The sequence below is a fragment of the Chenopodium album genome, chromosome 1, assembly GCF_948465745.1.
Source record: "Chenopodium album chromosome 1, dcCheAlbu1.1, whole genome shotgun sequence".
Classification (NCBI taxonomy): Eukaryota; Viridiplantae; Streptophyta; class Magnoliopsida; order Caryophyllales; family Amaranthaceae; genus Chenopodium; species Chenopodium album.
Genome location: NC_137834.1, coordinates 62,117,964 through 62,190,052, shown reverse-complemented (window position 1 = coordinate 62,190,052; position 72,089 = coordinate 62,117,964). Strand labels below are relative to the sequence as shown.

The 72,089-nt window shown below is 36.5% G+C and overlaps 1 protein-coding gene across 1 annotated transcript; it reads left to right on the top strand.

Moving 5' to 3' along the window:
• Positions 1–30,327: 30,327 nt before the first annotated feature.
• On the top strand, positions 30,328–52,066 carry LOC145556849 (histidine--tRNA ligase, chloroplastic/mitochondrial-like). Its single transcript, XM_081618481.1, has 12 exons — positions 30,328–30,483; positions 30,838–31,143; positions 31,219–31,314; positions 33,312–33,400; positions 33,617–33,746; positions 36,093–36,185; positions 44,366–44,440; positions 47,772–47,889; positions 49,033–49,175; positions 50,288–50,416; positions 51,283–51,446; positions 51,582–52,066. The coding sequence occupies exons 2-12, from the start codon at positions 30,847–30,849 to the stop codon at positions 51,718–51,720; spliced, it is 1,473 nt and encodes a 490-aa protein (XP_081474607.1). The 5' UTR covers positions 30,328–30,483; positions 30,838–30,846; the 3' UTR covers positions 51,721–52,066.
• The last annotated feature ends 20,023 nt before the right edge of the window (positions 52,067–72,089 follow it).

Here is a 72,089-nt window from a genome sequence, read left to right as displayed (position 1 = left end):
TGATTTTTGGAAAATTTTTGACTTCCGTACTCGAAAAAATTTCTGGAAAATTAAATTTTCAGTTTTCATTGCTTTAATAAATTAAATTTAAAAGAGATTATTTAATTAAAGGTTGAAATTTCATTGATTAAATAAACGGCTATTTCACCAAATGCCACTGAGCAATTTAAAAATTCACCAAATGCCATCGGACTTTTCAGAATTCACCAAATGCCACCGAGTTTTTAAAAAACTCACCGAGTGCCATTAATGACTAACGGCAGTTAACTCCGTTAGTCATTAAGGCTAATTATGCCACGTGGTGTATTCTAATTGGTTCACTTTATTATTATTTTATTTATCAAAAAAATTAAAATCAGAAGTTTTCATAAAAAAAATTTAAAATCAGAAACAAAAAAACAACTAAACCCCAGCCACTCTTCCCACCGCACCACCACCCGTACGCCAGCCCAACCCCTTGCCCCCACCCCCACCCCCACCCCCACCGACCAACATCCTCTTTGGTGTCGACGGCCACCCTTCCCCCTCCCCCTACCATCTCCATCCACTTCCATCCCCCCTTAAACCACCATCCTCGACACCCTAAAACCCCAAAATTGAAATCTCCAAAATCGAAACCCTAAATTTCGATTTTAAGGTTTTCGATTTTTGGGTTTAAGCGAGGTGGTTCAGGGGGTGGAGATGGGAGGGGGAGGGGCGATCATGGACGCCAACAGTGGGGAGTGGAGGGGGCTTTGAATTTGGGATTTAAGGTGTCGAAACCCTAGATTTCGATTTTTGAAGATTTTAATTTAAGGTTCCGACGTGGTGGTTGAAAGGGTGGAGCTCAAAGAGGATGAACTTATTTGAGTTCTCCGGCGTGGGGAGGGGGGGTTTGGTCGTCAGCGGTGGGGAGGGGAGGGATTTTCGAGGGAGAAAGAGGGTTAGCGAATCGCGGGAATGGTGGCTGGGTTGCGTCGTCGGTGCGGGCTGGGTTGCGTCGTCGGTGCGGGCTGGCTAGCCTGGGTCGCCAGCGCGGTTCTTTAGGGATGGTCGCCGTCGTGGTAAGGACTGGCTGGAGGTGGGGATATGGTGGTGGTAGTGACAGACGGTGGTTTGGGCTGGGTCATGGTGGGTGGTTTTTTTTTTTTAAGTTTTTTATTAAGTAATTAATTTACTAATTTAATAAGCAACCAATCATAAGCCACCACGTGGCATAGTTAGCCTTAATGACTAACGGAGTTAACTGCCATTAGTCATTAATGGCACTCGATGAATTTTTTAAAAACTCGATGGCATTTGGTGAATTCTGAAAAGTCCGATGGCATTTGGTGAATTTTTAAATTGCTTAGTGGCATTTGGTGAAATAGCCGTAAATAAACTAACAATTACATTATTGATGGAATTTAAATAAAGCTTAAACAAATTAACTTTAAATTTAAAACTAAGTCAAATAATTGAAAGTTAAGCAATGCTTTAATCTTTTTTCTCTTTCTTTGCTCTCTTCCAATTTTTGTCTGCATCCTCTTCATCATCCATAACTTTATCTAGTAGGCATCATTTAGAGGACCTACATTCAATTTTGGAATAAATATTTTCTCCCTTAGCTAGGACTCCATTTTTCTTCTCTACACAAGTCTTCTTCTCTGAAGTGTCAACTTTTGTTTTCCCTTTATCCTTTGTAGAGATCTTCTTCCTAGGCATTGTAGGTGTTTTGAATTCAACCTTTTCACCCAAGCGTTCCTTAACGGGAATCACTTTGTCACCTAGACAACTCTTCACATCAGTTTTACTCTGATTTTTCTTCATGTCCTTTGAAGGTTTCTTGAGAAGCCACCTCTTCACATCATTGGGCAAGGAAGGAGGAACCTTTTGGGTAATCACTTCCCATAAAGGTCTAGCGCTCCAATAACCATCAAATTTGTCTACTTCTTGAGAAACAGGAAATTCATAGGGACGACGAAGATCCCCAGAAGGAATTGTTTGAAGTAGGCCGTACTGTCTTTTTAATTACCCTGCAGGGATAATAAAAAGTCATCTTTGATAAGCTTGGAAGACGACAGAAGGGTTGCTTGTTGACACCAATCTTTATTCTCCACCAAGGGATGACCCACTTGATGGCAATTAAAGTTGCAAGAGGCAAAGACCTTCTTCCATTCATGGCGCCCCATCTTAGAGAAGCGTTTCTTCCTTCTCACAAAGCAATTTGGAGTGTATTTTTCAACGTTGTCGGGAGGACTAATTAATTCTAGTCTCTCCATTAGCCACATCTGGTAAAAAATTCAATGCAAATAAATTAATATTACTATACAAAAATATGTTTTTGATTTCTGTAATTAAAAATATTATTTTTCTACCTTGATAAATTTGGAGAACCCCCGAAAAGGTGCTTTTGGATTTCTCTTCAATTCATCAAGACTAAGCATAGTTTCTCCAACAATTAGTGGCATTGGATTTCTCCCAGATTCAATATGCTCCAAAACCGCTGATATAATTGATTGGCCCTCATTAGTTCTACCACTAGTGAGAAGATATTGGTTAAGCATGCAAAAGAGAAAAGCCCTTCTTCTATAAACATGAAAAGACTCATAATAAGGTCTATCAAAATAATGGCGAGCAAATTCTTTCAAATTAACTATGCTACCATCTAATATTTGTTAGATCTTTGTCTTTTAAATTAAAGAAACGCTCAAAATCCTTATAATAATATTCATTTAAACTAGGGATTACCGCAAGTTCTAATGTAGGGAAGCCTAAGATAGCACCGAATTCTTCCGGCAAAGGGCTAATTTCATCACACCCTAGTCTAAAACAATGAGTAACCACATCCCAATATTCTAAGGCGGTATGAATGAAGTCTATATCAAGATCTACCCCCTTGACACCATAAATACCCCCCATATAAAAAAGTCTAATTCTTTTCTCTCCTTGGCAGTTAGAGATCGACACCATTCATGAGTAAAGTTGGTAAAACTCTTAGAGATTAAAGACATGATTATTATTTTTTCAAAAGCTAAGATTATATTTAATCTGCTGAAATTATGAAGAAAATCGGCTGATCAGGAGGCTATTTATACACAAAATCGGCACAGTTTCAATCCGGAAAGGATTTGGGGTCAGTGCTCATCAGCGCCAGACGCCAGACCCTGGCGCCAAACGCTAAGAATTAGCCTCTAGCGCTAACGCAAAATGTGTGGTGCCAGATGGCGCTCACGTGTCTTATCATACGAGCTTTTCAAAAACCGCATTTTTTGGCTGATTCGAGTTTGAACAATGACTTTACGATCTTTTATTCTTTTTATACCCTTTTTTCTTAATTAATATATCAATTATATTAATTATATTTTTTTGGATTTTATTTAGACTTAATTTTTTAAGTTTTTTGTACATCCAATATTTTTATTTTTCATTTTCTTTTAGGGGGAGAAAGTCGGATACCCTCCATCAATAATAAAATTGACGGAATTTTTGCGCAAAATTATTAATTATCACAATTCTTTGCACACACAAACATGCACATAAAAATGAAAATTAAATAAATGTTAAATAAATAAACTCATAGTAGTATGTATATACAGATATGTCTAATAAATGAGTCTAATAAAGGCAAAGTTCTATACAAAGTCAAAATAAAAAAAAATAAAAAAAAAAAAGCACAGGTATAAACTACGGCGCCGGAGGACATAGATGATGAGAGACGCCCATCATATCATAAAACTGCGCAGTACGATGAGTAACCTCTTCACCAGCTCCAGCTCCAGTCTCCTCGGGAGGTGGAAAACTCAGCTCAGGACCCGTCCACCCAAGATCACCCTGAGGCTGAGGCTGCGGAGGCTGCTGCGATGACGAGCCGACCTCGTACATCCCACCACCTCTAAGAGCCAAGGTAGCCTCTCCTTGGCCAACCGGCGCAGCGCGTGCACCCTCAGATGAAGAGCCCGAGCCCTCCACCGCCTCGGTCCGAGCAGCCTCAGAACGACCACCCCGACCACCAGAGCCAATACAACGACGTCTCGAGCTAGACCTCGCCGCGTCTCTCCACACCTCAGGTCTCGTCCGAGTACGAGAAGGAATGGGCTAACCTTGCAAGAAGAAACTAAGTCAGAAACAATAAAAATAGAAGCAGTAATGCAAAAATAAGAAGGAAAACTACCTCTTGAACGGCGTCGTCGCGACGACACGTAGCCACATTCCTCATCCGAACGAGCTGGCTCCGGAAGGCATCAATACACCGTGCCATCGCCGCGACCACCTCGCACGAGAACTGTCAAAGAAATAAAGTCAGTAATAATGCATAACATACATGAACTAAATTGCAAATAAATAAAGCTTACCCGAGTCTAGTGGCGAGGAATCGACCGCTCCACAAAGCGCTCATCCTTAGGAGCCGGAGGAATCATCTCCTCGATCGGCTCGTATGTCCCCTGATAATGGATGGACATACGAGGTGGCACAAACTCAGTAGGTCCAGCCTGAAGAAAGCAAATCAAAGTCAGTAAAACATTACTTGGGGGCTACTTAACAAAAGGTAAAAGATGAAAGTCATATCGCCACCTCCTCAGCCAGAACAGGGGCTGGAGCTAACAACGGCAGCAGCTCCTCCTTATAGCACCGCCCGGGGATCGTATAAGATCACCAAGGGGTACCAGCTCTCTCTGACATGCTCACCAACCTCGCACCATTGAACATATGACGCGGTGGAGGAGCAAGAACGACGAAAGTGTCTGAGGAATGCTGAATAGAAACCCTCTCTCCAAGATATACAGTTTCTCCATATGTCCCTAGGAAGTAGCGAAGCTCAGCGGTATACTGCGCAGCTAACCCAGGGACAACCAAGCTGATCCACGGCCGGTACTGCACGTCAGGCTCCTGCGAAGAACGTCTATAAGATAAGAATCTACCAAAGGTGATACGAAAGTGTTCAACTATACAAAGAACCATACCGAGATGATCTGATCTCGGACATAAGCAGTAGAAATCCCAGCGCGGCGGCCTCCCCAACAAGCGCTCACTGGAAACTTGCGCAGTGACGGTCTCGCCGGCGCAACTGAAGGAAAGTACTCGTAGAATCAGATCTACAAAAGACAAAAGCATCAACAAGTGCTAACCAAAACTTAGAGCTAAAACTTTATGGGATATAAAGTATACCTCTACGACTCTCCAAAAGTCGGACAGAGCGACGTTCCCTGTGAAGAACCAATGTCGACACGAGTCTCGTAACGCTCGGAAAAAGTCAGCATAGGCCAAGCTGGCCCAGTCGTAAGTCCCGATCAAGTGAAGATCACGGACCGCAGGCAAGTAGTAAAGCAGCACTCTACTACCCTTGTCAGGGGAGAATGTCCCTGACAGCAAGATAAGCACAAAGATGCACACCCGCTGCTCTCGGGTGGTCGCATCATCCTCGAAAGCCGCCGCCAAAGTCGATCGGCGAATGCCTTTGGCGCTAAACAGGGTCGACTCTACTTCAGCACGAGCCCGAACAGCAATCGGACCCAACAGGTCCTCAACCTCAGGAGAGAAGACACTGATCTCGTTGTCGAACGACAGCGCAGTAGAACTAAACTCCAGTCCCGTAATAAGACTGAAGTCGGTCAGGGTGACCATCATCTCACCCCAAGGGAAGTGGAAAGTGTTTGTGGTGTCCTAGAAGAACTCCATTAGGGCACGAGCCACGTGCTGACCCCCGCTAGAGGCAATCATGGCCTCCGAGGTCTCAAATAGTGCAGTCAACCCGCAAGACTCCTAGAGAAGTCTCACCTCTCCATCGACATTGATATGCATCTTGTACAGGTCGCCCAGGGTATCGCAGCCTGAGTCGTGGTAGCGCGTCCTACCGATCGTGATCCCACGTCGCACCCTCTCAGATATATGGTGGACAGGGGAGAAGTACAGAGTCCGCTCATCCCACTCATGGAGGGGACCAAGAGAAATGGACGGGTCGGCGTCCTCCTCTATGGGCTCATGCTCCTGTCGCGTGTCTCAGGACCGTGAACCCGAACCTTGCTATCTAGCCATGCTACATTGTGAAAAATCATCATAAATTAAGGTTCTATAGTGTCTAAGGTTCGCCTAGCCGCATGATACTATGTTCGCCAAAAAAAAAAAAAAAAAAAAAAAAAAAAAAAAAAAAAAAAAACTAGAGTACGTAGTACTAAAACATAGCACAATTTCAAATTGAGCATACACGGCATTTTTCAAGCATCCAAACAATTTCTTGCAATAATATGGTAATTATTGTGACAAATTGGACAAGAATTGCTAGCAAGAACACCAAGAACAAGCTACATTGTCTTCTCGACCTTAAGAAGTCCAACAATGGTGATTTGTTCGTTTCTTCACCAAATTGAGTTAAACAAGTCTCAAATTAATCCCAAGGCAATATATAAACATAATCAAGCAATTTCATGGCATAAAACTTCACAAGCAAAGTGAATTAAGCAATTCAAGTTTTGAATTTTCAAGAAATTCGTGAACAAACATATGCGAAATTCATCAAAACCGGAGTGAGTTTGGAGAAAACTTACATTGATTGGGAAAGTAGATGAAATAAGCTCCGATTTGCAACAAATTTGAGCGAATTCAATTGAAAAACGAGCAAGAACGAGTGAATTGAGTTCAGCGGCGATTTTCGAACAAAAAATGAGCAGCAGCAGTGAAAATGACGAAGAAAGGGATATATACGGAAATCCCGACTCTAGCGCCAAGCGACAAGCCTTGGCGCCAAACGATAAGGTTTAGCGCCTAGCGCTAGTTCCAGCGCCTGGCGCCTAGCGCTAGTTCCAGCGCCTGGCGCTAGAGCCAAATATGTGGCGCAAGCAGAATTTCAGTGGCGACAGAATGTTCAGCCACTCAGTGCGGTTATTTCGACCTCTTACAGCAATTTTGGGTTCCTTGGTACGCCAGTTCGCCCCTCTAAGCAATTTGACATGATTTAGTAATCGGCTTAATTATAATTGCATAAAGTGATCGACCTGATGAATGATCGTCTCACATAGCTTAAAGCGCCTAAGCATTAGCTCATCGCGAAGCACCGACATAATGGTTCATATAGCAAAAGCACCGACATATTGGTTCATAATTCAAAAGGCACCGAGGTACAGGTTCAAAAGCAGCAAAATCGCCGACGTACTGGCATAACGGAAGCAAAGTTCAAGCGAGCTTTTAAAGATCGACAAGCGTTGGTCTTCGGTAATATTCTTCGGAATATTATCGCAACAAATGAGGATAGCTTCAGGCGAGGATATCTTTGACAGCGTTCCCTAGCTTGCAGAGTGTTTTCACAAACAACTAGAGGTGATTTCAAGCGGAGTTATCTTCGATCGTGTTCCTTGGCTTGCGGATGATGGTCACAAAGCGCTAGAAGGTCGTTTCAAGCGAAGCGATCTTCGATGGGGTTCTCTAGCTTGCAGAAGTCTATCATGGCGGAATTGGAGGCAGTTACAAGCGTAGCAGTCTTCAGGATGCATTCTCTAGCTAGCAGAAGGTCGTAAAAAAAACAGCAGAATGGCGTTCCCTGGCTTGCGGAAGGTTATCAGAAATACAACAATGCAGCAAAAAATCGGTTACTTTCAGAGATGTGTGCTCGACGGTACAAGATACGCGTTTCTTAACTCTTTTATCTATTTAACTAACGCTAGTTTGTAGGTATCGGCGTTACAAGAGTGATTTAGGATCGAAGAACGTTCTGAATCATTCTATGTCCCTATCGATACTTTGACTCTTGTTTTCGAAACTTGCGTTTCTCCAGACTCGGTCAAAGTGGGGGCTTCTGTAGAAACCCATTTGTGTCTCCCCAAAACCAAACCCGGTGATGAGTACCTTTCGCGTCGAATCATAATCGAATGAAGTGAAAGTGTAGAAATTCTAGTGTTGCGGATAGTTTTTAATTCTTGTTCTCTTCTCTCTATTTTTGAAAACCTATTTTAAGAAAACAGTCAATCCAATTTGGTTTGGTCCATATCAAGGGTCCAATAATGGCGTAGTTGGATGGGGCTTGAAAAGAGCTTTCCAACGATATATTATAATCCCAATTCCGATGAATAATGAGGAAGTTATGGCCAAAATACTAAATTGGGCCCGGTTTGATACTTATATGCGGCCCAATGATCTAGAGGAGGGCCTAATATGGATTTATCATTCCTAATGCAATTAGAATTGATTTTAGTCTTCTAGATTCTTCTAGAAAGTTATTTTCATTCCTAATTCAATTAGCATTGATAAATTGACTTTGGTTGATTTTTTAGAGTTTTAATCAGAATAAAAGAGTGTTTTTAAGGAAAATACGATTTTGCCCTTCTGTACGGCTAAATTTTATCAGACTTAATAAAATTCGTGAAAATAATTATTAGTGCCTGACGACAGGGATTAGCACCTGGCGCTAATGCTTGGCGCCTGGCGTTAGCCTTAACACTTGGCGCTAATGCTCAGCGTCTAGCGCTAACCTGTTTTATTCTCGTCGAAACTCTGATTTGTTTTTCTATCCGTCTGGCTGATTTTCTCTATAAATAGCCTCCTAAAACTTCCGTTTTCAATCATCAAATAGCATCAACTCTCTAGTTTTCTTATTCTCTAGTTTTTTAAGATTTTTCTTCTTTCTCTCTAGCTTTCTCTACAAAATTTCGCATTCACAAGACCAAGAAATACCTAGCCAAATTCGAAGTTGCCTTCGCCCTAGACGTGAAAGGTTTTAATTTATGAGGGTTTGGTCCCAAATCTCTATTTTAATTTAATTGTTTGATTTTTATTTTCCTTGAAGTTACTAACGTGTGTATTTTGTTATTAGAAAGAGGTACGAGGCATCCAAGTAAGTGCTTTAATTGATTTATTGATTTTATAGAAATCATGCTTAGATTGTTATTTTGATTCCTAGTATCATGTCTAGGTTGTTATTATGATTCCTAGTGTCATGTTAGGGCGTTTTGATCTTCCTAGTATCATGTTTAGGGTAAAGAATATAATGTTAATTATAATTTCTATGATGCCTTTTATTTTCTTTCCTAATAGCATGTTAGTATCATGTTAGGGTTAAAGCTTTGATTTTAATTGTTTAGTGACATGCTAGGGTTTGTTATTAATATTGTTAGTATCATGTCTAGGATCTTGCTATTATTATGCTTTAATATGATTATTTTAATTATGATTATTATTATAATTATGATTATTGTGATTTATTAATATTATGTTGCTTGATTATATTTATTGTTATTGCTTGATCACGCCTTTATGCATGTTTAAAGGGAATTGGTACTTGTAATCACGCTTAATAAGATAATTAATAATCTTGTTTAGGGTTAATTTGATTATAATTCAAGTGATCGCCAATAATAGTTTTGTTTGTGCATTAATATTCAACCAACATAGATAAACAGGTTTAGTGTTAACCTAATGATTGCATGTTAGTCAGAAAGCGCACATGAATACAATCAGAATAAAGTAGAGGCTTATTATTAGGGCAGGTTCAATCTCTTTTAGGTTGGATTTGTACCTTCATCCCCGAACTACCAGTCATGGTTCCAGACCTATTGGAGTTGACGATATCTTGGATCGTTAAGGGGTGTAACCTTCACCTCGTGAACGGTTTACAAGTTCCTAAAACTTGTTGGCGACTCATTTGCTCTATCTTCTTTCCCTTTGGACGCCACCGTACTTTAGTGTATGATCACAGTGGGGTTCAAGCTAGGGGTAATGCTTGAAATATTCCCTACAAGACCCTTGGCATACCGCCTGGTCGAGTGGTTCCTCACCCGGTCGAGCGATTTTTAGACCACGACTCGACTTCCCGACACGCCCTATAGGGCACCAATCCACCCTATCAGGTGGATCCTCCTTGGCGTGAACTAGTGGTTCTTCCTACTGCTCACAAGGGACCCCTTTTTGACCTTTGGGTTCCTCAATTTGTCACTTGATTGAGCAATTTTAACTTGATCTGGTGGAACTCTCATTATAAGCTCAGTTTCCGCAGCTTGCTTATTTGTCTCCACCTTCTCATCTTCAAAGCCAAGACCTACAGAGTAAAAGGGCTCTTTTTATTTCATCAACTTCCTCTTGCCATCGGTCTATTTCTCTTGTAGAAGATACAACACAAGATACCGTCTCCAAGAGATCTTTAACAAGATCTTGGGGCTTATTAGAGCAGCTATCAACCACATCAATACTAAAACACTTCTCCTCTATCATGGGGATTTTAGGGGTATTATTCAAATTGAAAATAATATCATCATCCCCTACTTATAGTCACTACGTGAAAAAATGAAATTGGCACCAGTTCAAACCCGGCCTAAGGCACCGGTTTGAACCGATGCCAATGTGGGGGGTGCCAATAAGTGGTTTAAAAAGGCACCGGTTCAAACCGGTGCCAAAACTCGAAATTGGCACCGGTTAACTGGTGCCAAAAAATACCAAAAAAATTTAATTCACTATTTTTGGCACCGGTTAACCAATGCCAAAAGTGCCAAAAAATTTATTTTTTTTTAACTTAAAAATTAAATAAACTAAAATTAAATGAGAATACAAAATATAAATGGAACATCACAATCAATTTAATCAAATATGTTCAATATATATATAATAAAAAAAATTACAGTATAGATCAATAAAAAAAAAATACAACACATAAATCAAAATAAAAAAATTACAACATATAAACAAAATTACAATATAAATCAAAATAAAAATTTACAACTTCACAATCAAAAAAAACCCATACAACATCTAAATCAATATACTTGCATCTTGATTCTTCGATTTAATATCTAAATCCATGTACCTGCACCAATTAAAACAACCAAAATAAATCGATTAAAATGATTTAATTAAGGTGGGAAAAAAATTCAAAAAAAAATCCAAAAAATCGAAAAATAAAAAAGAAAATCAGTTGAAAAGAAAAAAAAAACCCTGAACATCAGTTAAAAAGGAATTAAACCCAAAAAATAAATAAAATTAAATTCGATTAAAAAAACCCACAAAATAAATAAAATTAAATTCAATTATAAAAAACCCAGAAAATAAATATAACAAAATTCGAATAAACCTAGAAAAAAAATTAGAAATCGAAAAAAATTAAAATTGAAAAAAACCAAGTATTTGAAAAAACCCAGAAAACAAAAAAAAAATTGAAATAAAAAAAAATTGAAATCTGAAAAAAAAAATCGAAATTGATTAAAAATTTGATTAAAACAAACTTTAAATTGAAAATAAAATAAACCCAGAGATCGAAAAAAAAATGAAAATTGAAAAAAAACGCCCCAATTAAAAGAGAATTGAAATGGAAAAAAAAACCCTGGAAAAAAACCTAAAAATCACGAAAATAAAAACCCCAAAACCGCATGCATTAACCCAAAATAATCAATTATTTTAACAGAAATCGAAATTGAAATCGAAAAACAAAATCAAAATCGAAAAAAACACAATCAAAATTGAAATCGAAAAACAAAACCCAGAAATTGGAAAAAAAATCAAAAAAAGAAACCCATAAATCGAAAACACCCGGAAATCGAAATAATTGAAATTGAAAAAAAAAATTGAAATCGAAAAACCCAGAAATCGATTGAAATGGTAAAAAAAAAACAAGAAATAGATTAAAAAAAATCAAAATCGGTTTTGCATGTTGTTGTCTTCGAATTGTTGGTGGTCTTCGAGTGATACAAAGGAGGAGGAGATCCAGAAAGATAAAGAAATGAAGGAGATCGGTGGGCAAGAAGGAAAGAAGAGGAGAGGAGAGAGAAAGAGGAGATAGAATGGGCTGCGAAAATTAGGGTTTGGGGGGAATTTAAATGGGCGGTTTTTTTTTTTAATAATTAATGAACCGGTTCGTAAAGGCACCGGTTCAAACCGGTGCCCTTTTTATTTTTGGCTCCGGTTTGAGCTGAACCGGTGTCATTTCTCTTTGTTTAAAAACCCCCCATTTTTAGGCCGGTTTTTGCCACCGGTTTGGTCTGAACCGGTGCCATTAGGGGGTTGCCTATTTGTATTTTTCTACTAGTGAGTGTCAGTTTACCGCATTTCACATATATAATTGCACCTACAGTGTTAAGGAATGGTCTACCCAAAATAATTGGAGTTTGCAAATCCTCAGCCATATCAAGAACAACAAAGTCAACAGGTATATAAAATTTACCTACTCTGACAGGAACATCCTCTAAAACACCTAGGGGGTATTTAAAAGAACGGTTGGCCATTTGCAGAGTAATATTAGTAGCTTTTAATTTAACCATATTTAGCTTGGAACACACAGACAATGGCATGACACTAACGCTAGCAACCAAATCACATAATGCATTGTCACATCAGATTGTCAGGCCAATATGACAAGGGATAAAAAAAACTACCTGGATCTTTTAGTTTAGGTGGAGATTTATTTTGTAGTACGGCACTACATTCTGCAGTAAAAGCGACTGTCTCTACCTCACTAATAGACCTTTTTCTAGTCAATATTTCCTTCATGAATTTAGCATATGCAGGAATTTGTGTAATTAGTTCTGTAAAAGGAACCGTTACCTGCAAATCTTTCACCATCTCCAGGAACTTACCAAACTGCTTATCCAAATTTAATTTTAAATGACGATTGGGAATGGAAGTTTGATAACTGGCTTTGGAGCGTTACTGCTCTTGTCTGAAGCCGTTACCTTCCTTGTAGCTGTACCCTGCAATGTATTATCAGAATATTTGTACTACCCTTGAGCCTTGTAGGGCTATTAGCAACATTGTTTGGTTTAACAGAATCAAGATTAGCATTTATCATTAGAACAGGTTCATCATCTCTGGGCATGGGGGGCCCATCATAGTGTGAACTACTCCTCAGAGTAATTGCAAAAGCTTGATCTGTAGGTCTGGTTGGCTGCGATGGTAGGGCTCCCTGTTGACGGGCTTGTAGAGTAGAGGAAATCTGCGCAATTTCATTATCTACAATTTTATTATGGGCTATGATTGAATCAATTTGAGCATCTCTACTCTCCATGTGTTTTTGCATACTAGTTAGCATCGCTCTAATTTCTGTCAAAGAAGGGTCAAAAGATGAGGAGGGTTGTTGTGGTTGGTTTTTCTAGCCAGTATTGGGATGGTAATATTTCTGATGTGGTTGTTGTGGTGCTTGTGATTGTTGTGGAGGTGGTAGGTTTTGAACATTGGTGCTTCGGTAGGAAATATATGGATGGTTTCGGAGCCCAGGATTGTAGGTGTTGGAGTATGGGTCATTCTGCCTATAGGCTTGAAAGGTATTACTTGCTCCACGAAACTCCTACAATCTTGTTCCCAATGACCTACAATTCCATAATTTTCACAGAAAGCCTCATTAGAATTGTTATTAATAGCAGAAACATTGGCTAAATTTGCAGTGCTAAGATTATCTAATTTCTGACAAATAGATTAATTGAGCATGCAAAAAGGAAACGGAGTCAACACTATGTTTCCCCTTGTTAGCAAAACCTCTAGGATTCCCTTATTGGGAATTGTGGATTGTCACATCTTCGATAACTTGACCTGCATCATCAACATTAAGATTCATAAACCTCCCACTAGCTGCAGAATCTAAAATCGTTCTAGATGAATTTCCAATCCCCCATTATAGAAGGCTTGGATCAACTGCCACTGTGCTAAATTATGGTGGGGACATTCTATCTACAGATCCTTGAATCTTTCCCAAGCCTCATATAAATTTTCATATGGCTCTTGGGCAAAGTTCTGAATTACTCTCCTTAGCAAAGTTGTCCTCTCTGCAGGGTAATATTTATTATAGAAATTCAAAACAATAGTCTCCCAGTTAGTTATACCAAGTGCAGTTCTATTCAAACAATTAAACCATAATTTAGCTTTTACACATAAAGAGAAAGGAAAAAAGATCTCCCTGATTTGGTCCTATGTGACCCCAGCTTGCCTGATGGTATTGCAATATTGACAGTAGTATGCAACATGAAGATTTGGGTCTTCACCCTTAGCTCCACTAAATTTCTTCCTTTCTATCATCGTGATAAAATAGGGTTTAATCTCGAACTGCACTCTATCAAGAGCTAGAGTGGGAGTGAGATGTGGAAAATCGGTCAGCGAAGCCTGTGAATAATCGCGAGCTTCTTAGGAGCTGTCATCTCTGATTCTGAATCTGAAGGAACTTCTGAATCACTAGAATCAGTTGGAGGGTCTCTGTGATTATCATTATCCCCAATTCCCCAAAGCCCGCCAAGATTTGCTTGTAAAGATTCTTTTGTCTATGGAAAGAGCGCTCGATCTCAGGATCGAATGGAATATAACCTGATCTGGAACACCTTGGCATAAACAAAGAACTAAAAGATAAATATGAGACTTGCCTCAAAGAAATGACGTTCTCTGAGACAAGATGAAATAATCTAGACTACAAAAAAATCAAAAAACTAAAAATAAAACCGTGTCCCCGGCAACGACGCCAAATTTTGACAGGCTTAAGTCGTATCACCCAATCAAAAGTATTCTTAAATCTCTAACTAATGCAGATAGGGAAGTAGGGTTAAATCCACAAGGAAACGAGTCTTTCTATTCCTAATTAATCTAAGCAATCTAAATTATTAAGTAACAAAATAACATTATCAAAGGGAAACTAAACTACTAAGATTAAGGGTGGAGAAAATCAAGGAGTAAAGGCCTAGGGCATAGGTTCACCAATAAATAACATTTCAGGGTAAAACATAATAATCAATCATCAATGCATCAATTAATCAGATCATATAGGACTTTCTCTACGTATTACAATCATAGAATTAATCTACCGGTATTAAATCTCATCTCTCGAATCTCGACTTAACCATCTATAAATTAACCTGTCTATTGAAACTAAGCCTATATATCAATTCTCATCTCTCGAATCAATATTTCTAAACTCATACATATAAGACCTGCGCAAATCTAGTTGCATAGCATTAAATCAATCAGTAGGAAATTAATCTAGCATTGACAATCAACAACAATAAATTACCCCTTCACACTATTTATGGATCCCCACAAACCCTAGAAAGAAAACTACTCACGCATAATTAAATCTACACTAATCAAAGCAATTAAATAAGTCATGATGAATTAAAGAAATAAAATTACTGAAATTAATAGAGAAGAAATCGTTATCAAAGTTAACAGAATAATGAGTTGAATCAAGAACAAAGTGTAAAGTTTTAGAGAGAGAAAATAAGAGAGGAAATAAAACTAAGTAGAGAGAGAAAGTCTAAGAGAAGAGGTAAAAGTAATTAAGAGAGAATAATAGAGAGTAATCGTATAAAAACAACCCAAAACGTATTTATACTAAGCTCCTAAAATCCTAATTAGAAACTAAGTAAAAATCGCCGGAAACAAGCTCTTCGAGACATGCGCCCGATCGGGCGAGGCACCTCCCGATCAGGCCCGCCTTTTTCCTTCATTTGTCTTCTCTCGCGCCCGGCCGGGCGCGAGCTCGGGCGAAGGACTGCTTTTCTTCTTCCGCCCCGCCCGGCTGGGCGCGCCTTCGGGCGAGACCTCCTTGGCCGGGCAAAGCCACTTGGGCTATTTCTTGGACTTCGATTGGGCTCGATTCTTCGGCCCAATCCGGATTTCCTCTTTGGGTCATGAATACTCGATCCAAATGCCTTGTATCTTAAATGTCGAGCCCTTAATCACCGGTTTGATGACTCTAACTGGCCTTGGGCTACGAAAAGGGGTCATGCTCCTCCGATGCTCGTAGTCGCTCCATAAAATTCGGAAAAATGCTCCAAAAGTGCAATTCCCTAAAAAACTCAACCAAAACTATAAAAACACTAGAAAACACAAATTAGTAATAAAAGTGGCTCTAAAGAGCCAAAAACACTACCAATTATGACCAAGGGATGGGGATAAAATACTATATAAAATAGACATATCAAGAGTGAAGGTTACACCCCTTTACGATCCATGAGATCACTAACTCCATAGTGGTCCGGAACCATGACTAGATATTCGGGGATGAAGGTACAAATCCAACCCAAAAGAGATTGAACGTGCCCTTAAAATAGGTCTCTACTTTATTCTTCCCATATTCATGTGCGCTTTCTGACTAACATACAACCAATTAAACCTATCTAATCTATGTTGGTTGAATATTAATGCACAAACAAAACTATTAATTGGCGATCACTTGAATTATAATCATATTAGCCTAAACAAGATTATGAATTATCTTATTAAGCGTGATTACAATTAAAAATTTCCCTTAAACATTCATAAAAGGCGTGATCAAGCAATAACAACAATAAAAATCATCATCATAATAAAATATATTTTCATTCTCAAAGCAATAACTTGAGCAAGATCCTAGGCATGATATATACTAACAAGATTAATAACAAATCCTAGCATGTCACTAAACAATAAAGATCAAAGCTTTAACCCTAACATGATACTAACATGATAGAAGAAAGAATAGGAAGCAACCTAAACATGATACTAGAAATATACATGATATTAGAAATATTAGTTATTACCCTAAACATGATACTATGAAGCAATGAAGCAATAAATAACATCTTAACATGACACTAGGAATTGAAATAATCAAAGCATGATTTCTATATCAAAATAATAATTAAAATAACTTACTTGGATGCCTCGTTATAGGGAATATTTCAAGCATCTCACACTTGATCCCCACTGTGATCATACACTTAAGCATGGTGGCGTCCAAAGGGAAGGAAGCTAGAGCAAAAGAGTCGCCAACAAGTTTTAAGAACTTGTAAACCGTTCACAGGGTGAAGGTTACACCCCTTCACGATCCATGAGATCGCTAACTTTATAGTGATCTTGAACCATGACTGGATATTTGAGTATGAAGGTACAAATCATACCTAAATGTGATTGAACCTACCCTAAAAATAGGCCTCTACTTTATTCTTATCATATTCATGTGCACAATCTGATTAACGTACAATCAATATATTAATCTTAAACCTGTTTAATCTATGTTGGTTGAATATTAATGCACAAACAAAATTATTACTGGCGATCAATTGAATTATAATCATATTAGCCTAAACAAGATTGTTAATTATCTTATTAAGTGTGATTACAAGTACAAATTCCCTTTAAACATGCATAAAAGGCGTGATACAGAAATAACAACAAATAATCAAGCAACATAATAACAATAATCATCATAATATTCTCTTTTTCAAAGCATAATAATATTAGCAAGATCTTAGGCATGATACTAACAAGATTAATAACAAATCCTAGCATGTCACTAAACATTAAAAATCAAAGTTTTATCCCTAACATGTAGAAGAAAGAATAGGAAGCAACCTAAACATGATACTAGAAACATACATGATATTAGAAATATTAGTTATTACCCTAAACATGATATTAGGAATCATAAAGACATCCTAACATGATACTAGGAATTAAAATAATTAAAGCATGATTTCTATATCAAAAGAATAATTAAAGTAATTAAATTACTTACTTGGATGCCTCGTATCTCTTTCTAATAACAAAATACACACGTTCGTAACTTCAATGAAAATATTAAATCAAAAAATCAAATTAAATAATTGAAATAGGGATTTGGGACCAAACCCTCAGAAATTATCAACCTTTCACGTCTAGGGCGAAGACAATTTCGAACTTGGCTAGGTGTGTCTAGAACTTGTGAATGTGGAGTTTTGTAAGAGGGAAGGTTTAGAAAGAGGGAGAAAGAACAAGCTTCTAGCTTTTAGAGAGGGAAGAGAATAGAATTAGATGATTGTTGATGATTGGTGAATAAAAACAGGGAAATACGACCCTATTTATAGAGAAAATAGTCCGAAAACGATAGAAAAGAGTTAAAATTCGAATATGAATAGAATTGGCTCCTATCGCAAAGTTGTCGCGCGCGACATAGTCTGTCGCGAAACGACAGGGATCACGCATGGCGACAGGCTCTGTCGTTTGGCGACAAGGCTGTCGTTTCACGATGAGCTAGTTTTTTTGCGGATTTTATTTTTATCATATCTTTTTATCAAGAAGTCAAAATAAGTCATATAATATGTCGTTAGAAAGCTCTTGAAGTCTGCTTTCCAACCTAATTAGAATCAAATTAAAATATTTTTTAGATAAAAAGATATGGTCGAAATAGTGGAAGGGTGTCAGTTTTGGATAGAGTTTCGTATTTCTTTCATATCTTTTTCGTTATAACTCGGAATTAATATTATAATAAATCATTGGAAAGATAATTTCAAGATCTATCCAACTATATAATATTTGGATAAAGATTATGAGGTACGAAAATAATATATGACCATCTTCCATTTCGTACAGAATAAGGACTCTCAAAAAGAGAAGTTTTATTCAATTTTGAATTCTTTGATCTTATCTTTTTTAAAAAAGGATAATTAAGATATTTTATAAACTTATAAAAGCTTCTAATAAATCCTAATTAGTTCAAGAATGGGATTAAAATTTTGGACCCTCCATATGATCATTGGGTCGTAGGTAAAATCCAGTTTGAGCCCAATTTAGTATTTTGGCCATAACTTCCTCATTATTCATCGGAATTGGGATTATAATAAAACGTTGGAAAGGTCTTTTCAAATTTTCAAGCCCCATAAAACTAAACCATTATTGGACCTTTATCATGGACCAAACTAAACTAGACGAGACGTTTTCAGTAAATCGATTAAGAAAAGAAATATTTTCAAAAACAGAAAGAAAGATTTTTATTAAAACAAACACGTCGCAAGACTTTTCACACTTTCACCTCTTTCGAAAATCAAGCGACGTGAAAAGTATTCATTACTGGGTTTGGTTTTTAGGGAGACACAATTGGATGTCTACACTCATATCACTTTCTAATTCCCCCTTGACTTAAATTGATTAGGCACAGTTGGTTGGAGTAAAATAAATGGGGCAAATTTGTCTTTTCGCATTTTATGACCTAACCATGCTTTAAGAATTAAGGAATACTTAAACACAAGTTACCATTTGATTAATGACATTACTCTTTGGTTACCAAAGATAATTAAAAGTTGAACCCTTTACCATTGAGAAAAATAATTAATTTGTGATTACCAGCGAGAATTTCCCTAGTATTTATCACGTATGTTCTAAACTCTTGTAAGTTTGAACATTATGCTAAGTAAGTATTAGGTACTCGTTTTGTTTTAACATATATCTTCGTACATACATTTACAAAACAAAATCCTATATATTGCTTTAAACTATAACATTTAAACATCGGCAAATGACCCACTATTATGCTTGATAAGGACGATACTAGTTGACTATGAAACTTCAAAATTAAAACAATTTTAACTAGTATATATATGCTTTAGAAACAACTACAGGTTGTGAAATCTGTAGTTGGGCCCAAACTCCAAACGTTGTTTGTTATCCATGTTGTATATGGTTGGTGAACATCAATAGTTGGGCCCTATTTATAATTTGTTCAACTAATGTGCCAGACCAATGATATAATTATTGGACTAGCTCTTTTGAATTAAAAGTTCATAACACAATTTTTGGACATCGAACTTGAAAGGATAATATTATTGGACCACATCTCTTTTGAATTGAAAGTTCATTAATACAAGTTTTGGACACCAAACTTGGGCCCCCATAGTACTTGATAGTTAAAGGAAAAATCAATAAGATATAGTGTATTGAGGTGACATACATTTACTAGGTCTAACCCACGAGGAGATGTTATAAGATGTAAACAAGTAATTGGACTAGAGCACACTTGGGCCACAACTGTCTTGTTAATAAAGGCAATTGGAGGACAACTATCATATAATTGGACCACAAAAGTATTTGGATGACAACACTTGGGCTACCTAGTTGGGCTGACAATGGGCTACCTAGTTGGATTGACACATATAACGAATGTAAGGGCCAACTCTTCACAAGAATGATATCAACACGAACCATTGTGTCATATAACAATTAATGATCGAGAACCAATTGAAAGTACAACGTACTACATCCTACCAATTGGTACGCTGAAAGCGGGTTTACAAAAGACACACAACATCTAAAAAACGCTGAAAGTATTAAGAGAACCATCCTTGCAGCCAGCAACACTGAAAACGGGTTTACAAAAGACATACAACATCTAGAAACGCTGAAAGTGCTACAAGAATCATCCTTGCAGCCAGCAACGCTAAAAGCGAGTTTACAAAAAACATTTGAAAAACCAAAATACTAAAAGCTCCATCTCCATAACACAAAAGCCAATATTCCCGGACATTACCATGGCTATTACTCAAAACCAAATTCACCAATACCCACATTATCCACGGATGAACAAGGTCAGTCGTGCATCTCAAAATTCAAAAGATTTAGTGTCGTTGTCCAAATCGCTGTCAGCCATGACTCGATATCCACCTTTGACCTGCTATAACAACACAAAAAATATTCATAGTCCACTATAAGATCTGCTTATAAACATACATACATACATACATACATACATACATACATACATACATACATACATACATACATACATACATACATATTACGTGGAATGATCAGTTATCTACATACTCATATCATTGTGGCATGGTTCTGGGATGGAATTGGACATGGGAACAAAACAAATGTATTCGTTAACATCCCAAACATGAATGAAAAATTAAAAAACATTTGGGAAGAAATTGAATTACCTCTTTCCTTCTACTTCTAGTATTTTATGCCTTATAACCTGTTTCAGAATTGGGTTTGTTTTTGGAACTCGTTGGTATTCCACGTTTTCTTTTACGTTTTGTGGGATCAAGCACCAGTTGAGATGACTGCTATGGGATCACATCATCCTAGTCAAGGCATTCACCACTACTACCAATTTGTTGTGGGATCACATCATCCCAGTCAAGGCATTCACCACTACTACCAATCCCACCTTCACCCCCTTCTTGGGTAACGTTTACATCCGGCCGACTACCATTGTGTGGTTTAGACACCAACGTTAGAGCTGCAGTGTGATTCGTAGATCCTATTTTGAATACGGGGTATTCAACACTAGGGGGAAGAACACAACCATGTGTTTTGATGTAATTCTTACGGTGTTCCTTCACGTCCTCCCTTAGCTTGGACAGAGACATAAGTAACATGTGTCCACAGTATCTTCATCAACGGCAGAAGCTTCGTCACATAGTGGCTCAAAAGCTGTCATAATTCTATTATACCTTCTCACCTCTGGGTTTGTGACGGGTCATGATAAGCAACCTTGACCCTTGTATGCTTCCTAATTATGTCTTTCCTCCATCGGTCTAAAATATATTTTTGCGGTATCTCAAACACCAAATTATGGTCCATAATTCTTATACAATACTTGCATAATATGCCATGGGTTTCAAACTTACGACATTCACATGACACCTCTTTCGTCGTTGTGTTAAACCTAACGTGGTAGGAACGTCATCTATCGGTAATAATTAACCTCTTTGCTTTTCCCTTGGGAACAATCCACACTCTATCTTTGAGTCATACTCTTTGGTATGATCATCAACAACCCTTTCACCCCTACTATTACAATACAATGTCCTAGACAACTCCTTCTAAACCTTTCGAATTTACCATTAGTGTACAACCTTTGAAATATTTTCTCAACCTTGAAGCCACTTATTAGGCAGCGAACATACTTCATACATCTAGCATTAGCTTCATTCTCATCTCTGACCCTTTTCTCCATTGCCCTAATATACTTTTGTGGAAACTCGTGCAGTTTTGTTTTGCGGTTGACAAAACCGTCAAAATTGCTATTTATGCTCTCAACCCTTCGAGTTGTTTTCATTGTTGCCCCAAAATACTCTTTCGTGAATGCAGGTACCTACATATGCCTCTCCTGAAAAAGATTATCAAGCCATTTATTCTCTTCCAACTTGTAGTGCTTGATAATCTCTAGCCAACCTTTCTCAAATTCTTTAACGATAAAGCTCTCGTATAAAACATTTTTCAACGACCTCTTAAATTTCTGGTACTTGACACAGTGTGTTTGCTTTGTATTTGCCTCTTAAATTTCTACATACTTACAAAAATATAGGGTTATTTAATCATGTAAAAGATATGAAACAAAGGTGACCAATAACTTACAAGGTGCATTTTCCAAGCTTCTTTGGGAACTTCTTCATAATGTGCCTTATACACCATCGATGGCGGGAGTTTGGCATAATTTCATCTAACGGCTTCCTCATTGCTGCAGCTAAGTCTGTAAGTATGGCCAACGGAGCTTTGTTCCTCATATATTCTACCCACTAACGAAATACCTAAGCATAGTGTCGCAATCTTCACGATAAACAAGAGCATAGCCGAGTAGAATTGACTGACCGTGATGGTTCACCCCTACAAAGTTTGCATATGGAAGTTCATATTCATTTGTTAGATAAGTGGCATCGAAGCACATAACATCCCCAAAATCTTTACATGCTACCCGACTCCATGCATCGACCCAGATGACGTCTTTCAGGCAACCTTTAGCATCCAAACGATGAGCGTGATAAAAATTGGAATTATCGGCTTGCATATTTTCAAAGTAACACATCATTGCTGCAGCGTCACTGCCCTCCATTTTAAGCCTCCTCGCCTTATACACCTCATGTTGAAGGTCCTTCACACTAGGTAACACCCTCTGGTGAGATAAACCTCTGTGAATTTGAGATACGAGAATACCCTATTCGTAAAAGTTAAGTAACTGCTTCCGAACAACAAGCGTGTAATACTTCAATCTATACTCCTTCACCAGCTTAGATTTGCATGGGATATGATTTTTATGTTCATTGTTCACTTCTTTTATAACCCATTCACCTTCCTCATTAATACTAGCATATATCAAAGCGCCACTTTGACACTTTTTGGAGGTCCTCTTCCCCTACTGTAGCTCATCTTGTCCTATAACCCCATTTACCTTACCACCACACCCGGACACTTTCATCGCCTTAGCCCTCTTCTTAGCCTCCCTTAGCGCCCTCATGTTAGGAGCACCCCAGCATTCACATCGCCATCTTAACACCCTACGCTCCTTAGGTTTCTTTGAAAAATTTCCTTTAATGCGAGTAACCCGAAACCCTTTTTGCTCGGCTTACTATTTATAATATATCTCAATATCCTGCCAGCTTCTAAAAACCATACCCACCCTCAGTGGTTCTACAACGGTAACAACACTAACCCGGTTGTTAGACACAGTTGTTTCAATTGTTTGGATCGGAGATGAGTCTACAACAAGGTTACTACTTGGAATTTCTTTCACAACACGATCAAGGGTTTGCAACAACGACTCACCAACGACGAAATCAACCATGTTATTGTTAGGCTCAGTACTGACAGGAACACAAGTCGTCGATTTGGAACATATGAATTTAGGGTCATTATCATCACCCAAACTAATTCCACTAACAGAAGTAACAACATCTTCCTTTATTATCCCTTCATCTATAATCTTATCCATAGTTAAACACACGTAAAACAGATCTACCTACAATTAAAATTGAGTAATTTTAATAAACTTACAAATATAAATCAACTCATTATATATCAAACCTTAATAAAATCAAGAAAGGTGATATGATGATGAACTTATGTGGGGCTTGATAATCGTTACAGAGGCTATACCATTTCAACCTACAATTAAAATTGAGTAATTCTAATAACTTACAAGATAAATCAACTTATTATACTTTAAGCCATAGGAAAATTTCACAAGAATAATCCAACTTTTAGCTTGTTCTCCCAAAATAATCCAACGTTTTGATTAACCTTGAATAATCCTAAGTATACTACTTATCTTCTCTTACCGAGCCTTTTTGACCGGTTACCTAAACTTCAGGTTACTTTTTTTTTTTTTTTTTATTTTCCTTAATTAATTTCCCCCGCCTTCTTCCTTCTCCCCTCTTCAACATATTCCAGCCATTAACAATGGCTTCTTCACCTCTCTCAACCTTGCCGCCACCGTGCACAACCTCACCTCACCTCACCTCACTGTCAGCCTAACCCATTCCTATCCACTGTCAGCCTAACCCACTCACCACAACATCCATGACCCACCCACAACCTCACCTCACCTCACCACCTCCGCCACCACTAACCCCACCCAAACCCACTCCCACCAGAATCACAACCACCAATCCCACGTAGTCGTATACGTTCATACCCGAATTCACCAACCCATACCCGAAACCCCAATTCTACCTACCCAGAACACGAAACCCCAACTCCCACCAATTTCCTTCTCTTTTCAACCTTTCAATTGAATTTTGGGCTGAATTGGGCGGTCGTAAGCCGTTGATATTGTGGGTATTATTTTCGGTTCTGGGTGGGTCATGGATGTTGTGGTGAGTGGTGATGTCGGTGGTTGTTTGTGGTGGTTCTAGGTGGTGGTGTTTGTAGTGTTGTGATGGTTTGTTGAGTGGTGTTGGTGGATGATAATGGAGGAAGGAAGAGGAGAGGGAAACAAACAGAGGGTCGGGGAAGGAGATAGAAGGGTTTTTTTTTTTAATTTTCATAATTTAAATTTATTATATATTTAAATTAAAAATAAAAATTTGACCAATCAGAAATTGCCACGTGGATAGTAAACTTAGGATTATTCAAGGTTAATCGAAAGGTTAGATTATTCTGGGAGAATGAGACAAAGGTTGGATTATTCTTGTGAAATTTTCCTAAACCATAATAAAATCAAGAAAGGAGATACGATGATGAACTTACTTGGGGCTTGATAATCACTATGGAGCCAATACCATTTCCATTCTCCTCTTAAATTGCTTAGCTCACTCGTACAAAAATAATGCATGATTGCTCCTCTTGAAAATTTGAAAGGTGCAACAGTAAACTAGAGTAACTAACCATAGTTAACAAGCGTTAGATGGCAACTAACGACATATTACTTGGCATCCAAATGTTTTCTTAACGGTGCAAATTAAATGCAACTTGTAGGTGAGCTGTACAAAATACTTGAACTAAGGGGCACGCTTTTTCCATACATTTACAAGAAATGCCATCAGATAAACGAAACTTCGTTAATCTGGGGCATGAACTTGTGTTTGTCGTTTTTTTTATGAACAAAAATACTCCCTCCGATTCAAAATAATTGGTATTGTTTGTTCTTATATAATTGATACATGACCAAAGTAGTAAGGGGCAACTAATACTATTTTCTTTCGATGTACTAACTAATAATAAATACTACCTCCGTTAATTTTTATGTGCAACTTTGGAATATTTTATATCTCACAAATAATATCCCAAAGTTGCGCATAAAAATTAACAGAGGTAGTAAGAAATAAGAGACAATAGACAACCTTTGAATATAATTGCGGAAGCATACACCTAAATCGGAGGTATTACCGCCACACTCGACAACTTGTCAAGTGTTAAGGCTTACAAAAATCCCAACAGTTACAACCCAATAAATCTAAGTGAGTTATTTATGCAACTTTACAAACTCGATATAAAAACACTAATCGATCACTTGAGCTCCTTTAGCTCCTTTAGCTAGATCACTTGATCAATCTGTTCAAACAATCTTGACTGCTCACCATTAAGGACAAATTCTAAAATAGATCGTCGTAGGGCCACCATAAGAAAAAGACATGGCCATAAACACAAGTAGCATAACAAACAAACACACACGTCAGCAAAAGTTGATTAATCACCACATATCAGAATACAAAGAATAATATAATAATTAACATTACTAGATCAATTAAACAATGTAGTTCAAAACTACATTACACATTGTACTATGAAAATAACCTTTGTCTGACTCAACCTCGAATAAATATGATCATTTACTCAATTGACTCATACATCTCATAAGTCTGTCATGTTCTTTGTTCTATATCTAGCCTTGGACATGGGTAATTCAAATAACAAACCAACAAGTATAAAAACTTGAATACTCTCAATAACCAGAAAAACACCTTAAACCAGACCACATATGGGTCAATCCCATTGTAGGGGACCATAGAAAAAATAAATAATAAAGATTGTACCTCATTCTTAACTCATGATTATCATCTCCTTACCAACATGCCTAGGACTAAGGTCTTAATGCCTAGCCTCAAACAAAAAACAAAATAATAATGCTCAACCTTTTGATCTCATAAGTCGATTAAATAATTATTCGCAAATTAATTTATAATATCTCAATAATGGCACATGTTCCCAAATAACATAACAATTCGATTCATAAATATCTCAACTCTTAGGGCAATAAAACTAGTTCCCAAAATTAATTAATTCTCAACCCAAAAATAATATTAACAACTCTAATCTAAAACCTCAAATATGATACTATATATTCAAACACAATGCCTCAATACAATTATGCTAGTAGACTACCAGAGAGCAAAAGTTTACATCAAATAAAGCCACATAAACTAAATTGTACATGAAAATCATATACGGAATATATCAATATTCATTCAACTCCACAAAGTCGCAGACCATCAAATACATAAATTACAAACATGATTGTAATATAATTAAACAACAAAATATGATATGATTAAACAAAATAAATTATATAATCAATTAACTCTAAACAAATTAAAATCGTGTGATTACACATAATATTGAGATAGTGTGATTACACATAATAAACAATACAACCAAATTACTATCAAACGGCTTCGAAATATTGAGATAGTGTGATTACATATAATAAACAATACAATCAATTTAATCAAATATCTCCAAAGAAGTTTGTGTGATTATATATAATAAATAATACAATCAAATTATAAACAAACGATATAAAGGTTGATAGTGTGATTACCTTTATACGAAATACTATCAACTACTATATTGAAAGCAAGAAGTAGATTGACTGACGTCACAATTCCTCGCCTTCATTATACAAACATCTTGTGGGCTTTCTTTACAATTCAATAAATAAGCTAATGGAGATTGGTGAATGAAACAAAACTTAGGAAATAATTTTGGGTTTGGTTGATGAATCCGACGCACACAAGAACAAGAAAACGCCGGCTTTGGCTGCTTTACTTTTTTTTTTAAATAAAATAATAATGTAGGGTTAGAGATATAAATTCTATCAAATAAGATAAGAAAATAAAATTTTATAGTACACAACTCTAATTTTATAATTTGTAAAATCATAAAATATACGGATATTACACCTACTAATTTAGGACTTGTTACATAAAGAAATAACAAGTCAAAAAATAGAAAAGAAAATTAAAAAAATGGCATCCCTCAACAGCTTCCCCAATTTCATCAATGGTCCCATCGCATGTTTAAATGTGAGTTGGTAAGCCTTATTTACGTTCGTAATAACTTAAGTGCGTTCTATACCTGATTTTTACCTATTTGAACTTATTTGATTTTATCTGAACTTATCTGATCTTATCTTAACTTATTAGCCTTATTAGAACTTATTTTAGTTATAAATTAAATTGGGTAGTCCTTTTTAACCCTTATCACAACTTATCTCAACTTGTTTTTCCTGAAATTATCTTATCTGAACTTATTAACTCTTATCTAAAGTTATCTGAACTTACTAACCTTGAAATAAATGAAAATAAGGTGAACATAACAGGGCCTAAAGGTAAATGTCGTTAATGGTCTTAATTGGTGTTGTGTAAGGACTTTTTATGCCTATAGTAACTTATATGGTTATATTACTACCTCCGTTACAGGTTATGTGCAACGATTTGACATAAAGCAGAGAAGGAAAATGTCTAATCGTTGCACATAACCTGTAACGGAGGTAGTACTTTACTTTTTTTTTGTTTGTTAGTAAACTTGTTATAATTATTAAAAAAATAAAAATTGCAAACAATTTTTTGAGAAATCAATTACATTATACTAAAGGCGAAACTTAGAGAACACTTGGCAAAATATTATAAAAAGTTTTCCATCCCAAACCACTTACTAAAAAAAAAACTTATTTTAATTAAATTATGACTTTTAGTTTGTATAAATAAAATCTAAAATAAATGTCCTTAAATATCAAATTGCCCATTATAACTATTACATGTTTAATTAATTTCTTTCACAATATTTCATACTTTTTATTACTAAGTCTATTCCTTCAAAAAAAATAAAAAATTACTAAGTCTATTTACAATATTTATATCCATTATTTTTGTTAAAATTTATTATCATTAGAACCATCAATCAATTACATTATACTAAAGGCGAAACTTAGAGAACACTTGGCAAAATATTATAAAAAGTTTTCCCTCCCAAACCACTTACTAAAAAAAAACTTATTTTAATTAAATTATGACTTTTAGTTTGTATAAATAAAATCTAAAATAAATGTCCTTAAATATCAAATTGCCCATTATAACTATTACATGTTTAATTAATTTCTTTCACAATATTTCATACTTTTTATTACTAAGTCTATTCCTTCAGAAAAAAAAAAATATTACTAAGTCTATTTATAATATTTATATCCATTATTTTTGGTAAAATTTATTGTCATTAGAATCATCAATCAATTACATTATACTAAAGGCGAAACTTAGAGAACACTTGGCAAAATATTATAAAAAGTTTTCCCTCCCAAACCACTTACTACAAAAAAACTTATTTAAATTAAATTATAACTTTTAGTTTGTATAAATAAAATCTAAAATAAATGTCCTTAAATATCAAATTGCCCATTATAACTATTACATGTTTAATTAATTTCTTTCACAATATTTCATACTTTTTATTACTAAGTCTATTCCTTCAAAAAAAAAAAAAAAAATAATATTACTAAGTCTATTTATAATATTTATATCCATTATTTTTGGTAAAATTTATTGTCATTAGAATCATCAATCAATCAATTACATTATACTAAAGGCGAAACTTAGAGAACACTTGGCAAAATATTACAAAAAGTTTTCCCTCCCAAACCACTTACTAAAAAAAACTTATTTTAATTAAATTATGAATTTTAGTTTGTATAAATAAAATCTAAAATAAATGTCCTTAAATATCAAATTGCCCATTATAACTATTACATGTTTAATTAATTTCTTTCACAATATTTCATACTTTTTATTACGAACTCTATTCCTTCAAAAAAAAAATATTACTAAGTCTATTTATAATATTTATATCCATTATTTTTGGTAAAATTTATTATCATTAGAATCATCAATCAATCAATTACATTATACAAAAGGCGAAACTTAGAGAACACTTGGCAAAATATTATAAAAAGTTTTCCCTCCCAAACCACTTACTAAAAAAAACTTATTTTAATTAAATTATGACTTTTAGTTTGTATAAATAAAATCTAAAATAAATGTCCTTAAATATCAAATTTCCCATTATAACTATTACATGTTTAATTAATTTCTTTCATAATATTTCATACTTTTTATTACTAAGTCTATTCCTTAAAAAAAAAAAAATATTACAAAGTCTATTTATAATATTTATATCCATTATTTTTGGTAAAATTTATTGTCATTAGAATCATCAATCAATCAATTACATTATACTAAAGGCGAAACTTAGAGAACACTTGGCAAAATATTATAAAAAGTTTTCCCTCCCAAACCACTTACTAAAAAAAAACTTATTTTAATTAAATTATGACTTTTAGTTTGTATAAATAAAATCTAAAATAAATGTCCTTAAATATCAAATTGCCCATTATAACTATTACATGTTTAATTAATTTCTTTCACAATATTTCATACTTTTTATTACTAAGTCTATTCCTTCAAAAAAAATATATAAAATATTACTAAGTCTATTTATAATATTTATATCCATTATTTTTGGTAAAATTTATTGTCATTAGAATCATCAATCAATTACATTATACTAAAGGCGAAACTTAGAGAACACTTGGCAAAATATTATAGAAAGTTTTCCCTCCCAAACCACTTACTAAAAAAAAAACTTATTTTAATTAAATTATGACTTTTGGTTTGTATAAATAAAATCTAAAATAAATGACTTAAATATCAAATTGCCCATTATAACTATTACATGTTTAATTAATTTCTTTCACAATATTTCATACTCTTTATTACTAAGTCTATTCCTTCAAAAAAATAAATAAATTACTAAGTCTATTTATAATATTTATATCCATTATTGTTGGTAAAATTTATTGTCAGTAGAATTATTTAACAATCGTGCATTGCACGGGGTTTAATCTAGTGGAAGCATAAATGAAAATAGTAGTAAACACTTTTAAAAATAGATTTACTTTTTTTTTTTTTTTAATTCAAAGCCGGGGGCATGATATTAAAAGAAAGTAGAAGTCAATGGGTTACAAGATAGTTAGGGAGGCTTATCCTCCAATATTACATCCCAAATAAAGTCAACTGGATCATATAAAATTACAAGAGTTACATCTTGATTCGGAGAAGTCCTACAATATTTAGCTAATAAGATTTACTTTAAACCCTTATAATTAGACACTCATTTAAAGACCCGCCCCATTTATTTATTAGACGGATCTAATCCATTTATAATTGTAGCGGGTCAGGACTTTTATTCTCGTTGGACCTATCTCTCAGTTATCCATTGAAGCACAGTTGACGTTCTCCGTTGAAGCCTTCTATACTTGTATCCGCCATTGAAGCTGTTTCTGGGGTAAGTTATTTGTTCTTGTTATCATCATATCAATTTCACAATCTAATTTAGTTAAGGGTAGGGTTCGAAATCTCAACTATTGGTTCTAAATTCTAAGATTATGAAACCACAATAACCATAAGAAATCAAAATAATGAGCCTAATTTGATTATTGAATCCTAAAATTATGTGGTTTTTCGAGATGATTGAATGAAATTTGGTTGCTAATGTGTTGCAAAACCCTTAATGTTAGGATTGAACTATGAATCAAAATTATGAACCTAATTTGATTATCGAATCCTAAAATTATGTGATTTTTCGAGATAATTGAATGAAATTTGGTTGCTAATGTATTGCAACACCCTTTAATGTTAGGATTGAAGTATGAAATTAGACCTCTTTTCGCTGCCCTGCCTTAGGGACGGGCCTGCATTCTTTCTCCTCGGCTTTCGTCGCAAACATTGCTTCTCTATCGGAACCCGATGTTTGTCTTCGCTATCATCCTCATCAATTGGAACAGAAAATTTGAACTCTCAGAATGCCGGACGTACTGGCGGAATTATGCCTTCTATGATTGCCCAAACGCCGCAGAAAATCGATATAAATCCTCCCAAAGGAACAAGAGATTTTCCTCCTGAGGATATGCGGTTGCGAAGCTGGTTGTTTCAGAATTTCAGAGAGGTTTTCTTAGCTGAATTTTTGAATGTTTTTCCAATGAATTTGTGGAATTTTGTTTTCATTAATTTGCAATTGTAGGTGTCGCATTTGTTTGGTTTTGAAGAGGTTGATTTTCCGGTGTTGGAATCAGAAGCATTGTTTATTAGGAAAGCTGGAGAAGAAATCAGGGACCAGGTATGATGGTGAAATCAAATGAACTGTATTTATTTATTGTATTTTTTTTAAGTTCATTGCTTTAAATTGTATGTTTTTTTTTTGGCTGAATTATGTGATGGTGAAGTAGACTGTATGATTTGTTTTTGACTTTTTGGTGATTTAATGACTTTGAGCAACTTTTATGGCAACAACAAATTATTTAATTTTATTGTGATGGCATTAGAACCTACTAACCAGCCTAACACTTGGAGTATAAACTATAACACAATAGTATAAACACAATGCACACACGAATGTTGTGGTAGCACCTGTATGAACCATAGCAAACATTTCCTTGACATTCACAATGACCTTGCAATACATCAGGCCATAACAGATTCTTTGTGTTCACCCTTGGTAGCATTCAAAAACTTTATGGTTAAAGGAAAAATTGCCCAGAATAATCCAACTTTTGCCTCATCCGCCCAAAATAATCCCACATTTTGATTATTTTTTAATAATCTGACCTTTAATACCAATCCACTTATGATCCCAAGTGATCTGTAACCGGTTGAATAGGTAATTTATGTTTAATTAATTTAAATTTACATGTGTCCAATGTGATTGGTCAAAAATAACTTTTAATTTAATTTTTTTTTAAAGCAATGATTATTACTAATTAATAATTAACTATTTTAAAACTAACGTTTTTAAAAATAATAAATTTTTTAAAAAAATAATAACTAAAAATTAAAACAACAACCAGCCACCCCGCCCCACCATCGTCCCGCCGTCCCAGACAACAGCCTTGCTGCGCCAGACCATCGTCCCAGACTGGCCGTAAGCCTGTTGGTCGCCGCCCCTACCCCCTTCCGTCAGTAGTAGGAGAAGGTGACCGAAATCGAGGAGTTGGGGGGGGGGGGGAGGGGGCTGAAATTGTGGCAAGGGGAAAGGGATAAGGCCTGAAAAGGGATAAGGGAAAGGGAGGGGCTGGAAACGTGGGGGGAATGGGAGTGAGGTCGAGATCGGGACAGGGAAGGATTATTTCGAGGCTGGTTAGCGGTGCAGGGGTGGGGAGTAGGCGATTCAAGGGGGAGGGGGATGGCGGTCGGCGTGACGCTCCAATGGGGGAGGCAGGGGGTCGGGCGAGTGGGAGTGATCAGCCGTAGAGGGTGGTTGGGCTGGTGGGGTTGATTTTTTAATATTTTTTTTTATAAATTTTGTTAATTAATTAAGTTTAATATTTTTTATTTAATAAAAAATATTTATATTTTTTTATTTTTAGACCAATCAGATGCCGATGCCGACACATGTCATGTAACTTGCTATGACCGATTAGGACCATTTAAAGCAGATTGACATTAAAGGTTGGGTTATTAAAAAATAATCGAAAGGTGGGATTATTTTGGGTGAATGAGGCAAAGTTCGGATTATCCTGGCAATTTTTCTATGGTTAAATTCAAAGTTTTCATACAACTCAACCTCTGTCATTTCATCTATCAAATTCTTTGGTTAAGATGGGAGCAAACCGAAGATCATCCTCCAATTGAAACATATTAACAAGGCTAGCAGGCACTATATAGCCTCAAACTGTGCCAAACAATGAAAGAAGCAACAAACTCAATTACAACAAACACTAACAATGCCTGACATAAAAGAGAGGAAAGAAGCTTAAACCATTTCAAACTTAATGGTTTGGTTGGGAAATGCGGTGGAAAACCAGGCTCACCAGTGCTGGAAGGAAGCCAACGAGTCTTCAACAGCCATAGGTCTGTCTAGGGTGTGGGGTCTGTCAGGAAAGTGAGGGGAAAAACACTTTTTTTTTTTTTTGTTATTTCATGTCCACATTCCTTGTAGTTCTTTAAGTAATCCTCTAACTCTACCGATTTCTTTTGGAAAGCTAGAGAATTGATGCTAATATTATCCTCTTCAATCTCCATCTTCTTCTAACCTCCGCTTTGCATATTTTTCCTTTAATTGTTACTTGGTCGCTGCAATTTGTTCACGGAAGACTGACTGAAATCTGTGTTTTGCAGTTATATTGTTTTGAGGATCGAGGAAATCGCCGGGTTGCATTGAGGCCAGAACTTACTCCATCATTGGCAAGGCTAGTATTACAGAAAGGGTACTTAACTTGCCATTTTGGAGCTTTTGGTCATGTTGTCATGGAATAGTGTTCAATTATTTTTATTGGTTTGTCCAATGCTTATTTCATTGTTCACTTTGGCTTGTGCTTAGAGCTGGTAATCAAATGAAAATTGTTTAATTAGTTTGTTTATTATTATGATTTTTGTGTCCAGGTACACCAGCCACAATTTGATCCCCGTTTTTTTCTGTCCAGAAAATCCGCATCCTTGCCATTGAAATGGTTTGCTATTGGACAATGTTGGCGTTATGAAAGAATGACTAGAGGTCGTCGCCGTGAACATTACCAGTGGAATATGGATATTATTGGTGTGCCTGAAGTTATGGTGTGTGCATTACTTCTGCAAATTCCTGTGTTTTTGTAATATTTACTTAGTGATTTATTACTCCCTCCTCGCGGATTAGTTGCACTAGTTTGACTGTTGCATGTTTTTACAGAAAAACAATCGACTCATATAGTGGAAAGAGTATGAATTATTTTTGAGAGGTGCGAGTGGGGATCCTATTATTTTAAGTTTTCTTTGGAAAAAGTAAGTAAAGTGGTACCAAAGGTAGTGAGTGAAGTGATACAATTAGAGCCCTTTGAATTTTTCATTGGAGAGATTTAGTAGTAAATTGTTCATTGATTAGTTGCACCATGCTTGAACGTATTCTTATTACATATTAATCTACTTTGTTGTAGAGACTTAGCATTTGATATTTTAGATCTTGTATTCTTCAACTTGTTTCATAAACTTATTGTTATTCTTGTGACTAGCGTAGATTTGGATCAGTGAAAAAATATTCACTAATCAAAATTACACACCCTAGCACAGATTACTTGTATCTCTTTGACCGTACAAATTTTGCCGATGCACATTTGACTATCAATATCCTTAAAATCTATAAGTAAAAATTATAAAAAGGTTAGTACTTTGAAATTATACATTAAGATAAACCCATCAACTTCTTACATACTAACATTTGTTAAGGTGCGGTTTGTGAATATTGCAAAAAAATCATTTTGGGATGTTGATGAAATCTACATATTTGGAAAGTGCACATTGAGAGGACATTAGATTTAAAAGCATGCTGAAGGCACGTTCATTTGTGTGCCATGGAGCATTTCCTACCCCAAAGCGCCTTAGCCTAGGTGCAAGGCACAATGCCTCTCTCATTTCTGGTGTAAGGTGGGTGATGTGGCAGATTTCTGTAAACTTCAAAATTTAAAAATTATCATGTGACGTATTTACTACCTCTCAATGGTCAAAACTAGTCTGCAAAGATTAGAGGAAAGAGAAAAGTCAGAAAACAACAATTCCTCAAAATCCTAAGTTCAATTTTCAATTGTAACTTTCTTGGTGACTACCATCCTATTGATCAGAAGTATGTAATCTCTTGTTTCTTGTTTCTTCTCTTTTCATATTTCTTTTCTTACCTACTTTCTGCTTCATTCTTCTTTTCTCTTCGATTCGATCTGTCTTTTTCTTGTCTTGATCTGTCTTTTGCTTCTTCTCTATTCTTTTTTTTAGATCTATTTGATTTGGAAGCTTCACCATTAAGTCAATTATAAAGTACTTTTGTCTCCTCTCCCCCCCCCCCCCCTCTTTATTGTGTCTTTCAATCACTCTCATCTAGTTATGTGCCCCGCTTTCTCTAAAACAGCGAGTCGACTGCTAAAAGTCATGTGAACCCCTTTCTAGCTCCCCCTCTTCTCTATCTTTCATGAGGACCTTCATTTCATTGTATTTACTATTTCATCCCCCTCTCTAGTTGGTTTTTTAATGAAAAATTATATCAAGAAAAAAGGTGTGCCTCTTCTTTGAGAGGCGCTTGCCTACACTGTGTGCCTAAGCTCTAGGAAGTAGGGACCCTTTGCACCTCAGTGTGCCTCACACCTTTGAAAATTAAGATTATGATAAATCTAAGTTCTTACTTGGTAATGTTTCTTTGTTATACATTAGTGTTGGTATACAGTTTAAGTTTAGTTGGACCAATACATCATAAAGATAAATATTCAGACCTGCCAGACCACCTTAATATAATCAGACCAAAATACTTTATTTCAGAAAAGAACAGGTTCTTAAGCCTGTGAGGTTTTATGTGATATGGAGAATTAGAACTGTGCTTGCTTTTGTTCCTTTTGTTTGATTTCCTTATACTGTCTACATATCCTTAAGTTACCATACTGTTTTGATCATGATATATTAAAGTGTATGTGTGCGTTAGCAGACCATTTGCTATGATTTTGTAAAGTTCAAATTGGGCCATCATATATCATCAATAAAATTATAGGATATGGCACCTTTAATGCCATCTATCCTAAGCTGGTGGAGGTCCTATCTTAAAATACCTGCAGAATACCCTCAATAAATCTACGTAATTTTTATTATTTACTGCTATTTGTTTGGTTTGATACATAAATCTCATTGTGCTCATGATATTTGTACTGGTAAAAGGCTTAAAGAACACTAACCCTGGTAATCTGATAATAATTTTATTAGACATCTCATTCTTTTCCAGGATAATCCATTTATTTCAAAAGTTGTTTCAATTCAATTGATTCATGCTATGTCTCCTGCAAGTTCCATCGTCAAAACTATGTCTTTTGTCTGATCTTTGGCTATGACGTATGTATTTGGTAGAATCCTGCTTTCTCTCGCTGAATTTTAAATTATAATTTCATGCAATAGGCTGAGGCGGAGCTTATTTCTGCTATTGTCACCTTCTTCAAGAGACTAGGGATAACAGAGGCAGATGTTGGATTCAAGGTTTCGAGCAGGAAGGTATGATTTGCTTTTCATGAGGTATTCATTCACTTATGAACCTCTATCTTTTTTACTGCCTTTACTTCTTAAAAAAAAAAATGTATGCTGACATGTTTGATCAGGCTTGATTTTATTTTCCTGTATAAAATATTAAAAGGTTTAATGTTTTACATTTTTATACAGCAAAGATCATGCTTGTTTGATTAATAATTTTGTAAGGTTATCCAGTCATTATGTTGAGTATGTCAATATTTAGGGGGAAACATAATACTTCCTCCGGTTTTTTATAAGTGCTATATTTTCCTTTTGCGGCCATTTTATTATTATTATTATTTTTTATTTAGAAATTTTTTAAATTACCACCAAAAAATGTATCAATTTTCAAAATAACCATCCGTTTAATTTTTTATTTTATTTTACCACCCCTTAAATTTTAAAACTACTCCGATTACCACCCATTTCAAAATTCCGATGGATTTTTCTTTTGTGGGCCCCACCTAACGACTCTTAGTGGTGATAGGAAAAAGATGATCAGTGGTAGTGGCAATTCAGACAGCAAGCTCTTGGTTTTTTTTTTCTTTTGATTTTAGGTTATCTTGTACTCAATAAACTGGTTTAAGGGGGAGGTGGAGTGAAGACATGACTGATTGTAATGCTTAGACATAGCCGTTACTAGTCGTTGGGTAGGTCCTCAAAACATTAATCCACTGGAATTTTAAAATGGGTGGTAATCTGTAATGGAGTGGGTCAACCGGGTCAAAGAGCCAAGTCAACCACCACTTTTGGTGTACTCAAGGCGCACCAAACAGGGGCAGCAAGGGTCAAAGATAATCAAGGACAAGAAGCTCCAGGACAAAGTTAATTAAGAGAGTTCAGGGAAAGAAACCAAGTTGCTTTAACAATGTCCTTAGAAGCAAATTTCCATTCTTAGCTTAGTAAATCACATGTATCTCTTTAGCTTGAGTATGTGTAAGGTAGTAAGTCCCATTAGAAGGATATCCAGAAAATTGAGAGTAAACACATGAGAGTTGTGGCCTAAAGCTACTATGAGATTCATAACCTCAAGTTATGTCTATCCCTTGTAATTCAATCTTCAATCAATCAAGTACTCAAGCATTCAGCCTTAGTTTACATTTTCTTGTCTAAATTACATTTCCGAATTAGTCTATAACAACTTGGTATCAGAGCGGTGGTCCTGCGGCCGCCGGCGACCGGGAACCACCACCCCGTACCGTGAATTAAAAAAAAAAAAAGGAGGAAAATCTTTCACAGAGGATGGATGTCATGGAGGGTACGCTGGCTGACCTGAAAACTCAGCTGGCAACGCTTGTTTAGAAATTGCAAACTCCCGACGACAACATATCACGGGCAGTGACAGCGGCGGTTAAGGTAGCCATGGAGGAGGAGAGACGGAACATAGCAGAAGAGCGGAAGAAGACGGAGGAATTATTGAAAACCACCGTCGAGAAAATGGATGACCGCCTTGACCGTTTTCGGGTCACGGTGGACACCCAGGCCGCAATTGACCGCGCCAAGATCACGAAGTTGCAGGAACAGGTGGAGAAGGCGGCGACGCAACCTCGCCAACCGCAACCGACACCCCAGCCGTTGGGTCCGCCCTTAATAGGGGAGAACCGCACTCAACCCGAGTTGGAGGGAGTGCGAATGTCACCGGGGAGGCCATACGACGTCCTTGGGTGGCACCCTCCCGACAATAGTGGATGGCGCAGCGGCGACTGGAGAAGTGCCGATGAGGGCGGCGGAGGAGGTGGTGGCGGTGGCTATGGCCACTGGAAACACCGTAAATTGGAAATGTCCCTTTTCGCCGGGGTGGAATCGGATAACTGGACGGCTAGGGCCGAGATGTACTTTGAATTTTACAAACTAACGGAGAAGGAGAAGATGGAAGCCGCAGTGGTCGCGATGGATGGGGCCGCCTTAAAGTGGTTTCAGTGAGAGCAGAAGCGACGGTCGTTCTACGGGTGGCCGGACCTCAAACAACGGGTGTTGAACGAGTTTCGACCCTCGCATTCGGGAACGCTTCACGAACAATGGCTGGCGGTGTCACAAGAGGGCTCGGGGACCGTGGCGGAGTACCGGCGAAGGTTTATTGAGATGGCGGCGCCTCTAGAGGATGTGCCGGAAAGTCTGATGCTCGGGCAGTTCATAAATGGGCTGAGAGGTCAAAACCGAGTTAAGACTCCTTAACCCTCTCACCCTTGAAAAAGCCATGGAAATGGCTGGAAGAATTGAGGAAAAAAATCGTGTCCAGCAAGGTAAGAAGCCTCTTAGTAATTGGAAGGGGGGCTTGGTGGTTGGGCCAATGAATTCTAGCCCAAATCACAGCAGCCCAAGTGTGAGCAAAGGAGGGTTAATAGCTTCATATGGGTTGCCCAGCAGCAGTGGTCCGCCCAAATCGTGGCCCAAGGCCCAGAGTCTCAGGGCTCCGTGAACATGGGCCGGACATATCGAGGCCCAAGTCAGAATTCTACGGGTGGTACAAGGCGTTTGACCGATGGAGAATTGGCGGAAAGGAGAGCGAAGGGGTTGTGTTTTAGGTGTGATGAGAGGTGGGATGTGGGCCACCGTTGTAAGAGGAAGGAGCTTAGTGTGTTGATCGTGGCGGAAGGGGAAGGTGAGTGGGAGGATGAGGAACCGGAGACGGAAAATGACCTTCCCTCGGAGGACGTTGGAACGATGTCCTTGTGTTCGGTGATCGGGATTCACAACCCAAAAACCATGAAGATGAGGGGTGTAGTTAAAGGGCAAGAAGTAGTAGTTATGGTTGACCCGGGGGCAACGCATAATTTCTTAGCGGTCTCGGTGGTGGAGCAAGTGGCTATCCCCGTTACTCAAGGCGGGGAGTTTGTCGTATCCCTAGGAAACGGGGACACCATTCGGGGAAGGGGTGTTTGTAAAGGAGTCAAGGTGGAGCTACAAGGGGGACTCTCCATAACCGAAGATTTTTTCCCACTCACATTAGGTAGTGCCGAGGTGATTTTAGGAGTCCAATGGCTTGAGAAGATGGGGGCTGTGGTTACTAGTTGGCGGACCCATGTCATGAAATTCACCATGGATGGAGTTCCGGTAACCCTCACCGGAGACCCGACCCTTGAAAAATCACAAATTTCACTCAAGGCCATGGTGAAGGTGTTAAAGAAGGAGAAAAAGGGGTATTGGGTTGAGTAACAGTTTAGAGGAAGAGAAGTTGGGCCCAATCCCAGCCGGCCCACCCGTCTTCTTGGAGGAAATATTGGGCCAGTTTCAAGGGGTTTTTCAAATGCCCAACGGGCTACCCCCAAGTAGAGGCCATGAGCACTCTATTGTGTTAAAGGATGGGGCCAACCCAATTAGTGTTAGGCCTTATAGATATCCCCAAATTCAGAAAGATGAGATCGAGAGGCTCATGCGGGAAATGCTCGAGTCCGGCATCATCAGGCCTTCATCAAGCCCGTTTTCAAGTCCGGTTTTGCTAGTCTAGAAAAAAGACGGGTCTTGGCGATTTTGTGTCGATTATCGAGCGCTCAACAAAGAAACGGCCCCGGATAAATATCCGATTCCGGTAATTGAGGAGTTATTAGATGAGTTGCATGGGGCAACGATATTTTCCAAGCTTGATTTAAAATCGGGTTATCATCAAATTCGGGTCAAGCCGGGAGATACTCATAAAACGGCGTTTCGAACCCACGAGGGCCATTATGAGTTTTTGGTCATGCCATTTGGGCTCACTAATGCCCCGACGACCTTCCAATCACTCATGAATGAAGTCTTCTGGCCTTACTTGAGGAAATTCGTGCTTGTTTTCTTTGACGATATTTTGGTGTATAGTAAAGCCGAGGAGGAGCACAAGCGCCATTTGAAATTGGTTTTGCAAAATTTAATGGAAAATCAATTATATGCCAATTTTAAAAAGTGTGAATTTGGCAAGAGGGAGATTGCATAATTGGGGCACGTCATTTCCGAGCAAGGGGTCGCCATGGATAAAGAAAAAATTCAATGCATTCTTGAGTGGGAAACACCACGGAATCTAAGAGAGCTACGGGGTTTTTTGGGGTTAACCGGTTACTACCGGAAATTCATATCCCGTTACGCTCACATAGCCAGACCTCTTACCGCCCAACTGAAGAAGGACTGTTTCGGGTGGTCGGAAGAAGCTACGACAGCCTTCCAAAGGTTAAAGACGGCGATTACCACCGCCCCGGTGTTGGCGGTTCCAAATTTCAGCGAGGTTTTTGTAGTTGAAACCGACGCTTCCGGGTTCGGTCTCGGTGCGGTTTTGATGCAAAATGGTCGACCGGTTGCTTTTTACAGTAAGATGCTGGGAATCCGGGCTAGAGGAAGGTCCATTTACGATAAAGAATTAATGGCAATTGCTTTGGCAGTGACTAGGTGGCGCCATTACTTGCTCGGTCGCCATTTCGAAATTCAAAGCGATCAACAGAGCTTGCGGTATCTCGCGGAGCAGAGGGAGGTCGGAGGGGAATACCAACGGTGGTTGAGAAAATTGGTGGGGTTCGATTTTACCATCAATTACAAACCTGGCGCCGCGAATAGGGTGGCCGATGCACTATCCCGTAAAGGTGAAGCTCGGTTGACATCCTCACTGAAAAGGCTCGAAGGAAAGAAGGAAGAGGATGTGTTAGAATTTGGGTCAATGATCCACTCTTGCTTTCTGGATTGGGCTGGAAGAGGAATTGGAGAGTGACAAGGGTTTGGGCCAGATTGTAGTGGGCTTGAAGGAAAGACAAGAGGGCCCAAAAGGCTACCACTTAGAAGGGTCCAGATTATTTTATAAGAACAGAGTAGTTCTGCCTTCTTCCTCGAAGTACATTCCCCTGCTATTGAAGGAATACCACAACACCCCTACGAGTGGCCACGACGGCGAGATAAAATCATATCTCCGGCTCGCCACCGACTGGTTCTGGGCAGGCATGCGGAAAGATGTCAGAAGGTTTGTGCGAGAATGCGATGTGTGTCAGAGGAATAAGGCCATCACCAAGAGTCCTACCCCTCCCAATTTCTGAGGCCGTGTGGGAGGATATTTCCATGGATTTCGTGGAGGGGTTGCCTTTGTCTCGTGGGGTAAACTCGGTGCTAGTAGTGGTGGATCGACTCTCGAAATACGCCCACTTTATTGGGCTAAGGCACCCTTTCAACGCCCTCAAAGTGGCCGACGCCTTTGTGAGGGAGGTTGTTCGCCTCCATGGGTTTCCGGCATCAATTGTTTCTGACCGTGATAGAGTTTTTATGAGTATCTTTTGGAGGGAACTTTTCAGGTTGCAAGGAACACATCTACGGCGAAGCACGATCTACCACCCACAAACCGACGGGCAGACCGAGGTGGTAAACAAAAGCCTCGAGACATACCTGAGATGCTTCATCGCTGAACAACCGCGAAATTGGGCTCGCTGGCTACCTTGGGCGGAATATTCCTACAACACCTCGCCGCATACCTCGACCAAGATGACACCATTTAAGGTGGTGTACGGTTGTGATCCTCCGAAGCTGTGGCGTTTGGGTGCGGGCCAAACCATGGTCAGCAGTCTTGAGGAGGGCTTGCAAGAGAGAGATGGGATCTTAGAAGAGTTACGGATGAATTTGAACCGTGCCCAGCAAGTGATGAAGGTTAACGCGGATAAACTGAGAAGGGAGGAAAAATTCGAAGTTGGGGAGCGGGTATTCCTCAAGCTGCAACCGTATAGACAGAAGTCTCTCGCTAGAAGACCTTTTGAGAAATTGGCTGCAAGATTCTACGGGCCCTTTGAGGTAATAGAGCAAATTGGCAGGGTCGCTTACAAATTGAAATTACCCAGTGATTGCAAAATACACCCAGTGTTTCATATCTCACAGTTGAAGAGAGCACTTGGCAGCCTCCCAAGTCAGCCCACCATTCCGCAGCAGCTTTCCCCCGACCTAGAATTGATGGTTGAGTCAGCTGGGCTCCTCGATGTGCGCCTGGTCAAAAAGAACTCGGTGCTGGTGCTGGAAGTACTGCTCACATGGAAAGGGTTGCCCGATTGTGAAGCCACATGGGAAGAGTTCGAGGCAGTCAGTTTGCGTTTTCCTTCCTTCCACCTTGAGGACAAGGTGAAACTCAAAGGGGGGAGTGATGTAATGGAGTGGATCAACCGGGTCAAAGAGCCAAGTCAACCACCACTTTTGGTGTACTCAAGGAGCGCCAAACAGGGGCAGCAAGGGTCAAAGATAATCAAGGACAAGAAGCTCCAGGACAAAGTTAATTAAGAGAGTTCAGGGAAAGAAACCAAGTTGCTTTAACAATGTTCTTAGAAGCAAATTTCCATTCTTAGCTTAGTTAATCACATGTATCTCTTTAGCTTGAGTATATGTAAGGTAGTAAGTCCCATTAGAAGGATATCCAGAAAATTAAGAGTAAACACATGAGAGTTGTGGCCTAAAGCTACTATGAGATTCATAACCTCAAGTTATGTCTATCCCTTGTAATTCAATCTTCAATCAATCAAGTACTCAAGCATTCAGCCTTAGTTTACATTTTCTTGTCTAAATTACATTTCCGAATTAGTCTATAACATAATCTGAGTAGTTTTTAATTTAAGGGGTGGTAACATAAAATAAAAAATTAAACGGGTGGTTATTTTGAAAATAGATATATTTTTGGGTGGTAATTTAAAAATTTTCCTTTTTATTTTAAATATTACAAGTTGTACAATTCCTTTTTTTTGGCAACCTACTTCATTTAATTTTAATTCTCTTCTCACTTATGATCCTTACTTAAACCCACTATTACTTTTTTGTTATTCTTTCCCTCTTACATCCCTTACTTTACAATAAAAGAAACCCACTTTCTTTTCTTATAATTTTTTAATACCCCAACAACCCCACTTACATCTTATTATATTCGAGTATTTGCTAAAAGGCCCTTTTAACTCAGTGGTAGAACAACGCCATGGGAAGGTGTTAGTCATTGGTTCAAATCCAATAAGGGGCTTTTTAGGTTTTTCATAAAACTACCATCCATCTGAGTGGGGATAGAAGTATTGTTAATTGGTATTATGAAAGTACAAAGCAAGCAACTTTCTAAGCATAATAAGTTATGCTTATTAGTAGTAGTTATAAAGTTGAACTAATTAATATATCTAAAGCTTTGTGCCAATCAAAGCATAACTCTTAAAAAAAAAAAAAAAAAAAAAAAAAAAAAAAAAAAAAAACAAAAAAAACAGAGGGAGTAGCAAGAAGTGGAGGCTATGACTGTGAGAAATCTATTGAGATATTCCAAGTGAAACTGATGATTGTGGTTTAAAGGATTTGGCACCCAAATAGGTTTATTTCTTCAAATATGTATATTTAGCTTTTGCAAAATGGGAAATTTGAAATCTTTCTTTTATTAGGTGATGGAATTTTGTGAAACAGGTTATCTAACGTGATATGGTTCGTACAGTTGCAGTCAACTGTATTTTATTAAGGACTGTTACAATATAAAAGTAAAATGGGTAAAAGGTGTTTATGAAGATTGTCTTGTTTGGCTATGTGTAAAGTGTGATATTTGATTTTATAGAATTGTAGGTTATTTGCTTGCAATATAGAAATAAGAAGGATAGGAGGTGCTTATGAAGATTGTCTTGTTTGGCTAGATATAAAGTGTGATTTTGTGCTCATTATCCTATATGGAGGTCTCCTTGCTGTCAAGTGATGCATTCTCTCTCATTTTAAATTTTCAGTACTTCTGTTTTTATAATGTTCTTTCTCCTCTCTAATGTGCTTCAAATTAATTGTTCTTATTGTCAATGTTATGTCGATGGTTTTTATGTACTTATCCCTGAAAACCTTTTCTTACTGATAATTTTATATCTGTTTGTAACTTAGTGACCTGGTTTGGACATTTTGCAAGATTGGAATTACATTTATCTTTTCTTTACAATAAAAACCTCTATAGATCATGTATTCTGAGTTTATTGTTTATGTAATTCTTTTTCTTCAAAGCCTGAAAAGTAGTTGTGACAGTTATTTTTCCATTTTTTGGTTGTGGTTTCTTATATTATGACTTGTCTTGACTGAATTTGCTGAAGATGAGCGTGGAACAATTTTTCTTGTCTTCTCTGCAATTCCTCCTTAGCTGTCCACTCTTCTATATTACATCATCTTCTTATTCAAATGTTAACTAGTAGTTGTTTATTATACTTTTTCAAAGTATGTATGTTGAGTCTATTCCTTCTATTCAGGTTTTGCAGGAAGTTTTGAGGTGCTACAATTTACCAGAAGAATTATTTGGAAGAGTTTGTATTGTTATTGACAAGGTCAGTTGAAGAATTATTTCCTAGCATGACTATTTTGCGAGTGGATTGCTTTTTTTTAAAACTTGGATCTGAGTGGTTATCATTTTCCTTTCATCTCTGACCTGCCTTTTTTTGGACCAACGTTTTCTTGATGAGCTTGTCGCTAACCAACAAAAGTAAAAGCTAAATAGTTCTTTTAATTATTTAACATTGCAAGTTGAGGTCGATCATGCGTATGGTTTTGTTAAACAATTGGTTGGTATCATCACAATTAGTCGAATCAAATAAGGAGTTGAGTAAATTATGTTAATAAAATAAATTTATGAATATAAGTTCTAGAAATAAGTATCCCCATATATAAATCAATGTAATTCATAATTATCCCCTTAAAACCAGTTTAAATTCAACGAGATAGATGTGCCCTATACTAGTAACAATAATTATTTTATTTAATTAATTGATTCTTATAAGATGCAATCATGCCTACTTTTATAGTCATGCTGATTACAGACTTTGAATTTTGTATTTTAATTCCTATCAACTTCTTTCAGCTAGTTTTGTAACAATGCTCCCTACTTTTAGTTTTGAAGTCAATCAAGAACCATATTTTTGTTGTGAGCTAATTACATTCATCAAACACTTTTTTTTAGTTGAATTATTATTATAAAACCAACTTTAGTGAAGAAATATAACAAACAAATTACATTAGAGATTTGGGATTAATTCATGACATCAAACTATATTAGGGTTCAACCTCACTCCAAACAAGATACCATAATCAAATATTCAAATAAACAACAAAAATACAATAATTAAAGATATCATAGAAACGAAACAAGAGAATTGAGAAGAAAAGATACTTGAATTAGTGAAGTGAGTCTAGTTAAACATTGAAGATCTATTACTTCATTAGTTTATCTCTCATTTATAAACTTAAAGTAATTTAATGATAATAATGTTGGCATTCTGAAACAGGGTTTTCAAGGCTATTTTATTTATCTACAAACAAAGAGCAAATCAATTGGTCGTTAAAATAGGTTGCATGACCCTTTAGGTTGTTGCTTAGGCAAGCTCACACGACATAGATATGCTAATGCGAGCACTTGGGTGCTTGGATGTGTATTGGAGTACAGAAATGTACACTGTAATAGTGTTTCGGATTTTAAACCTTAAATAGCCCATCGCTTCTTTAGCAACTACGATTAGCCCCTTCATCTCCTTACCCCTTCGTCGCTCACTTTCGGGCGAGGTCACCATTAAAAAAAAAGAGAGAAAATCGAACCTTAGAGGTATCAATGACTATGATGATGGTGATAGATGAGCAAAAAGAAAAGGAAAAAAAAAAAAAGATCAACAAAAAATTGTAGATAAATATGCTTTCCGATTTCCCTAATACAAACCCTTTCTTCATTGAGGTTGTTGTCGCTCTTTGAAGAATTTAAGATCAAACACCATCTTAACATGCGTATTTTTGTAACCTCCATCTTTAGTGGAAAATTCTACAGGCGTGATTTTTGTATGAAGGGAATAATGTATAATGGTAGGTGGGATTAGATGTAATAGGAGCAATTTATAAAGACTCATGGCGCAATGACACGATGAAGGTCTTGCTGCGCCTAGGCGTGCCTTTGGTGCACCTCTTTGAAGTGAGCTGCACAATATAAAACAATTTAAGAAATTTGCCTATGTGCTTCTTTGAATGCACCTTGCCTAGAGCAAAAAAAGGCGCTGTATTGCCTAGCGCCTCAACACTTAGGCGTGCCTTTTTATACACCGAATAGGAGTAAATAAAAAATTTAATTGGACATAATAAGGACACTTATGAAAAGTGAGTAAGGTTAGTTTGGTATTTTGGTGGGGAAAACTTACTAAAATTAGTAACGTTGCAACTAAAAAAAACTTCTTATTATGGAAGTGCATTGAAAGAGAACAAAGGAAATATTCTTTTCTAAGTTAATTTCCTTGTAACAATATTACTTAGAGGAGTTATTACATATAATCATGTACTAACAAATAATTTATGCATAAATTTCCAAAATTAAATTACAATAGCTAGTAAGATCATTTGCAACACCTTTTATATACACCCCAGTGCACATAGAAATAGGTGCACCCAAGAGTAGTTTTTTGTTCATTTGATATGTTTTTGCTGATTTTTAGATTTTAAAATGAATAAAGCAAATTTCTTAAAGTAATGAGCCAAAAATACCTTTAGGTGCACCTTGCACCCTGGTGTTTATAAATTTATTTACATCATTTGAAAGTTATATTTTTTTTCAATCAATGATGTACGCTGTTTTATTGTACTCCCGTAATTTTTTTTTTTTGTTTAAATGCTACAGTTGCCTTATTCGGTTGTTATATTTTTTAAATGACACACTTCCTCTTTTGGAAATCTCTTACATTTTAATAATATAATGTCACCCACCAATGGTCCCCATTCTTTCTAACTTTATCATTTTTCACTCCTTTAATGGTCCTCAACTCCTCACTCCCTCTCACATCCCTTTACTTATCAATAAAATAAGGAAAATTTGCAAATTACAGCCATTTAAAGTTCGTATTTTGCAAATTGCAGCCATTTTAAAAAAAAATTGCAAATTGCAGCACAAAAGTTCGTATAAATTGTAAATTGCAGCCTGATTTAACTGTTTTATCGGTTTACATCTCAAAAAATCTTCGATCAAGGTTTTACGGGCTATTTTAGCCTTTAGGGGCTCAAAAATAACGCAAGTGCCTCGTTTTGCGTAACAAAAATGTATCGATTTGTGGGAAATTGTAAAAATGAGACACTTACGTCATTTTTTTTTGCTAATTCTGAGCTCAATTCGGTTCTCTAAGGACTAAAATGACCCCTAAAACCTTAACCGAAGATATTTCAACATGTAAACCGATGAAAAAGTTGAATCGGGCTACAATTTACAATTTATACGAACTTTTGGGTTGCAATTTGCAATTTTTTTTTAAATGGCTGCAATTTGCAAAATACGAACTGTAAATGGCGCAATTTGCAAATTTTCCATAAAATAATAACTCCACTATCTTTTCTTACAAATTTTTATTATCCTACCTACCCCACTAACAACTTATTGTATTAAAGTCTCCTAAAATTCCATGCATTCAAAACTGTAACATTTAAAAAAAAAAAAAAAAGGACTATTGTTTTTTATTCAAACAAATTTCATGATTTGTGAAGATTGATTTTAAATGATACCAATGTTGCTTTGCTTATTGCCTAATAAGGGATCCAGTCTTGTGTCGTATGTAAGAATTTTAGGAATTTAACTTATTTGATTTTCCAAATTATGAGTTTTCATGCTTATGTTCCTTCTTTGTAAAATTTGATAAACAGCTTGAAAAAATCCCTCTTGATGAGATAAAGAAAGAGTTGAAGTCTATTGGAATGTCTGATGAAGCAATCAAGGAACTGCTGGAGGTCCTTTCTATCAAGTCTTTAACGAAGTTGGAAGGTTAGCCACCTGTATGACTATATATGTAAAGGTTTTGTCTCCTTATTAGGGCTATTGAAAGTATTGATTTAATGTTTAAGTTGTACTCCTTAGAATATTAGTCAGATACTTATACCTTGAATTATGCTTCATTGGTCCTGCAAAAGTCTTTACATTACTCAGAGCATGATTATATGATCCATGCAAATAGGTACTGTAAAAATAAATGTCCTAGAAATATCCCAAAATACATTTACAATATGTAAAGAAAATGTGATCAACCAATTGCAAAGAAATCCTGAAACTACCAAATCATGTATATTGATTTTGAAATTTTACTTGATGCCATACTTACACGGTGTGTAATACTTTACAACCTCCATTTTCATGAGTAGTTACAATCGCAACAGAAACTAAGGTGAACTCAAAAGGGGACCACCCATGTGGGTACTTTAGCTTTTAGGAAGAAAAAGATAGAGAGTATGATAATTATCAAATATAAGTGGGTCACAAAAATTGGTATGGAAGATGATAAAATATGAATAAAATGTTGACATAAATGGGGTGCAGTAAAAAAGAGTAAAATCCCCTCAAAAAGGTAAAAAAAAAAAAAAGTGACCAGAACTTAGAAATACATATGAAGACAGAAAGTGAATAGAGCTTATGAAGACAGAGGTAGTATAATTTTGAGCTGTGTAAAAGATATAAGATAAAACCTTGAGGAGAGGAAATTAAATCAAGAAAAAAAGGAAATTTAAAGTGCTCGTAATAACAAAATTTATAGTTAAGAAGAAATTTATGAATTGGTTGAAAATGGTTTGTTCCAGTTCAGGTCAGGTCGTTTTCAAATAAGGAGGTTGTCCAGTTGTGTTGGGTCAATTTTGGGTCAGCTTATTATGGGACATATATTGATTTCAGTCATGTTTATGTTTAGATCAATTTGGATCATCCAATTTTTGATACAGGTAGGGTGATTAAGTTGGATAATTTGGATTGCCGGGAGGAAGCCTTAGCCATCATATGGGTTTGGCAACCTGGAATGTCAATTTCCATGGATTAGATATTTAACATTTCTGAATCCTGATAAATTTTATGTATATATCGTGGCTTTATTATAGGATGATTGTATATATGCCTTTGTGACACTGCTCATGATAAATGCAGAGAAACTTGGAACTTCTGGTCAAGTTGTTTGTGAACTTAAACAACTTTTTGCTCTTGCTGAGAAATTTGGTTATTCTAAATGGATCCAGTTTGATGCATCCATTGTCCGTGGTCTGGCCTATTATACTGGCATTGTGTTTGAGGTATGTGCTGTATTTGGTTCTTATTGACTCTGTAATTTTAATAAACATTATCTTAGTTTCCATTTATGTAGAATTTGTAATTTTTTAGTGTCTTGCTTTCTTTAGATATTTCCGCCTTTGTTGCCATATCGTTGCCCATTTGCTAAATATATATGCTCCAATATAATTTGGTCAATTTTATTTCTTTGGACAATTGATTGAATTTGTGAACCTTTCAAGTTCTGTGGCTTTGCCTTTACTTACCCATAATAGTTGATGTGAAATTTTTTTCCCTCTATGTTTGCAACTACTTCACTTGTCTCGAAATGTACAATGAATACAATTGATTGATTTTGTTCTTGATTTGGATGTGATTTGAGGATTGTGACTGGTCTTTTCCTTCAGATATCGAGTTTAATAAGTAAGAGCATGTACAATATACTAATGCAAAGCTGTTGGCTAAGGCAGTAAGGTCTCAATCTTGTATTGAAGTAAGGGCATATTTTCTGCACGAATGTGCTGTAGGTAGGAACTAGTAGCAGTAAATTCTACTGCTGAGTAACTAGTGTAGGGTCATAGCTTGTTGATTTCACTCTTCTTATAGGATTATACCGGTGGAAAAGGATGCATAAATTTGACTTCTATGCTTTATGGTAAAATTACACAAAATAAGGGCAAATTCTGGCCAAAATTAGGCTATGTAAAGATTGTAAATGACTTGTTTGAATAAAGTCATTGATACATAGAATATCTTAAGTCTAAATTAGAATTGAGGTGCATAGTAGAACCAAAATGCTCATTGATAATGAGATATGCAGTAATACAGGTCTGGTATATGCCTAGTTCAATTAATCAGCACATTAAGGTGATCATGAACATAACAAATGGCATTTGAAGTTTTGAACAGTGTAACTCCCATGAAAGTTGGTTCAGGTGATTTCTTGAGGGATTAATGAGTTATTGATTTCTTGTTGGTAAGTAATGTAAGCAGCAGTGGGTTGCAATTTTCTTGTGCACATATACCACCTATGACCCCTGTCAGCCAACTGATGTTTTTCTTCATATTAAGTAGTATTATTATTTCATCTGCAGTGGAGTTCCTTGAAAAAACCTTTTATTTTTCTATCATTCAGGGCTTTGATAGAAAGGGAAAGTTACGAGCCATTTGTGGTGGAGGACGTTATGATAGACTGCTATCTACATTCGGAGGTGATGATGTTCCAGCCTGCGGTTTTGGATTTGGTGATGCAGTCATTATGGAAGTAAGCATTTTCCTTGTGATTTTGTTGATTTGATAATTTATTTACAGACATTGCTAGAGTTCATATAAAGTAGCTGTATACTAGCTGCAGTCCAATATCTGGTATTGCTTGTTTGGCTGTTTATTATTTGCAAATTAAATTAAGGGGATTTTACTAACAAGGTTTTCCAAACTGTCCTAGCCTAAGTCCCACTTACTTGACTTAAAACCCCAGCCTGTACCTGAATTCCTGAAATCAACCCAACTTTGGTGAATCAAAATTTGACCCAACCATATCTAAAGTAATTACTAAGTAATGATTGATTATCACATTTACCCACTTGACCAACAACCGAACCAATTGAGTGATTCATCACCCCGATATGGCAATGAATTGACCCGAAAGTAGAACAACCCATTTCACCTCTATACATGTTGATCTGGGTGTTGAATGGGAAGATAGAATTGAGAGTATATACTTCCAGTTTTCTCCCTCATTGTTTTTACTAATAATTTTACTTTATTTAACTTTTCTTTCAAACTACCCTATTTTGGCAGTCTGTTTTTAAACCATGCATAATAGAATTTTGGTAGACACGACCACATTTTCCACCTTCAGCAAGGGTCTGCAAAATGTGATTGCAGGTACTTGTGGTTAATTGCATTTCACTCTTTCTTCCTGGCACCAAAATGTAATGTTAAGGTTTTTTAATTACCGTGTTTTGGTAACTATTATATTTGTCGCTTATATATCAACTTTTAATCCTAAAACAGGTTAACCTGTTTACGTCTTAAAGCCCTTAGCCCATATTATGGTTACTATCTCCCAGCATCAACTTTTTTCACAATTTGACTGCCTTCATGTTGTGCCCTGGTTATTTTGTTCAGCTGCTCAAGGAGAAAAGCCTTCTTCCAGAACTTGGCCTAGAGGTCAACAACATAATATGCTCACTTAATCCTGACCTTCAAGGTGTGGCAGCATTAGTTGCTTCTACTCTTAGAGGAAAAGGTCAGAGTGTTGATTTGGTATTGGAGAGCAAGCCAATGAAGTGGTAAGCAATTACTTTGATTTGTTTAATGGCTGTCATTTTTATTCTTCATAATGAATCAGAAATTGATAGTTGAAGGTTTGGGAAGTGTTTCAAATTCTTAAGTTGCTGAGTGTTGATTCCTACTACATTTTTCAGGGTATTTAAACGAGCTGCACGAATAAATGCTCAGCGCTTAATATTGATCGGAAAATCTGAGTGGGAAAGAAGTACAGTGGCTGTAAAAATACTCTCAACAGGCGAACAATATGAAGTCAAACTTGATGAGTTAGATTGACACGAATAAGTTCCCATGTATGGATAACAGGATAAGGGGTTGGAGGAAAGAAGGTGAGGGAGAAGGGAGAGGACGGGTCCATTTTTTCTCTTTAATAAACACTCTCTTCCTTCCCCTTCCTCCTATATCCCTCCCCTTTCTTTCCTCTTATTTTGCTATCCAAATTATTTTCTAGCGTTAGGCTATTATTATAATTTTTTTCTCATTATATTGCAAACAGCAGTACCATAATATCGATGTATAAATATGTGTTTTGTTAGACAACCATCTTATTTGATACTTACACTGTTATCATTTTAGGCTGCTGTTTAGTTTTTTTCATTGCATAATTATAAGTTTACTTGCTTCATAGAGTGTTCGTATTGGGGAGAATGTGGGGATGGGGTGGAGGAGGTGATAAGAGAAGAGAAACTGAGGCATTTTCCATTGTTCAAGGGTGGGAGTGAGCGCAAAATACATGTTGATCAATTTAATCAACTTGTATTTTCAATCCCCAGGGTATATTGGAGTGGGAAGATTTACAACTTCCTACTCTTTCTTCCCCCTACTTTTATTTCTCACTACTTTTATTCTTAGTAGTTTAGTTCCCTTTAATAACAACAAATTAGTTACTTGATAATTTAGATTACTTTTGATTAACTAGGAATAAATTGACTTGTTTCCCTATGGTTCAACCCTTCTTCCCTATCTACATAGTTAGTGGACTTATGAATTATTTTTTATTAGGTGATTACGACTTTAGCCTGTCAAAACTTTGGTGCCGTTGTCGAGGAAACGGTTTTATTTTTATTTTTAATTGTTTTTTTGTAGTCTAGATTATTCCCTCTTGTCTCAGAGAATGTTAGTTCTTTGAGGAAATTCTCATATTTGTCTTTTAGCTCTTTGTTTATGCCCATGTGTTCCAGATCAGGTTATATTCCATTCGATCATGAGATCGAGCGCTCTTTCCATAGACAAAAGAAACTTTACAGGCAAATCCTGGTGGGTTCTGGGGATAACGATAATCACAGAGACCCTCCAACTGATTCTAGTGATTCAGAAGTTCCCTCAGATTCAGAATCAGAGATGACAGCACCTAAGAAGCTCAGCGATTATTCGTAGCCATCCTTGACGAATTTTCCACACCTTACTCCTACTTCGGCCCTTGATGGAGTGCAATTTGAAATCAAACCCCAATTTATCACGATGATAGAGAGGAAGCAATTCAGTGGAGCTAAGGGTGAAGATCCTAATCTTCACATTGCAGATTTCTGCCAATATTGCAACACCATTAGACAAGCTTGGGTCACGCAAGATCAAATCGGAGATTCTTTTTCCCTTTTCTTTATGTGGAAAAAACCAAATTATGGTTTAATGGTTTGAATAGAACTGCACTTGGTATATTGACCGGGAAACTCTTGCTTTGAATTTTTATACTAAATATTACCCTCAAGAGAGAACAACTTTACTAAGGAGTGCTATTCGTAACTTTGCCCAAGAGCCAGAGGAAACTCTCTATGAGGCAGAGAGAATGCCCTCACCATAATCTAGCACGATGGCAGTTCATCCAAGCCTTTTACAATGGACTTGGAAATTTATCTAGATCAATTCTAGATTCTGTAGCTAGTGGGAGATTCATGAATCTTAATGTTGAAACTACAAGTCAGGTTATCAAAGACTATGAAAATTCACAATTCCCAATATGGGAATCCGAGAGGGTTAGCTAACAAAGGAAAACATAATGTCGATTCAGTATCCTTTTTGCAGGCTCAATTAACATCTATTTGTCAGAAACTAGATAATCTTACTGTTGTTCCTAACTCTGTAGCTATTGTTTCTGCTGTTGCCAACAATTAAGCTTTTTGTGAAAATTTTAGAATTATAGGACATTGGGAGCAAGATTGTAGGAGTTCTATAGAGCAAGTTAATGCCTTCCAATCCTATAGGCAAAATAACCCATACTCCAACTCTTATAATCCTGGCCTCCGGAACGACCCATATCTTTCCTACCGGAGTATCAATGTACAAAACCCTCCACCTCCACAACAAACACAAAAGCAACCATCACCGCAGCAAAAATATTACCATCCTAATTCTGGCTAGAAAACCAATCACAATCCTCCTCATCTTCTGACCCTGCTATGTCAGAAATTAGAGCAATGCTTTCAAGCATGCAAAAGCAAATGGAGAGTAGGGATGCACAAATTGATTTAATTATAGCTCATAATAAAATCATAGACAATCAAATTGCAAAGATTTCATCTACCCTACAAACCCGTCAACAGGGAGCTCTACCATCGCAACCAATCCACCATACAGATCATGCCAATGCAATCACTTTAAGGAGTGGTTCACATTATGATGGGCCTCCTATGCCCATGGATGATGGACCTGTTGCTAATCCTGATTCCCTTGTACCAAATGCTAATCTAACTAACCCTGCAGGGCTACAAAAAGAAACTAACCCTTCTAATGTTTCTTTGCAGGGTAAATTTCAGGACAAGGGTGGAGATGTGTAGAGCCCAGTTATCAAACTACCATTCCCTAATAGACATTTGAAGAGTAAGTTTGATAAGCAATTCGGTAAGTTTTTGGAGGTTGTGAAAAACTTGCAGGTAACAGATCCTTTCACTAATTTAATCACTCAGGCACCCGCATATGCTAAATTTATGAAAGATATTTTGACTAGGAAAAGGGCCTTTGATGAGGTAGAAACTGTAGCTTTTACAGAGGAATGTAGTGCTTTATTGCAAAATAAATCCCCTCCTAAATTAAAGGATCATGGTAGTTTTTCTATCCCTTATCATATTGGTAATGTCTTCGTTGATAAAGCATTATGTGATTTGGGTGCTAGTGTCAGTGTTATTCCATCGTCTGTGTGTGCTAAGCTTAATATAGGTGATTTGAAAGTTACTAACATTACTTTACACATGGAAGACCGTTCTGTTAAACACCCTTTTAGGTATTTTAGAGGATGTCTCTATCAGAGTTGGTAAATTTTTTTATCCCTATTGATTTTGTTGTGTTAGACATGGCTGAGGGTACACAAATTCCCATTATATTAGGTAGGCCTTTTCTTCATAATGAAGGAGCCATTATTAATGTTAAAAATGGAAAACTAACCCTTTCTGTAGGAGATGATAATATCACTTTTAATTTAGGGAAGGTTTAAAAAGGGCCTATGCTAGAAGAAATTTGTTGTTTAATTGATGTCATTGATATAATGGATGATATTGTGAAGAAAGCTTACCACAGGTTCTTGCAAGGGATCCCATGGAGGAAGTTCTTTGTGGAGATGTATCTACAGGTGATGCAAGCATTTAAAGAAATGAGGTGGATGCTATTGAGAAAGCTCTTTCAGTAGAAGAGCTTGATCCTAAAGAGACCATGAAGGTAGTGAAATTAGTTCAGGAATCAAAACTTGCAGAGGTCAAGAAACCTGATTTAAAACCTCTCCCTTCTTATTTTAAATATGTTTTTCTTGATGAGCGGGAACTATACCCTTTGATCATTAAAACTGCACTTGATGACCCACAAACTTCCAAACTTCTAGAGGTTCTTCGAACCCACAAAAGGGCAATTGGGTACAGCATTGATGATCTCAAGGGTATTAGCCCTGATTTTTGTATGCACAGGATACATTTAGAGGACAACTACAAGCCATGTATTCAACCCTATAGGAGGTTGAATCCTAATATGCAAGAAGTAGATAAGATAGAGGTGATGAAATTACTTGATGCAGGTATTATCTATCCTATTTCTAACTCAAAGTGGGTGAATCATGTTCAGGTGGTTCCTAAAAAGGGTGGGATGATTGTGATTAAAAATGATAAAAATGAATTGATTCCAAATAGAACTATTATAGGGTGGCGTATGTGCATTAATTTTCGTAGATTAAATATCGTCACTAAAAAGGACTACTTCCCTCTCCCTTTTATTGATCAAATGCTTGACAGGTTGGCTCATCATAAGTTCTTCTGTTATTTGGATGGGTATTTGGGATTTTTCCAAATTCCGATTCACCTTGAAGATCAAGAAAAGACTACATTTACATGCCCTTATGGTACTTTTGCATATCGTAGAATGCCCTTTGGTTTATGTTATGCACATGCTACCTTTCAACGTTGCATGATGAGTATTTTTTCTAATTTCTTAGAGTCTATCATGGAAGTCTTTATGGATTATTTTAGTGTGTATGGGTCTTCATTTGATGCATGCCTAGTAAATCTCGCTAAAATTTTGAAAAGATGTGAAGAGTGCAATTTGGTTTTAAAATGGGAGAAGTGTCACTTTATGGTGACAGAGAGAGTAGTTCTTGGTCAAATTGTATTTGATAAGGGTATACAGGTAGATAAAGCTAAGAATTCCGTGATTGAGCAATTGCCTCCTCCTGTTAATGTTATGGGGGTTAGAAGTTTCTTAGGTCAAACGGGGTTTTATCATCGCTTTATCAAAGATTTTTTAAAATTGCTAAACCACTAACTCAACTTTTACTCAAGGATGCCCCTTTTGATTTTACTGACGAGTGTCTTGAGGCTTTTCACAAGTTAAAGCAGGCATTGATATCGGCACCCATCATAAGTGCACCCGATTGGACTCTTCCTTTCGAGATCATGTGTAATGCAAGTGATTTAGCATTAGGTGTTGTGCTAGGACAGAGAAATAATAAAGTTCTACATGCTATCTACTATGTAAGTAAAACTTTGGATGAAGCTCAAGTCAACTATGCCACTACGGAGAAGGAGTTTCTTGCTGTGATTTATGCTTTAGAAAAATTTAGATCATATATCTAGTTGGTTTTAATTAAAGTTATTGTTTTTACTGACCATGTAGCTTTGAAGTACTTAATAGTATAGCCAAGGCAAAATCAAAGCCTAGGCTACTCCGTTGGGTTCTCTTGCTCCAGGATTTTGATGTGGAGATAAAGGATAAGAAAGGTGCAGAGAACGTTGTTGTAGATCACTTGTCACGTATCAGGTATGATGAGGGTAAGGATTCTCTCCCTATAGATGACTCTTTCCTTGATGACCACTTGTATGCAGTTGTAGAGCAACAGTACCCCTGGTATGCCGATTTTGCTAATTATTTAGTGGGGGGTACTCTACCTCCTGACTTGTCCTACCAACAGAAGAAGAAGTTCCTTTATGATGTTAAGCATTATTTTTGGGATGATCCTTTTTTTGTTTTGTGAGTGTGCAGTGATATGTCTATTTTATGTAGTATTTTACCCCCGTCCCTTGGTCATAATTAGTAATGTTTTTGGCTCTTTAGAGCCACTTTTATTACTAATTGGTATTTTCTAGTGTTTTCGTAGTTTGTTTGACTTTTGCAGGGATTTGCACTTTTGGAGCATTTTCCCGAGATATGATGGAGCAACTACGAGCACTGGAGAAGCACGACCAGTTTCTATAACCCAGGGCCGGTTAGAGCCATCGAACCGGTGATTAAGGGCTCGATATATGTGATACCAGGGCATTTGGACCAAGAATTCAAGACCCAAAGAGGAAATCCAGATTGGCCTGAAGAATTGAAGCCGAATCGAAGTCCAAATAGTGGCCCAAGAGTGTCGCCCGGCCAAAGAGGCTGGCGCCTGGAGGCGCGCCCGGCCGGGCGAGGGAAGCAAGGCCGGCGCCCGAAAGGCCGGGCGCGAGAAGTGTATCTGAAGGAAAAAGACGCGCCCGATCGGACGGTGCCTCGCTACCGCCCGATCGGGCGCATGTTATTATTAGGGGTTAATTATCGACGTTTAAGTTTGTTTTAGTTTAGGATTCTCGCTTAGTATAAATACTTTTTCGAAAAGCGAGTTTAGGACTTTCTTTTACTCTTTCTTAATTCTTTCTTAGATTTTCTCTCTCTACTTAGCTTTTAGATTAGTTTCTCTCTCATATACTTTGTTCTTAACTCTATTCTTAAATCCAGATTTTCTTTGGTAACAATTTCTCTTCTCTTAATCTTAGTTATTTATTTTATTCCTTTGATCATGTCTTGCTTTATTACTTTGATTTGCTTAGATTTAATTATGTGTGAGTAGTTTTATTTCTAGGGTTTGTGGGGATCCATAAATAATATGAAGGGGTAATTTATTGTTGTTAATTGTCAATGCTATATTAATTCCCTATTGATTGATTTAATGCTCTGTGACTAGATTTGTGCAGATCTTTTATGCATGAGTTTGACAATATTGATTCGAGATTCGAGAGATGAGAATTGATGTATAGGTCTAGTTTCAATAGGCAGGTTAATTTATAAATGGTTAAGTCGAGATTCGAGAGATGAGATTTAATACCGGTAAATTAATTGTGTGATTGTAATACGTAGCGAAAGCCCTTTATGATCTGATTAATTTATGCATTGATGATTGATTACTATGTTTTACCCTGAAATTTTATTTATTGGTGAACCTATACCCTAGATCTTTTATTCATTGTTTTCTCTTTACTCTTAATCTCCGTAGTTTAGTTTTATATCCAAATTTATATATTGGTTACTTTATAATTTAGATTGCTTGAATTAATTAGGAATAGAAAGACCAGTTTCCCTGTGGATTCGACCGTACTTCCCTATCTATTATTAGTTAGTAGTTTTAGGAATTACTTTTGATTAAGAGATACGACTGTACCCTGTCATGCAGATGGCTTATTTCGTAGGTGTGTTCCCGAATGGAAAGTTCACGACCTTCTTACTAGTTGCCACACCTCACCTTATGGAGGAAATCATGGTCCCACCAAAACGGTGGCCAAGATTAATGAGTCGGGTTTTTATTGGCCCAACATGTTTAAGGATGCTAACACTTTTGTGCAGGCTTGTGACTCTTGCCAGAGGAATGGCAACATCTCGCGGCGGCATGAGATGCCTTAAACCGAAATTTTGGAAGTTGAAATTTTTGATGTTTAGGGTGTATATTACATGGGACCGTTTCCCTTTTCAAGAGGGAATCACTATATACTTGTTTCCGTTGACTATGTATCCAAGTGGGTTGAGGCCATTGCCACTCCTACCAATGATGCCAAGGTGGTCCATAGACTTTTCAAGAAGACCATCTTTTTAAGATTTGGAGTACCTAGAGCTATAATCAGTGATGGAGATCTCACTTTCATGAGCGGAAGCTAGACACCCTTCTCAAGAAGTATGGTGTATACCATAGGACAGGTTTAGCCTATCATCCCCAAACTAGTGGCCAAGTTGAAGATTTTAACCGTGGGATCAAGGCCATTCTAGAAAAGGTGGTAGCAAAATCAAGGAAAGATTGGAGTGATAAGTTGGATGACACCCTTTGGGCATACAGAACTGCATTTAATACCCCAATAGGTACTACTCCTTATAGACTTGTGTATGGTAAAGCATGTCACCTCCCGGTGGAATTAGAGTACAAGGCATATTTGGCTATTAAGGAGCTCAATTTGGATGCTAAGCTAGCAGGAGAAAAGAGGCTACTTCAACTTAACCAACTTGATGAGTTTAGGTTGACGACCTATGATAGTGCACGTGTCTACAAGGAGAAGACCAAGAGATGGCGCGACAAGATGATCCTTCCGTGAGAGTTCAAAGAGGGTGACAAAGTTTTGTTGTTCAACTCTAGACTTAAACTTTTCCCAGGAAAGTTAAAGTCAAGGTGGTCGGGTCCTTTTATTGTAAAAAGGGCTAATAAATTTGGCTCTGTGGAATTAATCGATGAGCATGGTAATGAGTTCAAGGTAAATGGTCAAAGACTTAAGCTATACCATAAAGGGGCTACGATTGGTGCGGTTGAATTACTTCACCTAATCGATTCTGGTTCATCTTGAGCAACATTGTGGTAAGAGGGTCATGCGGGATCTAGATAAATCAGTGCTTTGCGGGAGGCAACCTATATTTCTTGCTTTCTAGACTAGTTTTTCCCTCATTTTATTTTTTCCTTTTTTTAGAGAGGTGAGGAGAGTGCAATTTTTACCCCTTCAAATTGTTTTTGTACATGTTTCGAATCAACAAGTAAGGAGATTTAAAGAAAAAAGTTGAAAAAGTGTATGTTTCGAGCTGGGCAGGGGCCCGATCGGGCGCGAGAGTGAAGCTTAACTTGAGCGTCAAATCGCTCGATCGGACGCGCAAGGCAAGAAAATTTTGAGTCTGAAATTCGTCGGATCGCTCACCTGATCAGGAGCGCAAGTGGAAGAAGAATTCAAAGAAAATTCGCCCGATCGGGCGAATGTGCTCGATCGGGCGCAAAAATGGAGAAATCGAGTGTCACAAAAAGAAATCTCGGACGAAGCTCGCTTGATTGGGCGAAGGGATCGAGAGAAATTCGAGGTCCCCTCGCGCCCGATCGGGCGGAGTGCGCCCGATTGGGCGCGCAACTCGCAATATAAAATTCTAGAGCTTCGCCCGATCGGGCGGACTTGAGCTCGATCGGGCGCACCTTTTTAATTCGGGCTTCGTATTTCTTTTCCTCTCTTTTCTTTCCACTAGCTCTCTTCCTTCTTTCATCTCTTTCATTCACACTTTCTCTCTCTATTCTCCATTATCATACCCTCAAACTCACTTTTCCAATCAAGATCTTCTTAAATTCTCCCATCAAATCTCAAATTATTTTACATATTCTTCATCCTCTCACTTTCCTCTACATTCTCCATCTAATTTTCACTTGTTTTTCTCAAATTTTTAGGAAACTCTAAGAGAGAGAAAGCTTCAAGGTTTATAAAAATCAATTCAAATGGCGTTCAAAAGATCAAGGACTCAAAGGGGTGAGCAATCAAGGCAACAACCGGCACTCACGGTCAACCCGGAGCTCCAAATTCTAGGATGGAGCGAGGTGGTGGTTACTAGCATGGAGAAAAAGACTAGGATGCTCAACCTCGTCGAGAGGCAGGTAATTCCTACTCGTTTTGTTCATCATCCTACCTTGTCTAGACTGGGAATTGACAAACATGTTGAAAAATTGTTTAAGGGAATTGGAATGAGTGATATATTTAACTTGCATTATGATACTTATGATTACTTGACTGTGGAATTTAATTCTACTTTTAATTTGATTAAGTCTAGTGCAGCTATTTATCATCTTCAATTCCGTCTACTTAACAATGATGTGAGATTGTCCTTGAAAGATTTTGGTAAACTTTTTGAGTTAAAATCCGATAGGCCTACAGAACCATCTAGGGATTATTATGCCGAAGTCTAGATACTTAGCTTTAACAGGGAATGTGTTAGAGAACCTCCAACATCCAAGGGAACTTGGATTCAACATCCCGTGCCAAAATTTTGGCAAAGGTTTGTTGGCCTCACCATCTTCGGGAGGCATGAACCGGCAAATGTGAGGAGAGATGAGTTAGAGTTGTTATCCACCTACATGATTCCTAGGAGTGAGAAGCTAAACATCCCACTTAGCATAGCCCAACACTTCCAAAGAAGTGCTAAGGCGGCCGAGGCCGGTAGAACTAGGACCCCTATCTACTTTGGTGGGTCAATCACCCACATTGTGGTAAAATTGCTGAGTTTTACACCCAATGACCATAGGAGAGTAGCTGGCCCTACCCTCATGGATCTAACATACACAGGAAGCCTCAGTTGGGTCCAACCTACCCATAGCGTGACTCAACCTAGTGAGATGTGGTGGATAATTCATAGAAAGTCGGGTAGGAGGGATCAATCCTTCACATTGCCTAACACAAACTTGAGCAAGTTCGATAAGGGTAAGTCCACCTACACTTTTAAACTAGGTAATCAAGGAGAGGCTCGAGTGGCTCACCACTCACCACCTCAACCACAACCCTAATTCCAACCTCCTCCATAACCCCAATCCTACATGTATGATATCCCTACTTTTTCCGTTGACTATAACATCGATCCCAATGCACCATATGAATTCTCGGCTTTTAGGAGCCAATGATAGGATCGAGAGGGGGCAAGGAAGGGTGGAGCGTTTAGTTCAAAACCTTGACTCTAGTGTAGGTTCTCTAGATAGACGGGTGTAGACACCCAAATGTGTCTCCCCAAAACCAAACCCAGTGATGAATTACTTTCATGTCATTTGATTATCAAACAAACCGAAAGTGTGAAAAGTCTAGTGATGAGGATGTTTTTATTAAAATATCTCTTTTTTCTGTTTTTGAAAATATTTCTTTTCTTACCTTATTTTTTAAAAACGTGCATTCCAGTTTAGTTTGGTCCATGATAAGGGTCCAATAATAGTGTAGTTGGATGGGGCTTGAAAAAACCTTTTCAACGATATATTATAAGCCCAATTCCGATGAATAATGAGGAAGTTATGGCCAAAATACTAAAATGGGCCCAAACCGGATTTTACCTACGACCCAATGATCATGTGGAGGGTCCAAAGGTCTAATCATATTCCTAAACTAATTAGGATTAATTAGAAGCTTCTATAAGTTTTTAAAAGATCTTAATTATCCTTTTTGAAAAGATAAGATTAAAGAATTTGAGTTATATAAAAACTTTCCTTTTTTAAAAATTTCCTTTTCTTAAATCCTAATTCTATTCGAATTCAAAGACAGTCAGATTTTATTTTTGTGCCTCATAATCTTTATCCAAATTTTATATGGTTGGATATATCTTGAAATTATCTTTCCAATGATATATTATAATATTAAATCCGAGTTATAACGAAAAAGATATGAATAAGACATGAAACTCTATCCAAAACTAACACCGTCCCACTATTTCGGCCATATCTTTTTATCTACAAAATATTTTAATCTGATTTTAATTGGGTTGGAAAGTAGACTTTAATATATTTCCAACGACATATTATATGCATTATTTGAACTTCTGGATCAAAAGATATGATAAAAACAAAATCCGAAAAAACTGCTGTCCACCGAGTTCTATTTTGATTCGAATTCGGATTCTTTTCTTTATTTTTCGACTCTCTTTTTTCCTATAAATAGAGGTCATATCTTCCCTTTTTCAATCATCAATTCTCACCAATTCTCATTAACTCTCATTAAGAAATTCTTGATTCCCTCTCTCTTTCTAAGCCTATCTTTTTACAAACAAAATTCCTCATACATTAGCACTAGACACACCTAGCCAAATTCGAAGTTGCCTTCGCCCTAGACCTGAAATGTTTTAATTTCTGAGGGTTTGGTCCCTAATCTCTATTTCAATTATTTAATTTAATTATTTGATTTATTATTTTCCTTGAAGTTACTAACGTGTGTATTTTGTTATTAGAAAGACGTACGAGGCATCCAAGTAAGTGCTTTAATTTTTTAATTGATAGTATCATGCTTAGATAGTTATTATGATTCCTAGTATCATGTTAGGATGTTTTTCTTAATTTGATGTTTAGGGTGACAACAATAAATTCTTAGTATCATGTTTAGGGTAAAGAATATAATATCAAGTATGATTAAAAGTATGATGCCTTCTATTTTCTTTCCTAATGTTTATTCATGTTAGTATCATGTTAGGGCTATATATTTGATCTTTATTGTTTAGTGACATGGTAGGGTTTGTTATTAATCTTGTTAGTATCATGCCTAGGATCTTGCTATTATTATGCTTTAACATGATTATTTTAATTATTATTATTTATTATTATTATTATTATTTTATGAATATCATGTTGCTTGATTATATTTATTGTTATTGCTTGATCACACCTTTTAAGCATGTTTAAAGGGAATTGGTACTTGTAATCACGCTTAATAAGATAATTAATAATCTTGTTTAGGGTTAATTTGATTATAATTCAAGTTATCGCCAATAATAGATTTATTTGTGCATTAATATTAAACCAACATAGATAAATAGGTTTAGGGTTAATCATATTGCTTGCATGTTAGTCAGAAAGTGCACATGAATACGATCAGAATAAAGTAGAGGCCTATTATTAGGGCCGATTCAATCTCTTTTAGGTTGGATTTGTACCTTCATCCCCGAACTACCAGTCATGGTTCAAGACCTATTGGAGTTGACGATCTCCTGCATCGTTAAGGGGTGTAACCTTCACCTCGTGAACGGTTTACAAGTTCCTAAAACTTGTTGGCGACTCTTTTTCTCTATCTTCCTTCCCTTTGGACGCCACTGTACTTTAGTGTATGATCACAATGGGGTTCAAGCTAGGGATAATGCTTGAAATATTCCCTACAACGGGTTGGTCACGTGGAGAGAAACCTAGGGAGGGATTTATACCCCATGTATGATGATTATGCTCGCCGAGGGGCTATTCCCCCCGAGGCTCTTGTTCCCAATTGGTTTTAATATCCTCAAAGAGGGTATTTGACCCCCGGTGCTTTTGGTAGTTGTGTGGACTATTCTTCGGTCCATGGTTATGGGGCCGATGTCCCTTTTGGTGGGATTGGGGGGAATGTGGATCCTAACTATTTTGCAGGTGGTTCGGGTCATGGAGGTGTTGGTTCAAGCCATGGAGGTGTCGGCTCTAGCCATGGTGGTGACTATGCTAGGATGGAGGAGGATGAGGATGATGATGAGGAGTAGCTAGTCCTAGCTACACTCCCAAGTCAATGAGGGCATTACTTGATTTTGCTTGGGGGGAGATGATCTTGTATATATGGTATTACTCTCTCTCTTTTCTTCTTTTTATTGCTTTCTACTATAGGTTTTTTCTTTCTTTTTAGAGTAGTTTTATTGCTTTTGAAAAAAAAAATACAAAAAAAATTGAAAAGATAAAAAAAAAATACAAAAATACGTTCCAATGAAGAAAATGAATCATGCTTCCTTGTGCCCCTTGAAAAAAATTGTTTTGACTCTTGGTCATTGATAACGAATATTGCTCATAAGTTGGTCATGATTTAATGTTTGATTGCCTTGGAACCTTAACATGCATCAATTTTTTCCAACTACTTATGAATATAGTGCTTGACTAGTTGATTTGGTAAGGAATGTGTGTTAGTTCCTGGTATATCAATGAATCTAAGTATTGATTTGTGACTATGAGTAATGTTTATATTATTCACTATTATGCACAATGTGGAGGACGAAGGCTTTCATTCTTTTAGGTAGCCTTCAGACGATTTAGATACATTTGTTCCCTTCTTGCTACCCATGTTGTTGCTTGTGCCCTTTCATTGTTAATTTAGCCACATTACAGGTCTAATTAAGCCCTATTGGTTACTAGTCCCAAGCTTGGCTTGGGGGAGCTAATAATTAGTGAGGTGAGGGAGTTGTGGTGTGCACATAATTTGCACAATGTGAAAAAAAGAGTGATTGTTCTTTTGATATTGTGATTGGAAAAAATGTTGACAATTTATGTTTTAAAGTTGAAAAATTCCAATGTAAGATAAAAAGAAGAAAAAAAAAAGGAAAAAAAAATGTTTCAATATTCAAATATTCTATGTGAAGGTTGCTCAAAAGAAAAAAAATAATAATAAAAAAAAAAAGAAAGAAAAAAATTCAAGAAAAAAAAAAGTTCAAGTTTGAAAGAAAAAAAAAAAAGAATGAGTTCAAAGTTTGTTTATTCACTCTTAATCTTTAATATCATATTTTTACGAGTAAATTTGTAAGTGATGGTTGTTATGTGAGATATTAATTTGGTTGTTTGGTGAACTTTTGTAGAGTTAAGTTGTGATTGGAGATGATTTGGTCATTACTTGTTTTGACCTTGAGTTTTATTAGGATATGCTTCCCTTAAGCATGGATTTACTCTCACATTTTTCAAAATATTTCCTACCTTTTACCCTAGCCATACATTACAAGCTTTAAAGACATTCCAACCTTTGTGCATAGAATTGTGTAGATGTGAAAGTAGTTGTTTATCAATGCGAAGGATGACTTGATGTATTTTGAGTCGAGTATCTAGGTTGAGTGCTATTCTCTTCAAACACACGAGTGGTGTGAGTTTGGAAGGGCATTGTTCACAATAAAGGGGTGGTTGGAGAGCGATCGAGTACATTCTTTACTCGCCATATAAATGAGAGTTGAGTGTGTAAGCACTAGCCTTGAATTCTATATGCTCATGTGGTTTTCTCTACTTGACAATTGTTAGGGAAGATAGGAAGTCAGATGGATTTAAGTGATTGATATTGATGCATGTTTGTTGGATTGCCCTTGAGTCATGTTGTGGATTTTTTATTTGATTTGGGGTGAAGTTAAGGTTTGTTTTGATTCATATTGTCTTGCTTAGGGACAAGCAAAGGTTTGGCTTGGGGGAGTTTGATATGTCTATTTTATATAGTATTTTACCCCCGTCCCTTGTTCATAATTGGTAGTGTTTTTGGCTCTTTAGAGCCACTTTTATTACTAATTGGTGTTTTCTAGTGTTACCGTACTGTTGGTTGAGTTTTGTAGGGAATTGTACTTTTGGAGCATTTTCCCGGAATTTTATGGAACGACTACGAGCATTGGAGGAGCACGACCACTTTTCATATATAGCCCAAGGCCGATTAGAGTCATCGAGCCGGTGATTAAGGGCTCGACATATGAAATACCGAGCATTGGACACCGAGTATTCAAGCCCTAAAGTGGAAATTCGGAGTGGGCTAAGAAGTGAAGCCCAATCCAAGTCCAGGCAAAGTCGGGCCCGATCAGGAAACCTTTGGCTCGATCGGGTGGTTGCCCAGAATTAGGAGGCGAAGAAAAAGGCGGGCACGATCGGGCGGCCATTCGCCCGATCGGACGCGTGTTTCTGATAAGCTGTTTTCGGCGATTTACTTAGTTCTAATTAGGATTTGTTAGGAGCTTTATATAAGTACGATTTAGTGATTTGGTACAAGTTACCTCTTCTCTTAGACTTTCTCTCTCTACTTAGTTTTATTTTCTCTCTTATTTTCTCTCTCTACAACTTTGCACTTGTTCTTGATTTAACTCATTATTTTCGTTAACTTTGGTAACGATTTCTTCTCTATTAATTTCACTAATTTTATTTCTTTATTTTCATCATGACTTGTTTAATTGCTTTGATTAGTTTAGATTTAATTATGCGTGAGTAGTTTTCTTTTTAGGGTTTTTGGGGATCCATAAATAATATGAAGGGGTAATTTTCATTGTTGATTGTTAATGCTTGATTAATTTCCAATTGATTGATTTAATGCTATGCAATTAGATTAGGCTTGGTTTAATTGTATGAGTTATGCAATATTGATCCGAGAGATGAGAATTGATGTTTAGGCTTAGTTTCAATAGGCGGACTAATTTATAAATGGTTAAGTCAAGATTTGAGAGATGAGATTTAATACCGGTAAATTAACTCTGTGATTGTAATACTTAGCGAAAGTCCTTTATGATCTGATTAATTATTGCATTGATGATTGATTGTCGTGTTTTACCCTGGAATATTTTTTATTGGTGAACCTATGCCCTAGGTCTTTTATTCATTGATTTTCCCCCTACTTTTATTTCTCCCTACTTTTATTCCTAGTAGTTTAGTTCCCTTTAATAACAACAAATTGGTTACTTGATAATTTAGATTACTTTTGATTAATTAGGAATAAATTGACTTGTTTCCCTGTGGTTCGACCCTTCTTCCCTATCTCCATAGTTATTGGACTTAGGATTTATTTCCCTGTGGCTGCCCCCTTCCTCCTCCTTTGTTTTCTTTTTATTTTTGCTTAAAATTGATTAAATTGTTTTGGGTTTGATTTTATGGTTTGAAATTGATTTATTTAGTATCAAAATTATGTTTTAATGTTTTAAACATTTAATTTCATATTATAATTGTATTATAAATTTTCAGATTTATATTATTAAGAATTTAGGGTTAAAAACCTTTATTTTTCACGGTTTAGGGTTTAAAATGTGATTAATTGATTTAACTAGTTACTTTGTGTTTATATAGTGTTAAATCTTTAGTTTTGATGATTAAAAATAAATTTTCAGATTATAAAATTATGAATTTTCGGATTTAAACTATCCTAAATCATATTTTTAGAGTTTTACTTATAATTTTTAGCTATTCTAACTCAACTATGTTAATGGGTTGCTAATAAAGTTTCAAATTTAAAGTTTTTGATTAAATTTCAGAATTTGTAATATGAATTGTATTGTTTTAGTATCAAAATGAGAAGTTTTTATGTTTCTACATATTTTATTAAGCTACTACTTTGATATTTCAAGCGTAGATTGTTGATTATCCTAAAGAAAATAACAAACTAAAATTTCAGATTTTCTTAGTAGCTTTAGTATGCTATAATTTTATGTATAAAGGTGTATTTTAAGGTTTTATGAAGGAAATATAAATAACTATGTATAAGCTTTTGATTTTAATTAAAGGGAAGGTATTAAGGTGTTGTTTAATTGGATTTTGAAGTTTTTAAAGTAAGTTAGTATTGCTGTAAATTTTGTTGTTTGGGTATTGATTGAAGTTTTATTGTTTGTTTTAGGAGAGGAGTTTATTGAAGGTGATTTCTAGATAGTAAAGTGGCATACCATTTCGTTTACTCAAGGTACGTACAAGTTACGAAACCTTGCATGTAGATGCATGTTTAGGGATGTATCGAGAACCCAATATCATGTATAGAGAATTGACTGGGCTAAATTGTTTGTTTATACATTGTGATTTCCGTATGTTGTGCACTATTCTATATTGGAAGTATTGTTTATGCTCTAATTATGTAAGATGCACTTAGAGGCAAAGGTATGTGATTTGATGAAATGATTCATTTATTACTCGTTCATGATCGTGGAGATAGAATGAGTAAAGGAGGAAATTTAAGTCTTATAAGACGAGGTTAATATTGAGGGGTGCTTTATGTACTAAAGGTGTTTATGCACCGAGGTAGTTAAAGGAATAAATAATAAATATTGCTTGTCACTAATAAATCAATAATTGAAATTGAAAACTTGATTTACTTGATTGAATTGATATTGGATTGATTGTATTCTTTTGCATATGAGTCATCACCAAGTCTAAACTTGTAAACGTAAAGTGTAAGATGGATGAGCAATAAAACTCTGGATTTGTGCACATCTGGAGTAATGACAATCAGGGGTTGGGGTACACAGGGTATTAGCCGTGCACTTTTCTTAGGGCTGTCTGATCTACGAGTCTCTCATTTCAAATACTTTTCAAAAACTAAAAGTTAGATGAGATCTCATACTAGCTATGGTCACGGAGTCGCGCCCGTGGTCGTTGGATGTTTATTGATGTTTCCGAAAGAAGGCATGGGGTTTTTCTTTTATTGATGTTCCAATGGAGCATGGTATGGAAAACCTTGTCTATTGCTTAATCCAATGTATAAAATGAAATTATTTAACTATTGTTAACTAGTGAAGTCATAGTAAAACTGACAGTTGCGTCGCGTATTGAATCTATAATTTAATTGTGTGCGATGATTGAATGTTAGTAGCATGCTAGAGATTTCTTATTATAATTTGTAGCCCGTATGTACTCAGCTTTGCTGATTACGTGCTTTTGTGTGTCTTTCTTTGGTCATGGCCTTCACCTTTCAATGACCCTGTGACGATCCAATTTATACACTTGTAATATTGGGGAGCAGATTAACCACAGGCTTTTACATGTTCTGAACTTGCATCAAGGTGGTGGGATTTTGAATTGAGTGTTGATTACCATTCACAGTTTACTTTATTTCTTACTTTTGAATTTATTTAGACTCGGTTTCATTTACCTATCACTTTTATTATTTTGGGTTATGAATAAGGGTCTTAATGGTTCCAAGTTGTAAGACTTTGGTTTTGAAACTTATTTATAACTGAATTAGTTTTTCCGCTGCTAATTTCTGATATAGCCTTAACGTTTGAATACGTGGCGGTAACATGCCAATGGTTATCCTCTATTTTATTTAAATTAAGTGGTTTGGGAAAAGGGAGAATTATTGGGGTGTTACAGTTTTCCAAGGATATTTCTGTGCGTTGGATTCAATGGGAGATTCTAGAAGTTATTGGGACTTTGGTTGTGTGTCATATTTAGAAGGTTCCAAGGTCTACGGTTGCTCAGGCTCATTGTTTAGCAGGGATGGCGCGTTGGCGTGATTTGCTTTGTTTCCGTTTTTAGTTTGTTTGTAAGTTCTTTTGTCAAAAAAAAAATAACAGGGTATATTGGTCTTTTCCATCATTAAACATAGGGCAAAAGGGTAATTGCATGTATGTTGATTCAGTAATCTTGCCACACATGCACACATACGTATATTTTGGTGAGTAACGACGTTACCCCAATTGATGTATCGCACCGTTATGTCAATTTTGTCCGTTATTTCTTCAGCTACCCCATGGCCCATACCCAATATATCATCAATGCAGCTGACTAAGTTAAATTGTGAAGCAATTTTTGTGAAGCAATATATATTTGTACCGTATGGCCCATACCCCATGGCGCTTTGCTTTGTTTCATTTAGTAAATTTTTTTTAATGTTTATGTGGTTAATAATTTCATAAAATTTTTTATTTCACTGTTTTAAATATATATTTTTTTATTATTATTCAGAGTTGGTTTTGTTGTGTTTTTATGAACCATTTTTTTTTTAAAAAAAAATTCAGATTTGGGTGATAATTCATAATCTTATATAATCTAGTCTTTAAAATTTATAATTCGCATAATGTAACTGAATAAACCAAAATATATACAAGTGATGGGCCAGATTTAGCTGTGAGCAATGGGCATTTGATTGTGAATTTAGACCATTATGTTTTGACCCAAATCCACAATCATTCACTTTATTTAGTACTCCTAAAGTTAAAGACCAATATGTTTTAGGTACTATGATTAAACTTATTAGTTGTGTGTAGTTTACCTTGTTGCAATTATAATAAATATAGTGCTTATTACTTGTGTGTAGTTTACCTTGTTGCAAATATTAAAAAAATATATATTGCTTATTAAGTGTGTGTATTTTTCGTTGTTGCATTTCTAAAAAAAAAATATGTTGTACATAGCCGTTTGAAAGTCTATTTTATAAACGATAAACTCTAAAGTTAACATGCCTGCGCTTTATAAAATATAATATGGCCTTGTAAATTTGTCCACATTTTATGTACAAAACTGGGCCAAATACAAGCGGCACAACATGTTTTAGTCAAATTATAAGCTTTAAGTATCTAAAGGTCCTTAGCCCATTGGGTTGAGTGCAGTAACCTATTCATAGTTTCATACTATATAAAATATTGTGATGATCAACCACTAAAGACATTTTAGGCCCATTGAAAGAAATGCCACATTCCTATTATTTAATATGTACAAGTATACACTACCGCAGTAAACAAAATTTTAGGGGCATTTAACTGGACTAAACTAATTCATAGGGTTCAAAGTACTCATATTGGGATTACAAATATATCCATGATCGTTGGCCCATTAACTTAACCTAACCGACATTTTAACATGTTCACAAGATACAACTAACATACTAGATTTCAATTGAAACACACCTAGTCAAAATTTAGCAAGACATATTTTTGCTCCGCAGTAAATTGACCATAGATTAACATATAACACAATAGCTAGCTACTGTTGTAATTACAAACTTTCCAAGTTTTTTGTCAAAAGAGCTACCATCTCCTACCACAGGCTGCTGCGCTGCAAGCTGGGGTTTATTGTTAAGTTTAAGACATCAAAAGTTTAGCACATCTAAATATTAGTTCACAGAATTACATATACAAAGTTGTGCCACAGTTGGATGAACACAGTTAAAAAAAGTTAACACATAGACACATCAAAAGTTTTGTTGATCAAACCTAAACCAACGCTCATGTTTAAACAAATTATAGTACCCCTTGTCACCTTAAAAGCCGGAGGAGATTTGCAGATCATTTGCACCACCACTTCTTCCCCCTTCTTGATTTTCTAACCCCATATCATGCTTGATATTCCCTCACTTATGTTGCAAAGTCTGATCTGGTAATGCTCGTTCCTTTTAACATACAGAAAAGATGGCTACTTCTTATTCATCCATACATTGACTTTAGTTCTAGGCCCCAGGGGTCCAAATGAGATCTTGCAAAGCCCAACGGCACATTCTACAACATTGATTGTCAACATATGAATGGAAGCATCACAACAGAGATTTTATATTATATTCAAATTACATTAGATAAAATCCATTTGTATTCCTACAGCCCAACGCATAATCACTGACCCACTAAACTAAGTATATTTTATAATCAAATTAGGTGCGTGAGAGTATTAAGGGAAAAATAAAATCATAGTCTAGGAATATAATTTGGATTTATGCATGAGAGCAATCAGTGCAAACCATTAACACAATACATCAATCTAAATTAGTTGTATTCATGATTACATAAGTTCACATTATCTTGCTACAAGATTCTAATAAAGGAAAAGGATGCATTCACATACAAAACCCTTACCAATCTACCCACATTAATGTAGGGTTGTGTGAACGTTGCGCTGAACTCCGGGTACTCCTCAACCTCATCAGGGCCAGTACAATCACTTGTACTCCCATCAGAGAGGGAGCCAATACCATCACTTGAAATATCATCAGACTAACAATGATATCATTGTCATTGGCTTTGGGGACCTCTAC

Bases quoted from the DNA above. Each gene is read 5' to 3' on its own strand.
- LOC145556849 (XM_081618481.1), top strand. From the start codon at position 30,847: ATGAAATTAGACCTCTTTTCGCTGCCCTGCCTTAGGGACGGGCCTGCA. The intron at 31,315-33,311 runs GTATGATGGTGA...TGTGTTTTGCAG, and splicing joins GAGAAGAAATCAGGGACCAG to TTATATTGTTTTGAGGATCG. The intron at 33,747-36,092 runs GTGTGTGCATTA...TTCATGCAATAG, and splicing joins TTGGTGTGCCTGAAGTTATG to GCTGAGGCGGAGCTTATTTC.